Source organism: Prionailurus bengalensis, chromosome C1 (assembly GCF_016509475.1).
Source record: "Prionailurus bengalensis isolate Pbe53 chromosome C1, Fcat_Pben_1.1_paternal_pri, whole genome shotgun sequence".
Classification (NCBI taxonomy): domain Eukaryota; kingdom Metazoa; phylum Chordata; class Mammalia; order Carnivora; family Felidae; genus Prionailurus; species Prionailurus bengalensis.
This window is the reverse complement of record NC_057345.1, coordinates 130,035,348-130,107,436: the sequence shown is the minus strand read 5'-3', so window position 1 is coordinate 130,107,436 and position 72,089 is coordinate 130,035,348. Positions and strand designations below refer to the sequence as shown.

General features: G+C 36.6%; 1 protein-coding gene across 2 annotated transcripts; it reads right to left on the bottom strand.

The window, feature by feature from the left end:
- Positions 1–23,506: 23,506 nt before the first annotated feature.
- On the bottom strand, positions 23,507–69,863 carry HNMT (histamine N-methyltransferase). 2 transcript variants are annotated; one of them, XM_043576619.1, is made up of 7 exons: positions 69,763–69,863; positions 69,431–69,576; positions 56,765–56,817; positions 35,765–35,872; positions 34,598–34,728; positions 32,063–32,156; positions 23,507–24,217 (listed from the first exon to the last, which is right to left on the bottom strand). In XM_043576619.1, the coding sequence occupies exons 2-7, from the start codon at positions 69,565–69,567 to the stop codon at positions 23,862–23,864; spliced, it is 879 nt and encodes a 292-aa protein (XP_043432554.1). In that variant the 5' UTR covers positions 69,568–69,576; positions 69,763–69,863; the 3' UTR covers positions 23,507–23,861. The 2 variants fall into 2 exon arrangements, with proteins under 2 accessions (XP_043432554.1, XP_043432555.1); XM_043576620.1 differs by lacking the exon at positions 69,763–69,863 and having other exon boundaries at positions 69,431–69,716.
- Between the last annotated feature and the right edge of the window lie 2,226 nt (positions 69,864–72,089).

The following is a 72,089-nucleotide window of genomic DNA, read 5'->3' as shown; positions in this document are numbered from 1 at the left end:
CTCATTTCATGTTCCCCTTAGAGACATAGGAGATTGCCTCTGTGGGACCTGAAACAGCCTTAGAACATGGGAGACTCTTCCCTTCTCACTCTTCCTGCGCACTATGCCCCTGCCAGCTCCCCCTATAATAACCCCCCCCACCTCCTTCCAGCCTGTTAAACATAAGCAAGCTTGGCTGTAGTTCGTATCCTGAAGGCCCCCATATGCATCTTCAGATCTTTTGGAGAAATTAACTTCCCCAAATTCTGGTAGCTTGGAATGAGCAAAATCGCATCTTGTGTGGCTGTTCATGGAGCTGGAGGTTCATGGAGCCTCAGATTTGTTTCTCTGCTTTTTCTTTGCTCTACTCTGCAGCACGAAGGGTGGGGAGGCTTTGACGGAGGAAGGTTGACTAATCCCCCATAGGCTAGGTTTTCAACTCCTATTCTGCAGGCACACACTTATGGTTGGGTTTGGACGGGAAGGCACTGATGGAAGACTGGACATTGGTGGGAAGAAGGGAGAAGCTGCCATTTCTCTGCCTGTGGTAGGATTTCCAATATCAGCTGCTTCTCCTCTGTGTCTCCAGCAAATTTTGCAATGACCCATCTTGGCTCCAGCTCACACTGGGTCAACCCCTTCCCAGGGCTCCAGTGACAACACTCTTCTCTTGTCTCTTCAAACTTGGGATTATAGGGGTCTCCTGTTCTTGATCATCTCTGGGTTGCTTCCTCTGTACCAAATAGCTTTATAGCATGTTCCCTGTCCCCTGTATAGCTTTGGAACCAATTCTCTGTGTTTGTTTTACATACTTGGAGTGGTTTCTGCCTTTCTGGTTGGGCCCTGACTGATAAAGGCTGATTTTAGAAAAGGTGGTTGTGGTGAGGTAGAATCAAGCATAAATTCATGAATATGGTATGCAGAACAAAGATTATGCTATGAGGAATGTATATGTTGTGGGAAATGATTCAGATTAAAAATAAGATGTTGCTGGCTTGTAAATGCTATGTTGCAGGAAGAAAGGAGGTTCGTACTCACCAAACTGCCATACAACAAATCACACTCAGACCTTAACCCATCAAAACCACAGCTTTCTTTCATACAAAAATACAGTTCTGGGCTTTTCCTCTGAAAATTCCTTTGTACTCATCAGGGAAGTAATAGACTCCTGCCACTAAGGCAGTGCATAAGCAAACTTCTGATACTCAGGATAGCTGGTGGGGGTGCAAAATTCAAAATACTTACTTGAAAGGATGATAGGGTGACAGTGTTTGTCCAGTAAAGCATTAAGGATAGCTGTTTTGTTCAGTCATTCTATTACTATTAGTGAATGACTACCATGTTCCATGCTATTTTAGGTACTGGGGATAGAGCAGTAAGTGAACAAAAAAAATACTCTGTCTTTATGGAGTGTATAATATAGAGGTGAGGGACAGAGGAGATAGACCATAAACAAAATATATAAGTAATATGTAAAAAATGTAATATATTTTATAGAGTAAAATAATGCAGGGAAATAGATAGTAAGTTTTGGGAGTAGAGGGTTAGAATTTTAAATAGGAAGGTCAAGGAGGGCCTCACATAGAATGTTATTTAAGTAAAGACCTGAGGAGGTAAAAGAAATAGTCATGGATCTTGTGAGTAAAGAGTATATGGGCCGAGAGAGGGAAAGGACTTACAGCATCATATTTGGATGAGGTGGGAGTAATAGGAGAGACTCAAGGAGGAATTCAAGGTTTCTGATCAGAGCCTGTGGAAGGACAGCATTTTTATTAACCGAATGGAGCAAAAATGAGATGGGGGAGGTTGGGTTGAGTTTGGGGAGATTAGGAGCTTAATATTTAGATATATTAAATACGATAAGCCTATTGCACATTAAAGAAGAGATGCCACATAGGCAGTTGCATCTGTAAATCTAGAATTCAGAGAGAAATTTCAGAGTCATCAGCATATCAAGAGTACTTAAATTAAATTTAAGGCCCCAAGGAAATGAGAATAAACATAGATGGGAAAATAAAAGGCTGAAGATCGAGTCCTCATCACTCCAAAATTACGAGGTCAGGGAGATGAGGAGGAGATCAAAAAGAAGTTGTATTAGGGTTCTCCAGAGAAAAACAACCAATAGGATTTATATACAGATACAAGATACATTTAAAGGGATTTATTATAAGGGGCTGGAACCCCCAATTATGGAAGCTAACACCCTGACAGACACTCTTGGAAATGATTTTTTACCATTTATCTGTGCATCTTTCAGCCTGATTAAGTTGGCACTAAAACTAACCATAAGAAGAGACTTAGAAGTAGTGGCAAATGAGGTGCAAGGCAAGTGAAGGATATGTTTGAAGATAGAATGTGCCAAATGCTACTAATGGATAGAATACAGTGAGGACTAGGGACTTACCATTGGATCTAGCCATCTGGAGGTCACTGGTGATGCTGAAAGGAGTAGTATCAGTGGATACAACACAGAGTGGGCTCAAGGGAGAATGAAATGACATGGCAGGGAAGGACAGATTAGAAAATAAGAGGAGAGGTATATAGTAGAAAATACCTGGAGAGTTTCTGTAAAGGGAAAGACAGAAATAAATGGTAGCTAGAGAAGGAAGTAGAGGTAGTTATGAAGAAATTTTTTTAGGTAGGAGAATAAACAGTTAGTTATTGTGTTGACAAGGAAGATGTAGTAGAGAAGAAAAAATCACGGTTCAGGGAAAAAAGGGATAATTGCTGCTATGTAGTCTTTGATCAGACTGGAGGAGTTGGTGCCTAGGGCACAAGTTAGTTAAGAACATGGACAGTGCATCCATAGTACCAGGAGAGAAGGCAGAGTGTATGGGCACAGATGGAGGTAGGTGAGTAGTTGTGGTAGGAGTTTGTGAAGTTCTCTTCTGGTTGCTTTTATTTTCTCAGTCAAGTATGAAGCTGAGGAGTAGGAATCAAATCATCAACTAGGAAAGGAGTCTGGGGGAAGAGGTATTGGAGATTTCAAGTATGAAATAGTCCACTAGAAGAGTAGAAGAGAAATAGATGTGGAAATTCAATTTCCAGTTAGTGTTAAGACCCCACTTGAGATTAGTGGTCATGAATTTAAATTGAGGGCCTTTATCATGGTTTTAAGGTTTTTCTTTTGTCCAGTTCAGTTACACAGTTGCAGGCATAGAGTTGACAGAGTTGGATTTAACTAGGGATGTGTTTTAGCCTATGATGAAGCCAAAGAAGGACACATAAGTCATTAATAAATGCAAAGGAAGGATTACAATTATTGGTTACAGAATTAAGGCTGGATAAGAAGGGGAGTGAATCCAAGATGGGTCAGAAAAAGTAAAATATCATGGATGAATTTTAGGTCCTGACAGGTCTAAAGGGAGGTTAGAGAGAAGATCATGGAAGGGAAAATGGCAGGTGGTGGTCAAAGAGTAGGATGCTGGAAATAGAGAATATGGGAGGGATGTAATTCAGGTAATAACAAAATCTATGGTATAATCACAGAAAGAGAAGATCATAGGAAGCGGGGAGGTCAGGGACTGAGAAGCCAGGATATCAGGATCATATTAGATTAGAAAGACATTGAAATCAGCAAGAAGCAATAGTGGTATAAAAGAAAATGGCAATGAACCAGGATCAAAAATCTTCAAAGTATGAGTTGATAACTATAACGAAGAGGACTGGTATGTAGAAGCACCTGATCATTTGAGATTCAAAACTGAGTGTTTTCATGGAGAAGGAAGGAGCAGTGAAGAGGTAAGAGGACACCTCTCCCTCCTGCAAGCCCAGTGTCTGAGAATACAGAGGGACCAACAGCTATTATTAAAGGGCTATTGGGGAAGTGGCATTCTCAAGAAAGAGTCAGGGACTAGAACATAAGATGTCTTTCATTATATGGGACCAGCAGTTCTATAAGTCATACCCGAAGAGTTTTAGGAACTGGCTACATACAGTTGGAAGATGTGATCAGAAAAGGATTCCATGGTGATAAGTATATGGAGAGTATAGACAATGAAGGATTCTATATGATATTTATAATGATGGAGATTTGGGACTTCTTAACATGGATTTCTTTTGTTGAAACTAGCTTTTTAAAACTATTGACCTATAGTTTTGCTTAATTATGGAAGGACTAATTTCTTCTCATGGGGCAAGGTGCACAGACTTGAATACATATGAACTGGACTGTGTTTAAGAGATAATCTTCCATGTGCTATGATGCACTATACTTGAGATAATGTATGGAAATTGGGTGAAAACCAGAGTTTGGGTCAGGATGGTGAGATAACTACAGATTAAGAAAAAACTGAATGGAAGTGGGAAGGAGTTGTTAGAATGTTAAATCAACCCTGACTTACTATTATGGGATGCTCCTTCCTCTGTCATGCTACAGGCAATGTGTCATGCCCTGCTATTGGTAATATAGATTTCAAGGGTGGGTAGAGGAAGAAAGTGACTGACAGATTTTGAACCTTACATGAATGATTGATACATATCTTGAAATCCACAAAAGTAAATTTTTATTGTACTTTTTCATCAATTGGACTTACTCTTTGTTGCTTTCAACCTCATTCCCACCTAATGGTGGAGAGTATAATCCATTCACTTTTAGGTAAATTCAGATAAATAATGGTTCACTTTGTCCTTTCAAGTAAAAGCTCAAATTCATACTTTTTCTCTACCCATTCTTCTCTCCAGTGTCAACACTGTAAGTCTAGGGTAGAGAGAAATTCATCTTCATTCAGGGGAAGGTCAGTGCTTACATTTAATCTGTAACATGACAGAAGGTGATCAAACATGGTGGCACAGTCTCTGTCAGCAATGCAGTGTGATCACTGACATCTGCTGTGCTCTCACTGGCTTCTAATCCCCTTGCCCAAAGCTGCCCTCTGTGATTACATCTCCTTATCATAAACATGAGATCTGATGAGGACTAGTGGCCATCTTTTGGCTTTTACACACCCATTTGTGTGGTAGTGGGCAGGTGGATAGGGATCTTGAAAATGTTTTTTCATTCCACTCATAGGTCTATGAGAATATACCTTGAGGTGTGGTGACCTTTGTTTTTCTCTTTGCCCTTACAGGCATAGCCATGCTATACTAGAAGTGATAGTTTTACTTTGCAGTAGCTACCTGTGACTGCATAAAGATTTCTCTAAGAGGTTTGCTCTCCCTGGGCTTGACTTAGGACAGAAGACCCAGATGCCCTGTATTTTCATATCTCCAAATTTAAGTGGATTTTTTTTGTGTTACCCCACATATTTGCTATAGAGTTGGACATGTGTGTTTCTTCCCCAGTGCTCAACAATGAGAAGAATTCTCTTTTATGTCTAATATTCCTGTTATTCTAATAATTGTATTTACTATTCTGAATTCAAACCATCTTTAGTTCATGAAGACATGGGAACTCGGTCAGGACAGGGAGAGGAAATCATTACTTACTGAAGTCACAGGCTTTATCCCTGTAGTAAGACACTTGATACTCTTGTACTGTGTGGTTCCCCATGAAGAGAAGCCTTGAGGGCTATCACTGGATAAGATACATAGTAAGTTTTTATGTTCTCCTGGATTATCTATTTTTACTTTAGTGAAAAGCTTGGGTTGATAAGTGAAATAATATGTATAGCAATAGCCAAACTTTTTGGAAGAAAGGTGCTATGGAAATGGAAATAATTGTTTTAAATTTTTGAGACTGAGAAAGAAAGAATGAGCAGATGGCTCGTCATGCTTTCATTGGTTTTCAGGTTGGTTCCAAATGGTAAACTATTGCCTGGGCAAATATTTGGAATCAAAATGACCCTACTCCATTTGTTCAGAATATTTCAGTACTCTGTGTACTATGCAAGTCATGTTCACCATTATAAAAGGACATGAAACTTGCTAGGAAAAAAATTTGTGATTTATTAGAGTACTGGGATGAAGTTTGAAAAGAAAGCAAGTGAAGAACAGATATCCATCACTAAATGGCAAAGATGCTAACAGAGAAAGAAAAGATTCTGAGAACATTGTGGAATTTGAAGTTAAGGTGGTAGAGCTTTTATCTAGGTGTGTGCAAAATGTGCAAACTCTATGTGCTCCATTGTCGTAGAGACCAGGAGTATTTTGAATTATAAGTCAAAGAGAATATTGTGCAGTCTTGATGGAACCAATAATATTTGTAAGTAAATGACATTTTTTAAAACTTTAGTTAAATATGACATGACTGTATTTTGGAATAGCTCTTGAGAATAAAAGTAAAGCTAAATGATATATGACTGAAGAACATCAATCAAATTACTTGGACCAAAAATAAAGAAAGAAAAATATTGAAGCATATTTAATGAGTAATATGAACTAAATTTTAGAGAGTGGGAAGTGGCTCACTCAAAGTTCTAGTTTATTACTTGAGATTAACTCAAAGACAATAGTCGTGTGTCAAGGGTAGAGTGTGGCACAGCCTATACCATCAGACCTGAATCTGATCTCCCATTGTACCACTGCCTAAGTATCAGTTTCTCCTTCTGTAAAATCGAAATATTAAAATATACTTCATAATTTGCAGAACTGAGGTAAAATACATACATCACTTAGCATAGTGTCTGGAACGTAGATTGAGGATTTTGCATCTCGTCCCTCCCAGTAAACTTGCTGTGCAACAGATTGCACTGATATCACATGAACTTTTCAATGTTTCTTTAAAAGATATTTGAGAATAAATTTAATAAGAGAAGCCCGTTTGCTCTGCTTTTTCCCCTCTTAATGACTGAGTAAAACTTAATGCCTAGAGTCCCATGGGAAGAAGGCTAGAAAGACCTAAGTATTAGTTTTTCTTAAATAGAAAGCATATTTATTCCTTCTGGCTATGCTTTTGCTGCTGCCTGTGTCTCTAAGCAATTGATATGTTTTGGCTGTGATTTGTATTTGTCATTATTAGAAGTTGGGCAAGTATAAATTAGTCTACCCCACTGCAAGCCAATGGTCATTCCTGAAATAGGAGTCTGTTATCCCCCTCATGTTGTGATGTATTACAAAAAAGGATATTGCACTGGACAGTGCGGGTGGGGGTGGGGGAGGAGCCTTGAAAGAAAATGGAAAAAAAAAAAAAGGATGGCACTCTTGAAGATCTTGCTCAAATGTGTCCTGTCCAAGAAATCTTTAATCATCTAGTAAGAATTAATTGTTTTATGTTTCATCAAGTGATTTCTACTCTTTGATTTTTTACTTATGTCTTTCTTTATCCTACATTATGTTTATTTTCTTACCAGTCTCTTTTAGCTGTCTGTAACTGCTATGAGAGCTAGTCTGTCTTCTCATTCACCACAACTTTTCCATTGTACCTAGCATCCAGTCCTGTGCACAGGTGTCCGAACAAAGTCAGCCCCTGTCAATGACTCCCTCTCTGCAGTAACTCCAGGCCTTGAGGGCCTTGGGTACTGTGATTATATCCATGGAAATTCTTAATTTGGGAATTGGAAAGATTTTTCAGGTAACTGTAATGATCTAAAACCCCATTTTGAGTCAAGAAAGGTTGTGCAGTCACCCTGTAATGCAGAAAGGCCTTTCTGATCCTGCTGTCTTCCAGCTCCTTGGCTGAGAAATGGCATAGACTCGTAAAGCTTGTTTCCAAGCCAAAGGCACACCCATTTACATAGTTGTGGCTATTTATTTCAATATTACTTTTCCTTCTCCAATGCTCTTCTCCCTTCTCAATGTTTTCTCACTGCTCTATGGAAATTCTTTTATTTATCAAATTACTGATCTGAAGAGGGTAGTAGTGGGGGATATTGCATGAAAGGACCAGTCAATTGACATATATGATTATCCTGAAAACCTGACATTTCAGTTTACTTGTTACCCTCCTGAAAATTAAATAACGTCTTTTTAGGGCACAAAACTGGGACTGCTAAAAACTCTGATTTTAAATATTCATCTGTGTCTGGGCCAGACTTAAACATATTGTTCTTCGTGGGAAATGATTATGTCTTATAGTTCCCTTCAATACTATCGTGCACAAGCCAGCAGATCTCTATTCTTTTTGATTGGAAAATGTAAATCATATTTAAAAATTGTTCCAAAACAGAGTCTTGAGCTGAGTCCTTGGACGCAAAGTTGCAGCTCACTGCAGATTCTGATAGTTGAGTTACAACTCACTGAAAATCAGGGGTTTAAAATGGAAGCACTGACAAGCCTTCAAGCCAGGGCAGCACAAATGGCGCCTTGATAATTTATAGTCTACAGGCAGCTCTTGGGTTTATTATCACAATGACAAATGCACTGTCATTGTTAATAGGATATTTCCCAGCAAGGACTTCTTGTTATGCAAGCCAGGTTCGGTATGTCATGCAGCATGATAGCAATAAAGTCTACAAGAATTTGTAATGAACTTCAATTACTAATAGATTATGGTTAATGGGAAATATGTGCAGTAAAGATATGGGTTTTTATATGCGCCTTCTGGTATTCTACAAGGCAATGATTTATGCTACAATTTATGTTAACATTTTCTGCTATGAAAAGGCCCAATTTGGTAGAAAGCCACTTCATCCATAACAAATATTCAAGATAATTTTGCCACATAATATAAATGAAAGTATAAAATTAGATATTAATCTATTTAATTTTAGCATTTTTATTTTTATTAAAAATGGAGACTATTTTCTCTCCTGAGTAGTACTGTTGGGTAAAAATTCTTGCTATAAAACAAAAATATGAGATATATTGATGTCTTTGAGTTAAATGTTAACATTTTGTATGTTAATTTCTTTGTTTAACTTCCTGCTGTAATGAAGGACCCAGTTAAGATTTGATATGTGCTGGTGTCTTTCTTATGTAAGTATTATTTTAAATTAAGAAAACCCACAAGTATTCATGTTAAGCTAACATGAATTTATAATCCACATCATGATTCCTCTCACTAGGGAGATTGACAGTTGTGATAATAAGTGTGGAACTACATATATAAATGATTTATGTTTGCACGTGTGTGTGGGATAAACACACAGACACATACATATACAGTCTATATACATATAAACCTTGACAGAAACAGACAAAATTGAAAAATGTGAACTACAGTTTAGTCAAGTATAGACCAAAAATAATTCAATAAAATTAAACAATAAAAAATGAAACAATTCACCAAAAGATTTTGAGTTACATGATAATGAGTTTAAAATTACGAATGTAGAGGGGTGCCTAGGTGGCTCAGTCGATTAAGCATCTGACTTCAGCTCAGGTCATGATCTCACAGGTTTGTGGGTTCCAGCCCCACATTGGGCTTTGTGCTGAAAGCTTGGAGCCTGGAGCCTGCTTCAGATTCTGTGTCTCCCTCTCTCTCTCTGCCTCTCCTCCCTCTTGTGCCTTCTGTCTCTTTCTGTCTGTTAACAATAAATAAAAACAAATAGTAGGCATTAAAAATTAAAAAAATAAAATTATGAACATAGAGCAGGCACAGTCTTGGGAACCTACCGAAAACGTTTTACATCTATAAGATGGGCATGTGTGTGTAAAAGCTAAGATGTTTTTAAAAAGATGAATTTCAAAAAGCTTGGTCCTTAAATTCAGAAAACATATTTTTAATGTTCTACCTTTTCTTTTAATCCCTGAAATCATTTTTCCATAGGTCCTCTGTGATATCTTGCAAATGGCAGGTACACATGTAATGAATACATTTGCATTCGCTACTGTCCTTACTTGAATAAAGTTTGAACTGTTTTTTCTCTCTGACCCATGACTGTGCTAAGAATGATGAGTGGCCTTCATGTTCAAGAGTTAAGTTCTTGGCTTCTGGAGAAGAGACCTAGCTTTGCCACTTCTTAGCTTGGACTGTGTGCAAGTCTATCTAAACCTATCAAATACCAGAGTTTTCACCTGAAAAATGAGAATAATTAGTAAAGAATGCCTTTTGATTTTGAAAATTAAATAATGTCAAAAAATTTGCATAGTGTGTGACACATAATGAGTGCATAATTCATTTTAGATATTATTTTATTTGCAGCATTTAGAGAAATAGTGTTCTAGATATGTCAGTGAATGATTTAATATTTCTATAATTATTACTATCATCATTATTATTAATATTCCTTACAAGTTTCCAGATCTTGTAGGTTTTGAGGCTCTAGTAAGCCAGAGAATCACCTGGTTGATTCATAAAATAATAGATTTCTGGTACTCACATGTGGTTCAGATCTAGGATAGGACCAATAAATTTGCATATCCAACAAGCCTCCCAGATGATTCTTCTGCCAACTGAAATTTTAAAAGCAATGCATAGGTATAGTTTACAGATTTTGTTGATGTTCACATCTCTGTAACTTGTTGAAACAGAACTAAAATACCATGATGAATGACTAAATCATCTAGTAGGTGAGATTTGACATTGTGCTGATTAAACATCTAGAATCCAGGTGATCGATAAAATAGGTACACTTCTCACCTTAATTTTTTGGCCTATTTGGGGGAAAATGTTTTTTCCCTAAAAATATACCCTGTGTTGTATTTTTCAATTTTTTTTGTCTTATTTTCTTCTTGGTGTGCTTTACAGATTAGAAAAATGATTCTGAGAAACATGGGAAAGAGTTTGGTTAGATTAACCTATTTGTGGTAGTTAGGGTGTTAACTTACTCCAAATAAGTTAACATTGTACACGAAAGGTCAAATATTGTTCCTATCTCATGTAATAGTGTGAGGATAAACAGTACACCCTGTTATGGTAACTCCATCAAGATTCAGCTCCTTCTACCTGTTGCTCTGAATTCCCTATGGCATTGCTGCTCTTTCTGAACAGTCTAGATAGCTCATTATCATATCCACATTCCAGTCATCCAGAAGGAGGAGAAGCAGAAGAGGAGAACATATGTCTTACTTTGTCAGCATAATCCACAAACTGTTACTTCTTCTCACATCCCATTGGCTAGAATTTAGTCATATGACTATATGTAGCTCACAGGGAGGGTAGGAGACACAGTCTTCATCTGGGGAGCCATGTACCTCATTAAAAATTAGGCATTATGTTACCAGAGAAGAAGGGGAGGACTGCTATTAGGAAATAGTCTCTGCCACATTACCTTACAATTCTCCACTCAGCTGGAGTTACATAGGCCTTATCATTTGCCATTACTAAGTCTCTTTTGTGATGGATACTCAAGAACTGATAACATGTTACACAAGACCAGAATACTAGATCAATTCACTGGGATTGTCCTCCCCTGCCCCAGAGGGCAGGCCACAGTTATATAGGACTTGCCTTGTGAAGGTAATACATTGTAGCATCAAAGTTGGCTAAGTCCAACAAGTGCTGTCTTTATACCAGAGTCCCTTTATATTCACTTTATACCAAGTGAGAACAGTCCACAGGAAATATAGTGAACATTTAGAAGCTAGGAGTTAATTCCTATCATGAAGTTTGGAGGGTTAAGAGAGACAGGAACAGAGAATCCACAAGGATCAACATTAAGAACACCTAGGATGTGGTGGTTAAGAACATGCTCTCTGGGGTTCATCTATGTGGCTTGGAATTCTGGTCCCACCAGCTGTGAGAATGTGGGGGAAGTGATACAAGCAATTTACACCTCAGCTTCCTTTGTGAAATTGTGATAAAAATAGTAACTAACTCATCAAGTTGTTAGAAGGATTAGATTAAATAATGTAACACTGTGTCTAATACATAGTAACCCCTCAATAAATACTAACTATTATTAATATGGAGTCCTTAAAACTCTTTAAGGTCTGCTTTATTTAGCACAAATCCTTTCTGCATGATCAACCCTTTTTCAAGTTGGAAATCTATAAATTAGACCAAAGAAAACACAGGGAAGCAGCTAAGCCTGGGAGCCAATGTTTACTCCACCATTCCTAGGACACACAGATGGGAAACCCATGGGTTGCCAACCTTGCCCAAACAAATCCATCTCCTGAGGTTTCTTCTGAAGCAGAAAGCCCTGGCCAATTTCCTTGTCTCACTTTCTGGGGATTTTTTTTTTATAAAATGAGAAAGAAGTCCAAAATCTTCTCCCAATCAGACCTAGAGAAATATAAAACCTAATAAAAATAATAATAAACAAACCACAAAGACTGCAAAGCACCTCCCATTAAAAGCTATCGTGGAGTAGATTAAGCCTCTTGGACAGCGTGCAGAATGGTAGCAATATCTTGATAAATAAGCCAAGGCTGCAATGTGCTTGTGCTGATAATAAGTAGCATGGAACAACCGTCTCTTCTACAAAACCCTGGGATTTATGTCCAGTCTGCCTGCATTGGAAACTAGAGAATTAACTCATGAAATCCATCTATCAACACTTGTAGAAAGAGGAATCACAGTATAGAAATGAAATTAGCATGAAATTAGTTCGCTGTAGGACATAAATAGAGGTACTGACATTTTCCTGCATCTTCTGTATCAAATATCTTTGGAGAACTCTCCAAGCTTGGACTGTAGTTGATGGCCCCTATGATTTATTTCAACATTTTCTACCCTAGGCAGGTTGTTTGCAAAGTCCTTCAAGTATCATTAAGATGAATCAGAAAACAGATAATTCTTCAAGAGAAGAATATGATCATGGTAAGACACTGCTTATACAGAATATCCACAATGTGTCATTGCAGCCTCCAGAACAACGCATCACTGTATTTATTAATCCATTGCTGTAGAGATTACAGCAATCTGACATGGAGCCCTAATGAATTTTTGGCACATTTGGAAATTGTGACTGTCGTAGCCCACGGAGCCTCTTAAATCAACCCTTACCCCTTTACTGCAGTTGCCTCTTCATGGTGTATATCACATTGAGAAATGGATTACACAACCCGTAGCTTTAACTACCCTGCATTAGTTGATTGTGTACTATGGATGTGTATTGTATGGTGTATGAATCATAAGGGAGCTAGGATATGGGTGACGGATAATTTAAACATGAAATTGGTGATGCCTGGGACCTGGTAGGAATAGAGGTAGAGAAATGAAGGCAAAAATCAAGGCAAATGGTTGGGAGAACCCAGGTGTTTGGGACTTAATTAAAACAAATTTATTAGTGAAGAATAGTGTTTAGAAAGAGTGCTGTTTTGCCATTCAAGGAGGTTATTATTTTTTATACTACCCTCTGAATTTCTGATGCTTCTTCCTTTCTGCAATAAGATCCCCTTCAGTTTTCAGATGGACATTTGGGAGCAGAGGCAATTTAGTTCCATGAAGTCTTACCTTTTATGACAAACTGCATCTAAGATAAAAGAGCATCATTAACTTAATTTGTCCACGTATAGACACATAGTGTGAAGTTAGAAGGTATAGAGTCTAGCTTACCCCCTGCTACAAACTTGCTTTGAGAAGTGGGCTAAATTAACTTATTAGTATCTCAGCCTTCTCATCTTCAAAATGGGATAATATTCACCAATCTTTCCAATGAAGTGAGAATCACATGAGATGTTATATGCTGTTCTGTCTAGGACATCTGGGCAGCAAGAAGCAGACACCCACCAAGATACTATGAGGGAAAGGGTATTTGTTTTCAGGAAAGACATGGACAGGGATTGGAAATGGCAAGGAACATTACTTGAGACAAACAAAGCTCATTTCCTGTTCAAATGCCATGTGATTTTACCTTCCTGGCATCTCTCATTTCCTGTGTGTGCCCCATTCCTGTCTTTCTAACCAACATCCTATGAGGGCCTGTGAGGCCCACATGGCCCACAGTGGCTACTCTGGATTGACTCTGTCTCAAGACCTTTCATCTCAGCTACTACAGAAAGCCACCTACCCTCCTGACAGTCCTTTGAATATGTCAAGCTCATTCCCACATCAGGGCCTTTGTACTCACATGTCCTTCCTGAAATGCTCTTCTTCCAGCTCTTTGTATGGCTGGCCCTTGCACTTCATTTAAACTTCTGTTCAAATCTCACCCCCTTAAGGAGACCTTCCCTGACCACTCCAGCTAATATTGTACTTTCTGGCAGTCTTTTCTCCTTATTGACTTTTATTTTCTTAATAATGCCTATCCCTGTCTGACATGTATCTATTTTTCTGTCAGCAGTCCCACTAGAAATCAAGCTAGTGGCATTGGGCACTTTCTTTTCTTCACTTCAGTACTCCTCTTGCTTAAAACAATGCCTTACACAAAAAATATTGGTTGAATGTATATTTCATGAGTGAGTGACATAATAAATCTCAAATTTATAATTTCAAAAATTTTTAAGAGAAGAATTATTAGAGGATCAATTTCATATTTTTTAAGAGAAACCACTCCAATCAATTTCTGGCCAACTGGTGAGTTGCCTTTTTGTGTCAGCTGTCCACCCATTGGTCTACCCAGAAAGGGTTGAGATGGGACCACTTCAGATGGAAGCACAGGTACTTACACAGGTACAAAGCACAGGTACTTACAGAATCAGACGGGCAGACATCCCAAAGTGGGGCTAGAGTGGTCCAGCCCTGATGGCACTGTAGACTTCATGAAGTACCAGCTCAGCTCTAGTCAAGGTCAAGAATTAGGTTGTCTTCTCTAGGTACTAGCTCTCTAGCCTCAGTCATAATTTTCCTAATTTTTTTATCTTCTGTGCATTTTATATTGAGTTTTTATGAGCAATTAATAATAATCACTGCTAATATTTTTGAAATTACCTGAGTCTGCCACTTTATGAGCATATTTATGTAGCTTAACTCCTGGAATCCTCATGACCATCCTCTGAGGTAGAAACTATGATTATCTTCATTTTGAAGGTGAAAAAGTATGAGAATTGAGAGAAAGTAAGTTACCTGAGATCACTTAGTGACTAACTAACAGAACCGGGATTTACACAGAAGTCTGGTTCTGCCTCTCCATCTATCAAGACTATTTATTTTATGCATTAATTCCCCTGTGGGGCTTAGCAAGAGGTCCTTGTTTTCTTAGAAATAACATTCTGATGGGCTAAACACATGTAAATATGCATGTAAATGACAAAATATTCTGTGTAAGCTATCCTTATTAAGCACTTAAAATACATTAAATATACATTTAAGTCTGTGCAGTTTCACTGACTGAAGATGTAGTATTCCGTGTGACGTTTTTATCTGTTTTTATGGATATACACCAGAAATTATTACTTTTTTTTTTCCCCAGACTGGCAGAATTTTTTTACTAAGAAAGTTGCCAATTTCTATAATAAGCAACTACCAAGGCCCTGTAATACTGTGCCCCACTTAATGTTTTCTCTGGATTTTGGCAATACTCCCTAACAACAAAATAAAAATGTGTCAGAACTAGTTTAAATAAATTAAGGTTTATGCTAAGAGCGACAAACACTTTTAATGGGTTCTTGAGTTATGCTTACAGTAACAATATAAACACATACGTCAAAGAAAAAGAATATAAACACATAGGTACAAGATGGATGCTTGAGAAAGAAAGAACTCACTAAATACCTGTTATTTAGTATCCATATGCATGGCACCATATTAATCACTGGGAAATGTATAACTTTGTAAAAAATAATATTCCTAATTCATGTTGCAGACTTTTTCTGAGCCACAAGAACACACTTGAGAAGTTAATATATGATTGCCCCTAAATCCTTGTAGTATCATGCAGCTTAGGCAGAAGCCAAAAATTTCACCCCTTGTACCTAAATAAATTTGCACCACTATATGGTAGGTAGTAATGAGGATTATTTTTTTAAGGCTCAAATATTTCCATGACACTAATAAATTTAAGCAAGTGAAAATTTATTTATTTATTTATTTATTTATTTATTTATTTATTTATTTATTTATTTTTAGCAAGGCCTGTTTATAGGGGTGAGAGATGAGATGCATTTTAATAAATATCCATCTACAGGAGTGCTATTCTTCTCTGTCTATAAGTAGGATGTTAATTCTATTCTTGTTTTGTTTTGCATGTGTGATTTTCAGAGAAGGCCATAATTTGCTCAGTAGAGTCTTGATTTCTCTTCTTTTGGGGAAATTGTTCAAGGTCGTCATGGCCCATATCCATCAATTATGCCTGCCTCACAGACTTCCTTTGTCAGTAGTACATATCAGTATGATTAATGGTTCAGGGTTCATATGAGAAACCTGATTGGATAACTGTCGTTTCATTTGTTGTCACTGATAATTCAGAAAACATTGATGAAGTTGTCCAAGAAAAAAGGACAGGGCAAGTCAGTTTTACTTATAATGAACAACAAAGGTTGGTCTTTTGTTAGCAAAAAAAGGCTATGCACTTCAGTATATTAGGGAGGGATATTAACTCTTTTAACTGACTATCATGCAGCATTAAGTGGTGGCTCTGTAATATGAAAGAGTGAATACCACACTATGTTGAAGGCTTCATTGCTGGAAGAATGAGGGTAATGAGCCCTTCGGTAAAACCTAACTTTTGTTCTATATCTAATAGACTAGTATTATTCACTTACTTTAAATATATCTTGATTTCTTATAAATTACTGAATTATTTACTTATTTAAAGAGACATGCTTTTTATATAAGAATGATGGATGTTTACCATTAAAGATAAAATTTAAAACATTAAATAACTTTCCAAAAATCCCCTGAAATCTTACTGTCAAAGGATGGCTCTTGGTCTCAGAGGAGATACTAGAGGAATGTAAGAGACTCTAGAGTATTGAAATAGATTCAAGTTTTTCTGGAAATTTAATAAATAATACAAGGTGCATTTTAAGTCGGCAGAGTTTTTTCTTTTTCCCCAAGTAAATGATGCTGCTATAGCTACCTATCTTTTTTAGGGTAAAAAGCTTGTTCTCATTTTCACTCTCATTTTATACTTATGTAAATTCCTTTTTTAAATTAATTTTTTTTATTTAAATTCAAGTTAGTTAACAAACAGTGTAATATTAGTTTCAGGTGTACAATATAGTGATTCAGCAATTCTATACATTACTCAGTGCTCATCATGATAAATATACTCTTAATCCCCTTAACCTATTTCACCCACCCCATCCACCTCCCCTCTGGCAACCATCGGTGTGTTTTCTATAGTTAAGAGTTTATTTCTTGGTTTGTCTCTCTCTTACTTTTTTTTTTCTTTGTTCATTTGTTTTGTTTCTTAAATTCCATATATGAGTGAAATCATATGGTATTTGTCTTTCTCTGACTGACTTATTTTACTTAGCATGATAATCTCTGGATCCATCCATGTTGTTGCAAATGGCAAGATTTCATTATTTTTGATGGCTAATATTCCATTGTGTGTCACACACACACACACACACACACATCACCTCTACTTTACCCATTCATCAATTAATAAAACTTGAGCTACTTCCATATCTTAGCTATTGCAAATAATGCTATAAAAATAGGGGTACATGTATCTCTTTGGATTAGTGTTTTTGTATCTGGGGGTAAATACCCTATAGTGCAATTACTAGATTTCAGGTTAGTTCTATTTTTAAGTTTTGGGGGAACCTCTATACTGTCTTACACAGTAGCTACACTAGTTTGCATCCCCACCAACAGTGCAACCGAGATTCCTTTTTCTCTAAATGTGTGTGTGAAGCGATATCTCATTGTAGTTTTGAGTTGCATTTCCCTGATAATGATTGATGTTGAGCATCTTTTCATGTGTCTGTTAGCCATCTGTAAGTCTTCTTTGGAGAAATATCTGTTCATGTCTTCTGGTGATTTTTTAATTGGATTTTGTTTGTTTTGTTTTTGTTTTCTTGGTGTGGAATTGTATACATTCTTTATATATTTTGGATACTACCCCTTTACCAGATATGTCATTTGCAAATATCTTCTCCCATTCAGTAGGGTATATTTTAGTCTTGTTGGTTGTTTCCAACCAGTTTTGCTGTTCAGAAGCTTTTTATTTTGATGTAATCCCAATAGTTTATTTGTGCTTTTATTTTTCTTGCCTCAGGAGACATATCTTGAAAAATGTTGCTATGGCTGATGTCAGATAAATTACTAACTACCTGTGCTCTCTTTTAGGATTTTTGTGGTTTCAGGTCTCACATTTAGGTCCTTAATCCAGTTTGAGTTTATTTTTATGTATGGTGTAATAAAGTGGTCCAGTTTCATTCTTTTGTATGTTGCTGTCCACATTTCCCAACACCATTTGTTGAAGAGGCTGTCTTTCTTCCATTGCATATTCTTGCCACCTTTGTTGAAGATTAATTGACCATATAATTATGGGTTGATTTCTGGTTTGTCAGTTCTGTACCATTTGTCTATGTGTCTGTTTTTGTGATAGTACTATACTGTTTTGATTACTACAGTTTTGTAATGTAATGTGAAGTCTGGAATTGTGATACTTCTGATTTTTTTTCTTTTTTGAGATTGCTTTGGGTATTTATGGTCCTTTCTAGCTCCATACAATTTTAGAATTGTTTGTTCTAGTTCTTTGAAAAATGCTATTGATATTTGGATAGGGATTGCGTTACATCTGAAGATTTCTTTCAATGGTACAGAGATTTTAACAGTATCTGTTCTTCCAGCTCATGTGCATGGAATGTCTTTCTATTTCTTTGTGTCATCTTTAGTTTCTTTCATCAGTGTTTTATAGTTTTCAGAGTACAGGTCTTTCACATCTTTGGTTAGGTTTATTCCCAAATATTTTATTGTTTTTAGTATGTTTGTAAATGGGATTTTTTTCTTAATTTCTCTTTCTGCTGCTTCATTATTAATGTATAGAAGTGCAACAGATTTCTGTACATTGATTTTGTAACCTGTGAGTTCATTGAATTCATTTATCACTTCTAGTTAATAGTTTTTTTTATTGAGGCTTTATGGTTTTCTATACAAATTATCATGTCATCTGAAAATAGTGAAAGTTCTTCCTTACCAAGTTGAATTCTTTTCTTTTTGTTGTCTGATTGCTGTTGCTAGGACTTCCAGTACTATGTTGAATAAAAATGCTGAGAATGGACGGGCATTCTTGTCTTATTCCTGAACTTAAGGGAAAAGATCTCAGTTTTTCCCCATTGAGCACGATGTTAGCTGTGGGTTTTTCATATATGGCCTTTATTATGTTGAAGTCTGTTCCCTCTAAGCCTACTTTGTTGAGGATTTTTATCATGGATGGATGTTGCAGTTTGTTGATTCTGCATCTATTGAAATGATCATATGGTTTTTATCGTTTCTCTGATTGATGTGTTGTATCACATTGATTGTGTGAGTATTGAACCACGCTTGTATCCTGGGAATAAATCTCACTTGATTGGGTTGAATGTTTTTTTTAATGTATTGTTGGATTCTGTTTGCTAGTATGTTGTTGAGGGTTTTTTCATCTATGTTCATCAGAGATATTGACTTATACTTCTCTTTTTTGTGGTGTCTTTATCTGATTATCAGGGTGATACTGGCTACATAAAATGAATTTCAAAGTTTTCTTTCTTCTATTTTTTGGAATAGCATGAGAACAATTGATATTAATGCATCTTTAAATGTTTGGTAGAATTTGCCTGTGAAGCCATCTGATCTTGGGTGGACTTTTGTTTGTTGGAGTTTTTGATTACTGATTCCATTTAATTGCTGGTAATCTGTCTATTCAAATTTTCTATTTCTTTTTGCCTCAGTTTTGGTAGGTTATATATTTCTAGGAACTCATCCCTTTCTTCTAGGTTGTCCAATCTGTTGGCACATAATTTTTCATAATATTCTCTTACAATTGTTTGTGTTTCTGTGGTATTAGTTGTTACTTCTCCCATTTCATTTGTGATTTTGTTTATTTGGTTCCCCCCCCAACTCTTTTTTTGATGAGTCTGGCCAGAAATTTATCAATTTTTTTGATCTTTTCAAAGATTCAGCTCCTGGCTTCTTTGATCTGTTCTATTAGGGTTTTGTTGTTGTTGTTGGTGGTGGTGGTGGTGGTGGTTTTGTTTTTGTTTCATTTTGTTTTGTTTTAGTTACTATATTCTTTATTTCTGCTGTAATATTTGTTATTCCCTTCCATCTGCTGAGTTTGAGTTTTATATGTTGTTATTTTCCTAGCTCCTTTAGATGTAAGGTTAGGTTTTTTATTTGAGATTTTTCTTGTTTCTTGAGGTGGACCTATATTGCTGTAAACTCCTCTCTTCGATCTGCTTTTGCTGCATCCCAAAGGTTTTGGACTGTTATGTTTTCATTTGCATTTGTTTCCATGAACTTTTTCTTTTTTCAATTTCCTGGTTTACCTATTCATTGTTTAGTAGCACATTATTTAACCTCCATGTATTTGTGGTCTTTCCAGATTTTTTCTTGTGGTCGAATCCCAGTTTCGTGGGGTCATGGTCAGAAAGGTTGCATAGTATGACTTTGATCTTCTTCAATGTGTTGAGGCTTGCTTTATGGCCTACTCATATGGAACATTCTGAATATATCTGTTAAATACATATATTTCACTGTATCATTCAAAGCCACTGTTTCCTTGTTGTTTTTCTGTTTAGATGATTTGTCCATCATTGATTAAGGAGGATTGTTAAAGTGTTGTTAAGGATTGATAAAGTCCTTTTCTATATTTGTATTACTATTAATTGCTTCTTTTATGTTTGTTATTAACTGTTTTATGTATTTGGGTACCTTCATCTTGGGGGCATAAATATTTACAATGGTTATATCTTTTTGTTAGATTGTTCCCTTTAATATTATTATAAAGTGTCCTTCTTTGTCTCTTGTTACAGTCTCTTTTTAAAGTCTATTTTGTCCAATATAAGTATTGCTACCCTGATTTTCTTTTGACATCCATTTGCATGATAAATGTTTCTTCATCCCTCATTTTCAATCCATAGGTGTCTTTAGGTCTGAAATTAGTCTCCTGTAGGCAACATATAAATTGATCTTGTTTTCTTTATCCACTCTTTCACCCTGAATCTTTCGACTGGAGCATTCACTACATTTACATTCAAAATAATTATTTATATATATGCATTTATTGCCAATTTGTTACTTGTTTTGTGTTTGTTTTTGTAGTTTTTTTTTTATCGTCTGATCCTTCTCTTGCTCTCTTTCACAGTTTTCTGGCTTTCTTTAGTGAAACACTTGGATTTCCTTCTCTTTATTCTTTGCATATGTATTAGTGGTTTTTGATTTGTGGTTACCATTAGGTTTTGTACATAACATCTGTATATAGCAGTCTGTATTAAACTTAATACAGTCACTTAAACTTAAACCTATTCTTAATTCCTTTCTCCCTAGTACTTTTGTTATATAGTATCACATTTTGCATCCTTTTATCTTGTGAATCCTTTGACTAGGTTTTACAAATATATTTTTTACTGCTTTGTGTTTCCTACTTTTCATACTCTTATGGTCTTTCCTTTGTACATAGAGTCCCTTTTAACATTTCCTGTAGGGCTGCTTTAGTGGTCATAAAGTATTTTAGTTTTTGTCTGAGAAATTCTTTATTCCTCCTTCTTTTCTGAATGCTAGCCTTGCTCGATAGAATATTCTTGGCTGTAAAATTTTTCCATTCAGCACTTTGCATATATGCCACTCCTTTCTGGCCTACAAAGTTTCTGCTGAAAAATCCACTGATAGCCTTATGTGGTTTCCCTTATAAGTAAATGTCCTCTGTTGCTGCTTTAAAAATATTTTCCTTATTACTTCTTTTTCCCATTTTAATTACTATGTGTCTTTATGTGGACCTCCTTGGATTGATTTTGTTGGAGAATCTCCATATCTCCTGGATCTGGATTTCTATTTCTTCCCCAGATTCAGGAAGTTTTCAGCTATTTGTTCCTCAAATAAATTTTCTGCCTTCTTTTCTGTCTCTTCTTCAAGGATCCCTGTAATGCAAATGTTATTATGCTTGATGGAGTCATTGATTTCTCTAAGTCTAGTCTCATTTTGTATGTTTGTTTTCTTTCATCTGCTCAGCTTGATTCTTTTCCATTACTGTCTTCATTGTCATTAATTTGTTCCTCTGTTTCCTCTAGCCTGATATTTATTTCATCTGGTGTATTTTTAATTTCATTTATTGTGTTCTTCATCTCTGATTAGTTCTTTTTTATCTCTTTGTTAAAGGTCTCACCGATGTCCTTCACTTATAAGGACATGGGATAGTACAGTGACTATCTTTATGATCATTACTTTGACTTCTCTATCAGGCATATTACTTACATCCATTTTGCTTAGGTCTCTTACTGTGGTTTTGTTCTGTTCTTTTCACTTGGGACATGTTCTCTGTCTCTTCAGTTTGTCTCTCTGTCTTTTTCTTTGTGTTGGGAAAGTCAGATACATCTCCTGCTCTTTAAAGTAGTGGGCAGGGCATACACTTTTAATAAGTTGGTGCTGGTCATCTTCCGTAGGGTACGTACAGCAGCTGGCCAGTACAGGACTGGCCAGTGCTGCTCTGCAAAGCGCATGTGGACAAGGTTTGTGCAGAGATGACCCACTGCCAGGAACAAGCCCCCATAAAACATGCAGATTGTGAGACTCGGTGTTAGCAAGGTTTATGCCAGTCTTCTAGGGGAGGGCATGCAGTGCATGCAAGTGACTGGGAAGGGCGGATCTGCTGACATATGGAGAGGTGCTTGGTGTGAGCAAGTTAGGTAAGGAGTGTGAACTCTGCTAGTTTCTGAAGGTGGCCAAGTGTTTATGCTGAGGCATGGGGGAGGAAATAGTGCCTGCCAGCTTCTTTGTTTCTGGAGGAGTTTCCCAGGGAAATCTGTTTCTCTGGGACATGCTCTGTGATCAGTAAATAACTCTCCCTCCCATAGGCCAGGTGCATTTCAAACTGCTGCTTCAATGCTGTATTTCCATGGGCTATTTGTTATGCTATCTTTTTAGGGGTGAGGACTCAGTTTCCTATAGCTCACTGGGCTCTCCCAGAGCAGAGCTTGTTAATTTTTAAAATTCCAGGCTTTAAGTCCTTCTGCTTATAAGCACTCATGAAATTTGGCCCCTCTTACTTTCAAAGCCAAATGTTATGAGGATTCACCTTTCCCATCCAGGTTCCCCAGTGTGACAGTGTATTTCTCACCTTTCTCTGTGTTCCTGATTCCCTCCAAACTTCAGACAGCCAGGGACCTTTGAGCTCTCCACTGCATTCACCCTTCCTACTCTCCTTGATATGGGTTCATCTCTACCTTTAGTTGTGGAGTTTGTTCTACCAGTTTTTGGGTCATTTTCTGGGTTATTTATGCTAATGTGAATGTTACCTGGTTGAATCCATGGGATGACAGGAGCTTAGGGTCCTTCTATTCTGCAATCTTCCCAGCTTCCTACACAAAGATTTATTTTTAGAAAAAAAAGTGAAATTGTAATTTTTTGTAATTAAATATGTTAATATTCCAAAAGCTTGGTTTAAGAAGGCCTTTTAAAACGTGTCAGAAACCCAGAAAATAAGAAAGGAAAAAACTCTGAAAGCTGACTGAATAAAATAGAAAACTTCAGCTTTTCAAAAAACAAAACACTATAAAATCAAAGATAAAAAGGTAAACAATAAAGATAAAAGAGAAAACAAAATGGAAGGAAACAGAACACATGAAAAAGAATTAATTTTGTAATATCCTAAGGTGCTAACTTTTAGTAATCAATAACAACAAGATAGAAACTACTAGAGGAATGTGCACAGACAATTCTTCACAAAAGAGGAAAAATCAATAAACATATACTTTTTCTTATATATCAATAAATATATACTTTCTTAGTATATAAAGAATCCACAGCACATGTTTTATTAAAATTTTGGTAAATTCCAGTACAATCAACAAATAGAAAGAATTTTCTGGTCAATAGGCCAGTGAAACTTAGTTGGCTCATTTTTCCAGCTTATCCTATATTTAGCCTGAATGTGGCCTCTTGACCTGGAGAAGGAATGGGGTAAGACCAACAGTATCATATATGATTCTTCATGGAAATCTGAGAATTTCTTGGAACTCTCTAAGTTTTATATATAAGACAAAATTGCCTATTTATATTAGAAGATGTGTTTGTAATTTTAATATAGAAATAAGTGATCAACATTATTTGAAATACAACTTTTTGAATACAGTTTCATAATTGATATTTATGCTTCAACCACTATGAAACTCAGACTGTTATTAAAAAGAACCTTTCCCTCTTTCTTTATACTGAATTCAGACTCTTGCAGATCTTTCATAATTTCTGCTTTGAGATCAGGTGGTGCTGTTGTATTAAAGTTGCAGGTTTCTGTCAAAAAATCCCAAAGCAGGTCACCATTTTCATTGCCATCAATAAAACAATCAGATATGTCCATGGTGGACAGAAGGTCATAACATTCATACTTAATCCCCAATTTGTCCAGTATCTGAGAGAGGTCAGACGATGTAACATATTGGCAGAGGTCATATTGGGGTAAGCGGGATCGGTACTTTTTCCACAGCTTGTCCCAGCCACTGGTTCCTGTGTGACAGAACAAAGTTCATGCTTTCATTTATTCTTATTTTCATTTACCTACTTTAGCAGGCAGTATAGTAGATGTTTAGAATAAATCAGTCAAATAAAGAAATATTCTTTCCTTTGGGTAGCTTAATTTAAGGAGTACACAGCAGGGAGAAAGAAAGTTAAATACACAAGTAAATAAATCACATATCAGATGCTGATAAGTGCTAATAAAAAACAAATTAGAGCAAGGAATAAGGAAGGTCAAAGAGTTGGATGGATGGCTGTTTTATATAGGTGGTCACAGAAAGTCTCTGTAATAATGTGACATTTGGGCAGAGACATGACAACTAACCATGTATTATTATTTTTTTAAATGTTTATTTTTGAGAGAGAAAGAGACAGAGCATGAGCAAGAAGGGGCAGAGAGAGAGGGAGACACAGAATCAAAGCAGGTTCCAGGCTCTGACCTGTCAGCACAGAGCCTGATGCGGGGCTTGAACTCATGAACTGTGAGATCATGACCTAAGCCAAAGTTGGATGCTTAAACGACTGAGCCACCCAGGCACCCCATGACAACAAACCATGTAGATATCAGAGGGAATAATCTCTCTACTTTAGGTAGAGAGAAGAGCAACTACAAAGGACTTGAGACAGGAGCATGCTTGGCATGTTAAACACTAGTCAGGGAACCAGTGAGATTGGAATTGAGTGAGCAAGGGGGAGAGTAGAAGGAGACAGGTTGGATGAGTGGTCGGGGGAGTAGATAAGGTGCCAAATCATGTGGGCAAGATGTGAAGCCATTGTAGTGCTGTTTGATAGAACTTTCTGTATTGATGAACATGTTCTATATCTGTGTTGTCCAGTATGGTAGCCACCAACCATCTGTGGCTAAGAAGCATTTGAACTGCAGCTAGTGTGATCAAGGAAATGATTTTTAAGTTTTATTGCATTGCAGCTCACTTAAATACCAATTTCAATAGCCAAATGTGGCTTTCATATTGGACAACACATTAGAGTGACTTAACCTGATTTACATTTTATTTTTTTTATTTATTTTTTTTTTTAATTTTTTTTTTTCAACGTTTATTTATTTTTGGGACAGAGAGAGACAGAGCATGAACGGGGGAGGGGCAGAGAGAGGGAGACACGGAATCGGAAACAGGCTCCAGGCTCTGAGCCATCAGCCCAGAGCCTGACGCGGGGCTCGAACTCCCGGACCGCGAGATCGTGACCTGGCTGAAGTCGGACGCTTAACCGACTGTGCCACCCAGGCGCCCCAACCTGATTTACATTTTAATAAGTTCACTTGGTCACACACATGAGAATAGATTATAGGGGGAATATGGGCAGAAACTGGGAGAACAGTAAGGAGGCTATGGCAATAATCTGGGTGACAGATGATAGTAAGTTGGAGGCGATGAGAAGTGGTTCGATTTTTTTTTTATTATTATGCTCCTAGATCCAGTGAGATTTGCCAACAATTTGGATACTGGGTGTGAGTGAAAACAAAGAGTCAGTGATGACCCCAATGATTTTGACCCAAGCACCTGAAAAGAGAGAACTGTCATTGTTGGAAATGGGAAGATTGAAGTAGGAGCAGTCTAAAATGTATCATCAGGGTCTGGTTTTGGAAATGTGAATTTGAGATATCTATTGATATCTCTATTGGATATTCCATTGGTGATTGGAGGAAGGCAGTTGTTTATGTGAGTCTTGCATTCAGAGGAGAGGATCTAAGGTTAATAACTGAAATAGAAAGAAAGAGCACAATAAATACAATCATGATTTTCTCAAAAGGAAGATGAGGTAGCCTCTCATGTCTCCACTTCTAAGATGCTGCCTTGGACTGCGAAAAATGAGGCTGATTCTTAGAAATTTTGTTGCCAGCTTTAGAAGATGTTTTAGCAATGTCTATTATGTTTAATTGAAAACCCAGCCCAGTGTAGAAGCTAAAAGATGCAGCCTCTGAAAGAGAAACACAGGGTGGAATGTACTTTTGACACTTCATGAATAAGATGAGATTCATTATTTAGTCTCTCAGAACCTTAGTTTTTTCATCTGTGAAGTGGGGATAACCATACTTACTTCACATGGAACTACAGTTATTAAATGAGATAATTGAAGTGAATTGCTGCACAACATTAAGCACGTAGCAGATGAGTAATAAGTACTTACAAAATAAATGAATATTATATGGAATTAGTTTGATAATGTATTTTCACTGGTTGTAATCTTGAAAAAAGCAAGCTTGCTCTTTGGAAATTTATACTACTAATAAATTAACACAAATGAGCATCTATTTATGGAGCCTCTAATACATGCATGTAATAATGGGATGTTATATATACAGTTGATACAGTGTATAGTAATTAAGAAGGTCTCTAAAGCCCAACTGCCTAAATATGAAGCCTGGCTCTTCCTCTGAGCAGCTTTATGAAACTTTGCCTCAGTTTTATTATCTGCAAAATAGGGATAATAATAGAATTTATTTATAGAATTGGGGCAAGAATAAGTAAAGATACTGAGAACCATGACAGGCACATAACATAACATAACATAAATAAACATCACTGAAGTGTTAGGAAATTAAGTTGGACCTGGCCAAAGCAATGTAAGGGAAAGCCTATATTTTCTGTGAGCTTCCAGGATTATTAGTGAAGATTTCAAAGGCTTAAGGTATTTTGGTTCCCAAACCTCTTTTGTGGTCTAATGAAATGGTTAACTCTCCAGAAAAGTACACAAACAATATATATGCATATTCTGCATAAAATTATTGGATGCTCAAAGACCCCTGGCCTTCATCAATGGACTAGTCTAAAGTCTCCTAACTGACTTCAACAAAAGAGACTATCCAAGGCAGGAAATGGTAAAATTTAAATAGTCTAGATAGTTGACATTCTACTAATACTTCAGAAGAAGGAGCAATAATTGCAGGGTATTCTCTACAAGGTACAACTGGAATTAAGCAGGAAAAAAAAAGAAACCTCAGTCCAGTGGGGAAAAAATTAGGGTCACAATTATGTATTAAAAATTCTTTCATTCCAAAGAGAGTGATCATCTGCCCAAATAAGAATTTGCCTACCAATAAGACTTCACAAGAAAGTAAATATTTCAGTGGTTGAGGAGAGGCTCTATTATCATTATTTTTTATTTTTAACCTGCCAGAGGAAAAAAAACACAAAACAATCCAAACACTGATTGCAGAAAATTTGCTGGTGTCAGTGTTGTGTGAGTTGGTGCCATTTCTGAGCTGAGCAATTATACAGTTTCTAACTGATGGGTTATCATAATGGCTCTTGGTGGGCACAACATATGGTGTTACTTTTGTCTCCAACATGATATAAATGAGATTCTTTTTTCCCCATTGTATTAAAAATAACATACCATGATTTGCCTCCTTCCTTAGTCAGGTATGGAGAGGGAAGGACAACAAACAAACAAAACCCAAAACTGTCTCCTTCTGGCTAATACTCCTTAACCAGAAAAGTTGTGTTTTAATTAGCAACTCTCTCAACTAATGCCTGGCTACTATATTTGAAGAAAACTGTGCTACTGATATCATTAAAAAATTTTTTTGAACGATTATTTATTCTTGAGAAAGAGAGAGAGAGAGTGTGCATGTGTGAGTGGGGGAGGGGCAGAGCAAGAAAGGGACACAGAATCTGAAGCAGGCTCCAGGCTCTGAGCTGTCAGCACAGAGCCCTATGGGGGCCCCGAACGCAGGAGCCTTTGAGCTGTGAGATCATGACCTGAGCTGAAGTCAGATGCTCAACTGACTGAGCCACCCAAGTGCCCCCGATATCATTTTAGTGTGAGATACTCACTTTAAAAATCCACTTTGTCCTTATTTCTCTTCCTTTTCATACCCAAATCAAATATTTTATCTTTGTATAACCAGGAACTTCTGCTTGTTATAATTAAATGAATATTTATTGAGCTGGGCTACTAAGGAACACAGAGGAAAGCCTCTCTTCCCTCAAGCAACATGTATTCTAACAGGGTGACCAGTAAACTCTGTCATTTAATTATGATATCAATTTCTCTTTCTTTTCCTAATGAGTTTCACTTGCCTACCCTTCATCACTTTTGTCTGCCTGTTTCAGCATACACTGTAGTATGTGTGCGAGTATGTGTGTATGTGTAGCTTTTTTGTTGAGTCTTTTATTCCTGTTTATTAAACATATGTTTAGATCTCCAGAACTTAATATATCCTCTGATTCCATGTCCGTCATGTAGTAGGTTTTAGCTAAAACATACTCTCTTTTGTAGAAAGACATTCAGAACTAGTAGTTTAGAATATTATAAGGCAGCTCTAATAAATTGTTATTAAATAATTTACTCAGGGGGCGCCTGGGTGGCTTAGTCGGTTAAGCGTCCAACTTCAGCTCAGGTCATGATCTCACAGTCTGTGAGTTCGAGCCCCGCATCAGGCTCTGTGCTGACAGCTCAGAGCCTGGAGCCTGCTTCGGATTCTGTGTCTCCCTTTCTCTCTGCCCCTCCCCTGCTCATGCTCTGTCTCTCTCTGTCTCAAAAAATAAAAATAAAAACATTAAAAAAATAATTTATTCAGTTCAATTCAGATATTTATTGAGTGTCTGTCTTCTAGGTGCCAAAGAGACAGAACTCCTGCTCTCAAGGAGCTCTCCTGAAACTCCCCATATGTCTCTGATAACACACTTAGCATACTGCTCCAAGTATTTCCATGTCTCAATTCTCCATTAGTTAGGAGCCATTCAAAGGCAGAAAAAAAGTAATAGTCATCTGCATCCTTCATAGCCTACCAGTGACTGACTGTAAGAACTCAATACAAGCTGCATGAACCAAATCTACACAACAGCTATACTGTGCAGCCAACAAGGATCTGAGAACACAGGCTATGTACTGTTTTGAATATGGCTGAACGCACATAATACCTTGGTACACATGGTGCATATAGCCATCCTAGGTCTCTGTATAATTAAATCTAGAAACTGACACCACATTTCATTATCTTATGATCTAATAAATTGCAAAGGTGGGTGTCTATGGTACTCAGAAAACAGTTATTCAGTCTATTCAGAGAAATACATTGTCAATTTAGTAACAGGTCAGTTGTCTGACTGAAATAGACAGGAAAAAGCCTTAGTTATGTAGCATATTTAAGGCAACCCTTTGGAGCAAGATAATAATCCAGACATACCATTATCTGCCTAGATATTATCTAGATGAGTATTCTTAGAAATTTAATTTAGTGACTAGTTCCAGGCTTGTCTGAATCTGTCTATAATGAGCAATCAATTTTCTGCATTGAAGTGTAGCTATGGATGTACTATGGGCAGCTATAGTACTGCCCTGAAACAAAGATAATACGCAAACAGGCTTTTTCACTTCCAGGTAATTATGAAGCAAAGTCTACTTAGAAAGTGACTGCAAGAAGCTAGATAAGAACAGAACTTAATGTGAACCATTTTGATGTGCGTGTGTTCCAAGTTTTAGGGCAATATTCGAATTTAATGAATGTTTTCATGAGGCAAATATGGAGAGTGGGGCTTCAAGAATCATAGTTTGGACTGAGAAGGGCAGTTTAGAGCAATGGTTTTTATACAGGGATGAGGGGGTAAGTTGCTCAGTCACCTCATATGACCCATTGAGCATTCTCAAACCTAGCTGCTAGCCACAAAAAAAGAAAAAAGAAAAAAAAGTGTATGTGATAGAGGTAGGGATCTTTAGAGTCCCTTTAATAGTTGGACATTTGTTATTTGTTACATTCTTATGTTTAGGAACAGTATCTGTGAACAATTTTTTCTTCTTTGGGATACCTGTCTCCCATGCTTGGTACAGTAATGAAGAGTTGTTTACTGCATAAAGTAAAAGGTAGTAAAATACAAACTTAGTAAAATCAAACTACACAGACTGAGTAACTTTTGATTCAAAATACTTTTTTAAGAAAAAGCTCAATGATAGTTGAGTCTTTACTCCCTTTCTTTGATTTTTTCCCCATTAATGTACATACACATAGTACATATGAACCACATATATACATAGATGCAATGTAATGTAGTTATGATTATCCAGAAATAGCCCTGGAATAAACGAAGGCTAACAGACCAAGTTCACACAGCTAGGAAGTGCCTCAGCATTCTTGCTGCATGTGTCGTCATACATTTCACTGTGCCTGTTTTGGTTTGCATATTTCTTGATGCCAACAAGCCATGGATTGTATTAATATATTCATGAGATAGTGAGCAGAATACTGTATTTGTAAGGGCACTTAGTCAATTCTCAGTTGCTTGTAGGCTACCCATGCCACTTTTTAAACCTTAGTCTGTTTTTTTCCTATTGGTAGAAATAGACTCATAGAAAACTGCTTTCTGACGTTAAAATACTTCACTTCTGAAAATATTTAAGAGTAAACAAAATATAAATAAGAGTGGATATGCTATTGATATGAAATATATCCTAAAATCAAACATACATGACTTCTGGATACATTGCTGTTTCTGTCTGTAACACTTTCTCTTCACTATTGACACAGATTATCAAGAATAGACTGCCCTCAGGGCACCTGGGTGGCGCAGTCGGTTAAGCGTCCGACTTCAGCCAGGTCACGATCTCGCGGTTCGTGAGTTCGAGCCCCGCGTCAGGCTCTGGGCTGATGGCTCAGAGCCTGGAGCCTGTTTCCGATTCTGTGTCTCCCTCTCTCTCTGCCCCTCCCCCGTTCATGCTCTGTCTCTCTCTGTCCCAAAAATAAACATTGAAAAAAAAATTAAAAAAAAAAAAAAAAGAATAGACTGCCCTCAATGGTGACAACTAATTTTTACATTTCCTAAATGTACTATAAAGGCTTTATCCAAGTGTCTTAATTTGGAGAGAGGTTAGCAGGAAGCATCCGGTTTACATAAGCCCTTCTAAATGGGAAGATAGAACTCTCCCACATAAATGGGTATTTTTAACCAACCAGAGATAAAAATAGTTTATCAAAATGTTCCTTTGGGGAAGAGATTGTATGGCGGAGCTCTCATTTGCAAAACTGCCACATGAGTTCAAGCCTAGGATTACAAGCAACAGGCAAGCTTGCCATCTTTAAAGTCATTCCTCATATTTAAGAATAGATGAATTTTGTGAGTTATTGTTTTGAGTATGGGGTCTGATATAAGTTTAGGAAGATAAAGACTCTTGTATATGTAGAATCAACCTGACTCCCACTGTGTGCACAATCCACAAAGAATGCTGAATGAAATAAGTGGTGAAATAATGAACTCGACAGTGTCAGTGTTTCATTTATTAACATGTTTGCTTACATTTTCTGTGTGGTACTTATTATATAGTGGGAGCAACATGACATGATCAAATGCCTTCTTTGGAAAATAATAACACAAAATAAGTGAACAATTTTTGGTTATTTGAGAAAATCTATCATGAACAATATTGGCAATAGCTCTAGAAATGCAAAATAATCAAATATGAAAGCATCCCAAATATTTAAGCCTGTATTTATGTATTAATAAACACCATAGAAGGAAAAGAGATATTCAAGAAACAAAAAGGAGGTAAACAGAAATATTTACTATTTTTGGTCTCATTAAAAAAATTCCTATTAGTGCTATTTGCTCCATGTTATATAAAGAATAATTTATATAGAGACAATAAAGACAAATTTTCCCCAAGAGAAAGGTGTAAATAGACATTTAATTCCATTAAACTCCCTATATTGAGAACCATCGTGAAGGACTTTCTGAATACTGTATTAATTGACTATGATCAGAAGCCAAGTCAAGAATTTCATAATAAAGACAAAATATAGCAGCTGCCTTCAAATACATATATCCAAGCACATATGCACTTTTGCTGTTTAAAAATTCAGGATTAATGTAAAAAATTTACCTGACACAAGAATAATGAGAATCTTAGCATTGGTAGCTAAGAGACTATGGAAGAATTTCAGGGTAGCTGGGATATCTTTTACATAATACAGCATCTAGAAATGAAGGAAAAGAGAAATTAGACACTTTTCTATATCAATGTCTTTGTTACTTGGGTTAGATATTCACTAGAAAGTTTGATTTTCAAATTGAGTAGATTTTTACTCAACAAAACACTTTAAATATTAAAGAGGTTATATGGAAAGAGAGAGTAATAATGTGATAAAATATTAGGGAAAAGGGAAAACTATGCTATTTGCTCAATTACAGCCAAGTTGTTTTAAATTTACTCTTTCTGGCTTCAATAACACAGACATTTATAGCTGGAGATACTTAGTCTCCTCTCCACATGGGGGCATTGATTCTATGCATTCTCTCTATTTTGTGAATTATAGTTCTTATGGGAGAAGATAGTGCTGGCACCATAAAAACAGACCCCATTTCATGGAACGTTGCTTTAAAATTAAGCCCTTTGCACTAGCTTCACCATATGCTCACAAATGCTTTTTTAAAATCACAGAAAATATGGCAGGCTCTGATGTTGACAGATTCTCTAGGAAAATGGACTGAATAAAGCATGAGGTTACATGCTTGGTCACAAGGTGCTAGGGGTCAACCCACCACTTTTAAATAACTCTGGAATATATCTGGTGAAGCACAGGGAAAGGCCTTTTTATTCAATACAGGTAGAGCTTGGAATACACTGACGGTGGAAAATTTCCCCCAGAGCTTGCATCCTGGGAATCTACTCCCACAGACACTTACTTCTTATATCTCATCTCCATCTCTCTTGGACAAGAATTCAATATATTATGTATATGCCCATGACAGAATTTACTGCATAAAGCAAATACAACTTAAACTGTGTCCCTCTCACATGAATGAATGAGATAAAATGGACCTGCACATGGCCAATGCTGCTTCGGGGCCATATTTAGTCTCATGTCATTCCATGCTGTTCACAGGGGGAGAGATACCCAGATACATAATCTAATCCATAAGATGCCTAACAGTCTATGATGTGACCTGGCTAAAAAAGAGGAGGTGGCTCATAACAGATTCTTTGAAATTTGATCTAATAGACACTAAGATCTCTGAAGTTAACTGTGAGTATTAAGTTGAAAGAATGTCATGAGAGTGTTAAGACTATAGGGAGCAATGAAGAGACAAAAATATAACCCATAAAATGCAGAGTAGACAGAGAAGAAGATAGAGAAATAGAATAGTATAGTAATGCAGAGCAAGCAGAATTGCTCTAAGAAAGAAGACATGTGCAAATTTTGAGAGAAATGGGAGAATGATCTCTAAAGCTGTAACATTTTATAACAGGTAAAGAACTGAATCCAGAGCACAAGTGGAGAGATTGGCTTTTGATAAAAAGACACTTTTATAATAAGATGAAAGAAAAAGATGGTAGGTACAGGAGCAGCTATGTTTGTAAATTTGGAGGGTAAAAGATGACTTTCCATCTAATGATTTCACTTTTCACTATACAGTATGAAGTAAGGTCATCAGTTAGGAATGAATCATGAGGGAGGGGTTACAGGAAGTGTAAGGAGAGAGAAGGAGGTATGAAATAGATATATGAGGAAATAGGAAAGTAAGTCTGATAGAGAAACATTATATGCTTGCTGGACAATTTACGTGCTCCCTTATAGGTAAAAGATTTTGTCAGCTAGGAGAGCAGAGGTGTAGGACTGCTTGGATATGCCAATGTTAGAGTCATTTCTTCCTTGGGTTTCTTATAAGTTTATTCCCTTGGGATGACTGAATTATGGACTATAGAAAGAAAGAAGTCTCTTGCTGTTAATATTGGTATTTCTAAAGTACACACATTTTCTAATGGTAGTCAGTACCCAAAGATTATACATCCATATGCTATCCAGAAATATCAGTGATTCTCATAATTGTGTCCCCATACCATATAATGAATAGTCATGTCCTTTCCAAGACGTACTCTAGTGTATTTCTAAGAAATACGCTATCAGTGCTGGATTATGGAAATAAATTCCTACTGAATGGCTGACTGTATTAGTAAACTTTATTGACATGACAAATCACCTAACATGCCCCTTCAGTTACATGCACATTAGCCAGGTCACCAACATAAGACAAAAGCAAGAGGATTCAGAAAAACTCTGGGACATCAGAGTCCCATCCAGACCATTAGAACTACTGAAGGACTATGCTAGGATATGTTACACTCTACTGTCCTCAAACCTACCTATGAACTTTCAATCCTACAAAGTTAATTAAACCAACATTGAAAAAAAAACTATAAAGTATTTCAAGTATAAAAAACTAGCTTTTTGAGTGTTAGAGTGAATCTCTTAGTATTATAAACATTTTTATCCTCATTTTGGACAGATAATGTTCACTTGTAAAATCAGAAATCAGATTTTCATTTTTCTTCCTAAAGGTATAATATTAGGCACTCTTCATACATATTTCTGAAAAATCTCCTTTCTGAGAATATACAACAATAAATATTTCTTACCTGAATCATATGAATAAAGTCCCACTTCTGAATTTCTTTTTTCTCTGTGATTCTGTTTTGATATTCAGATGATGTCTCCTTATGCCAAACAAACTTTATGTTCTCAAGGTTTGATGTCTTGGCTACAAGCTCTAAAATACAGGGAAGAGGTGGCACACCACCAATTTTAATTGCAAATGCAGAATCCATTTCCATTTCGAATTTTAATGCAATCAATGTTATATACATAACAGATATAAAGCACATTTTTCTTTTTTATGTAGCTCTGGAAGACCAGAGTTCATACTGATTTTTTTTTCTAGCGTTAAATGAAATTAGAGATGAAAGAAAGAGTCAGTAAGAAATAATGAGAACACTTATCAGACATAGGTTACATTATCTCTGTGTTGATGAGGAATCAACTGGTAAATTTTATCAATGGAAAACAAGTGATATGATTCTGTAACCCAGGAGTCAGCAGACGATGGTCCGTGGACTATATCTGTTCCACCACCTATTTCTAAATGGACTACAAGCTAAAATATATATACTACTGTACTTCCTGACTTTATGCCTATCTTTTATATCTCATGTCGTTACACTTTAAAATGACTGAATAAAATCAAAGGAAGAATAATACTTCATGATATGTGAAAATGATATAAAATTCAAATTTTAATGTTTATAAATAAAGTTTTATTGGAACATATGAACACTCAGTTTATCAGTATCATCTATGGCTGCCTTTGTGCAGAGTTGATTAGTAGAGTTTATTAGTGGTGACAAAGATCATGTGGCCTTCTATGTCTAAGATGTTGACTGTGTGTTTTTTCAGAGAAGTTTGCGACTCCTGTTATAATCCATTAAACACAAGTTCTTTAAGAGCAAGGATTCTGTTTAAATATTAATGAATTAATGACTCTGTCTCTAAGAAAAAACATCAACGATAATAGCTGATAACCAGGGAATAGATGAAAAGTCGGTAAAAAAGGAAGTCTAATTATTCACTGTTCATATTTCTGAGGTGTTAGTCATGTCTGTCAAGAAAAAAAATTAAATATATTCTTTTCCCAGTAAGCTTACAAAGAATATATCACAGCAATTATGTTGTTAATGATTGAGGGACATATTTGGAATGAAAGCCATTTGGGATAGGATTTGACATACAACACCATGGGTTACAGGTACCTTTGTACTTGGCAATTTGCTCACCACTTGGCTCAACAACTTCATTGTTGATATGAATTCCTGGATATTGAGCCTGAACTTTGGAAAGAATTTGAAGATCAATTTCACCTAAAAGACAAGCATATGGAACAAATCATGTAATTCCAGAAAGAAATGCTTAGGAATAATTTGAGGTAGTTTATTGCCTGTCTTACTTGTACTAGGAAAGTTCAGCATAAGTAAAGAACGATGCTCAACTGTGGCCCTGCCACACTGTCTGTGGTGCTAGGTTGTAAGTAGGAATAATAATATGATTTGAGGAGGGCTATGATTGCTATTCATTCCTTCATTCGTATAACCTTTATTTATTATCTAGTACTGCATTATGTTAACTCGAAGCTGCCATTGATTATAGGACTCAATCAACTCTTCTTTTTCTACTAAGTCAGAAAAAAACACTGTCAATTATAATTTTAAGATTCCATCAACTGAAAGATATATCCCAATTTCAAAGATGTTAAAATATGAAAAAAAAAGCACCTTAGAATTGATACACTTGGCTAAGCCAAAACCATATAAAATATGTCAGAAGAGGGGCACCTGGGTGGCTCAGTGTCTGACTCTTGGTTTTAGCTTAGGTATTATCTCATGGTTTATGAGTTTGAGCTCCGCGTCTGGCTCTGTGCTGACACCATAGGGCCTACTTGAGATTCTCTCTCTCCCTCTCTCTACCCCTCGCCCATCTCAAAACAAATAAATAAACTTTAGAGAAGTGTCAGAAGAAAAATATGTTAGGTGCAAAAAAATGATACAGAAATATGCCAGACATCTACCTTCAAATACACCATGGTCTAGTGGAAGACACAGACATGGAAGGAACCCTGTCAAGTTGGGCCATGGTGGCAAGAGGAAAGGAGACAGTGAGGAAGAGGATAGGAGGAGAGGTCAGAGAAATGGAAAGATTTATGGAAGTAGACCACTCCTGAGCTCTGTGTTACAGGCTCGGTGGAAGTTAACTGAGAGACCTCTGGGGAAAGGAAGAATTGCAGGTGGATAGGACAGCAAGTTAGAGATATGAAATCAGGAAACAGAATGGTGTACATGGACTACTGGAAGCTCAGAGTTTTGGAATATTGGACAAGGGAGAGCCTCCAAGCAAAAGGTGATTCTAGTAAGGTAAATAAAGAGGAGGCTATGATAGAATAGATACCTATTCATTAATTCATGCACCAATAATTACTGTTTATTATGTGTCAAGCACTGCACTAGGCTCTAGCAAATGATAGGAAGAGCACAGAGCTATCTGTCTTCATGAAAATTTAGCTTGTAAGTGATTGCATGAGAGAGATAGTGGTGTTTGATGGACTTGAATTCCAAACCTGTCTTCTCTACTTACTAGGTGTATATAACTCACATCAATTTGCTTTACCCTTTCAAGCTGCATTTTCCTCATCAGAAAAATAGCAATGATAATAGTACAGAATTTATTAGTTGTGAGAGTTCAGTGAGGCAATGCATATAAAAACTCAGTGCAAAATAGACACCCAATAAATGTTAGCTGTTCGTTAGTTTTATTGTTATCTTTGAGTGCTATGCCTCTCTTTGAAAATACCTCCTCTGTCCCTATTGCTGATACCTCCAACTTATGTTCTGCATTTGTTCTCTAAGGTTATGATGTTGACCTTTACTAAAGTAGACCTATGTGCTGGCAAGACTAGCATATGAAAATGATGTTAGTCTTTAACATTTTGGCATAAATGACATTAACAGAACCTTTACAAGGTTAGATATAGCAGGCAGCAGCAAAAGCATAAGTTATAAGACTAGGAAGTCTGGAAGAAGGGAAATGAGGAAGATAAATCAAGAACAAAAGATGATAGACCAGGAAAAGAGGATAGTTTAACCGTATCATGAAAGCCCCAAGTACTGGTAGTAGGAGCTGGTGCGGGTTGGGAGGGGAAGGAACGGGAAGGAAGCTGAAATGGAGGATAAAGGAGCCTATATGATAGTTTTCTGGCCTCACCAACATGAAGCCTTTTATACTTTCCTTAATAATTCTTCTAGCTCCCACTTACTGGCCACCTACTATTTGTCAAACACTGTGCTAGGCAATTTACTTGGATCATCTCACTTAATCCTGCACACAATGTCATCACTCCACAATATTATTCCCAACCACATAAGGTGATTTGAGTAATTTGACACACAGGGGATATTAATATGCCTTAAAGTTAAGGCACACTTTTCTGACTCTGAAGTGTTAGTTCTTCTACTTCATACTAAGAAATAGGAGGACACCAAATACTAAAAGGGCTTAAGAAATTTTTTCCCTTCTTTCCAGTAACTATTTTTGAATGATAAAAAATAATAATAACTAGAGCAAAAAGCTGTGGACTAATGAGAAACAGATTCCACCTTGCCCCAAAGAATCAGAGGCCCAAAATTCTATTCTTGCCTCTATCAAACTAGCCATATATTTTAAACAAAAAAATTCTGAGGATTCATCAATTCTGAGGATCCCTTGAAACTCAGAAGGTTGCAGTAATTTCCTCTTGGGCCTTGAGCTGCTTCTCCTAAGATGGACCCAAACATTTTGGATCTGCCCAAGTGTCAGAATGTATCCAGCATATATCCACGGTATATTCCTATATTGTTACTTTCCCAACAGGCAGAATGTTCTACTACAGTCAGAGCCAGCCAGTGTCTCTTTTTAGGGCAGTGATGGAAGAGACAATGCTAGAATTACAACTGAAACATGGAAAGCATGGGTTTACATGACAGCCTCTAGAATGTGAGCCCTTGAACATTTGTGCATTCACTGCTGGATCCCTAGCAGAAATGAATGAACAACAAAAGGAGATAATGAAACTATTACATCAGGAATTAGCACATAAAGTCCATTTCTGACTTCATAAGTTGAGCAACCAGACTTCTCGTTTGCCAGGGACAGTTCCACTTTTTGCTTATTATGCTGGTGTTCCATCTGGTTTTGTTTCTTATTCTAAGATTTTTTTAATTATTATTTTTAAACAAATATTGTTAGAGTTTTATTTTTGTAAATAGTTTTTTAAATAACTATTTTATAGTGATAGTATTCTTAGTATTTCATTGTACTTATAGTATTTTATACATAACTATTTTATAAAGAAGTTTTATAATAAAAATATCAATAAATATTTTTAAAAATTATAATAATTTTAATTCTTTACTCACTACAACTCCCATTAATAAAAGCGTCCTGAGTTTGACAGTAAGTAATACCATCATGCTTATGGTGATATGGGGACACTTACTTTCTGTGCTATGTTTATTATTTATAATGGACTCTTTTTTCTTATTGCAAAAGATAGATAGATAGATAGATAGATAGATAGATAGATGTAGAGATCACCCAAAATATAAAATATTCCTCAATCTCATACCCTACATAGTTTGCTTTCTGGTATCTCTCAGAAATAGGAGACATGCATTTTAAAAAATGATTTATATGAACATCTTCAACAAAAAGCTAGTAACAGATGACCTACAGTATTATGTCCTATAGTCTAGCCTAAACATTTAGCAATTCTTTATGTTTTTAACAAATCACCAGTGCTGTTCACTATGTGTAAATTTTCCTGCCAAATGTTTCTTTCTTTATTTTTTTTTTTTTTTACTCCTATTAGCAATCCTTGTTCAGGCCAAAATTATCTGTCTTGGAATACTGCAAAAAATACCCTAAAAATCCACCCTATCTTTGCTGAACTTTATGTTCCTTCAAAGCCATCACTACAACAATTATCCAAAACTCTATGCTAAGCAAACCCATCATTTCCCTGCTTAAAACCTAAGGACTAATCAACTGGATAAAGTCCAAGCTCCTTAACTGAGCATGGACCACCCTGCCTGATTCCTTATTCTCATCTCTCACAGCTTCATATTTTGAAACTTTTAGCTCTAGGAACTTTGAATTTCTTGCATTTTTACCCTTCTCTCTGCCCTCCATATACACCATGCTCTTCCATGCCTTTAGTCTTTTGCCCATGTTTGCTTCTCTGCCAGGAATCCTCTCCCTTCACTTCCTTATATCATGTAACTCCTATGTGTCTTGCACTCTTCTACACATGACCAATTACCTTGGTGGTCTTTCCCATAGAGTCTGGGATAGCATCAAAATCCTTCAGACAGAAACCACCCATCATTTGACTAGAGTTGCCAACAAAGATAAAACCTCGTGTGCCCTGATATAAATTATTGCTTTACTTCACTTATTTTATTCACTAGCAAAGGCTTGATTCCAATGAGTTTGTTAAAAAGTATCAAGGACTCTAAAATGCTAGATTGAACAACTGAGCAGGTTTGATCATCAATCACTGAAAAGCATGTGAGGGATTATCAGACCCTATAGTATCATTAGCCAGCAGTAAAGAGATTCAAACAAACAAACAAACAAACAAAAGCAAAGAGAGAGAGAGAGAGAGAGAGAGAGAGAGAGAGAGAGAGAGAGAGAAGGAGACCATTTGTTCTTTCATAACTGAGTCCTCCTGAGTAGGAGCTGTAACATTATGAATGTGTTCCAGTATCAGGCATTAAGCACCCTATAAATGCTTTTAGAGAGCACACAAGCCAAACTAATGTGCCAAAAGTAAACTAGAAACGAATCAATCAAATAATTCAGAAATTGTCAGCAAATTCAGGGGTAAACAAAAGAAATGTGGAAGCCAGTAGCCTATTTGTATTGTGCATTGAAAAGCCTCCTGGTGGGGCGCCTGGGTGGCGCAGTCGGTTAAGTGTCCGACTTCAGCCAGGTCAAGATCTCGCGGTCCGGGAGTTTGAGCCCTGCGTCAGGCTCTGGGCTGATGGCTCGGAGCCTGTTTCAGATTCTGTGTCTCCCTCTCTCTCTGCCCCTCCCCCGTTCATGCTCTGTCTCTCTCTGTCCCAAAAATAAATAAACGTTGAAAAAAAAATTAAAAAAAAAAAGCCTCCTGGGAATCTTAACTTCGAGTTCCGAAACACAGCATTTAAGGGGAAGAAGGCATGCATGTCTATCTCAAAGTCAGTTTCCTTTTACATATGATCTCTCATTAGGCATTGCTTGATTATAGTTCTGACAATAGTAGGCTACTTATTTTTTTAATGTTTATTTATTTGAGAGAGAGAGAGAGAGAGAGAGAGAGAGAGAGAGAGAGAGTGCAAGTAGGGGACAGGCAGAGAGAGCAGGGAACAGAGCATCTGAAGTAGGCTCTGCACTGACTTTAGCCTGATGCAGGACTTGAACCCACAAACCGTGAGATCATGACCTGAGCCAAAGTCAGACACTCAACCGACTGAGCTACCTAGGTGCCCCAGTAGACTATTTTTAATATCCTAACCTTTAGATAAATAAATGCCAACAATTGTTTGGGTTAACTAAAGCCTTATTATGTGTTTCCCCTTAAAGTTTTGGAAGAAAATCTGCAGTTTCCTGCGACAAATGGAAAAATTATAATGATTAAACAACTCTATTTCAACATACCATCCTTCTTTGGAGTCTGTGCATGTTATTCTGATGTAACTGATTTTCTCAGTTGGTTAATATGTGAAATTTTAGCAAAATTGGTAAAATCCAAACATGTCAAAATGTTACAGAGTATTTCATTTCAATATACAGTGTTTGGAAACATACACACCAATTTACAATCATTGGTTATTTCAGGGTGATGGAATTATAGGTTATTTTTCATTATTACCCTTTTTACCTTTTATTCTTGTGACTTATTCATTCCAGAATTGGAAGCCTGTATCTCCTACTCACCTTTACCCATTTTGTCCATACCCCCAACCCTCTCCCCTCTGGCAACCACCAATTTGTTCTCTGTATATATGAGTCTGTTTCTACTTCATTTGGTTGTTTGTTTTGTTATTTTTAAAATTTTTTTGCTAATGTTTATTTATTTTTTAGATGGGGGAAAGAGAGAGAGAGAGAGAGAGAGAGAGAGAGAGAGAGAGAGAGAGCAGTAGCGGGGAAGGGGCAGAGAGACAGGGAGACAGAATCCAAAGCAGGCCCCAGGCTCTGAGCTGTCAGCACAGAGTTCAATGCAGGGCTTGAACTCACGAACTGCAAGATCATGACCTGTGCTGAAGTTGGACACTTAACCGACTGAGCCACCCAGGCACCCGATGGTTGTTTTGTTTTTTAGATTTCATTTATAAGTGAAATCATGTAGTATTTGTCTTTTGCTGACTGACTCGCTTCACTTGGCATAATACCCTCTAGGTCTATCCATGTTGTTGCAAAATGGCTAGATTTCATTCTTCTTTATGGCTGAGTAATATGTGTGTGTGTGTGTGTGTGTGCGCCACATCTTCTGTATCCATTCATCAATTGATGGACACTTAGGTTGCTTCCATATCTTGGCTATTGTAAATAATGCTGCAATGAACATAGGGGTGCATATATCTTTCCAAGTTAATGCTTTTGTTTTCTTTGGGTAAATCCTCAGAAGTGGAATTATTGGATTGTATGTATACTTCTATTTTTAATTTTTTGAGGAACTTCCATAATGTTCCCCACAGTGGCTGCACCAATTTGCATTTCCCACCCAGGTGCATTTTCTTCTCCACATCCTTGCCCACAGTTGTTATTTCTTGTCTTTTTTTTTTTTTTAATGTTTATTTATTTTAGAGAGAGAGGCAGACAGAGTGCAAGCAGGGGAGGGACAAAGAGAGAGGGAGACACAGAATCTGAAGCAGGATCCAGGCTCTGAGCTGTCAGCACAGAGCCTGACACAGTACTCAAAACCACGAATTGTGAGACCATGACCTGAGCCAAAGTCAGACCTTAACCGCCTGAGCCACCTCTGGTCTTTTTGATACGCTCTATTCTGACTACTGTGAGGTGATATCTCATTGTGGTCTTGAATTTCATTAACTTGATGATTAGTGATGTTGAATATATTTGCATGTGTTTGTTAGTCATCTATGTGTCTTCTTTGGAGTAATGTCTATTCAGATCCTCTGCTCATTTTTAATTGAATTGTTTGTTTGTTTGTTTGTTTGTTTGTTTTGGTGTTGAGTTGTAAAAGTTCTTTATATATTTTGGATATTAGCCCCTCATCGGATATAGGATTTGGAAATCTCTTCTCCCATTCAGTAGGTTGCCTTTTTGGTTTTTCGTTTCCATCACCATGCAAAAGATTTTGTTTTGGTGTAGTCACAATAGTTTATTTTTACTTTTGTTTCCCTTGCCTGAGGATACAGATCCAGAAAAATATTTCTAAGACCAATGTCAAAGAGATTATTGCCAATGTTTTATTCTATGAGTTTTAGGATTTCAGGTGTCACATTTAGACCTTTAATCCATTTGAGTTTAATTTTATGTAGGTGTAATAAGGGGCTCGTCTTTTGCATGTAGTCCAGGTTTCCCAGCACCATTTACCTAAGACACTCTTTTCCCCATTGTATATTCTTGCCTCCTTTGTTGTCAACTAATTGACCATATAAGTGTAGGTTTATTTCTGGGATCTCTATTCTGTTCTATCGATTTATGTGTCTATTTTGTGGCACTGTGTGCCAGTACTGTACTGTTTTGATCACTACACTTTGTCATATAACTTGAGGTCCAGAGTTGTGATGCCTCCAGCTTTGCTTTTCTTTCTCAAGATTGCTTTGGCTATTTAGGGTCTTTTGTGGCCATCTAAATTTTAGAATTTTTTTTTCTAATTGTTTGAAAAATGCTTTTGGTATTTTGATAGGGATTGCATTAAATGTGTAGATTGCTTTGGGTAGTATAGACATTTTAACAATATTGTTGCCTCCAATCCATCAGCATGGAATGTCTTTCTATTTCTTTGTGTTGTCTTCAATTTCTTTCATCAGCGTTTTATATTTTTTGGAGTAAAGGTTTTTCACCTCTTTGGTTAGGTTTATTCCTAGATATCTTATTTTGGGTGCAATTGTAAGTGGTATTGTTTTCTTAATTTCTCTTTCTGCTGTTTCATTATTAGCATATAGAAATGCAATTTCTGTACATTGATTTTGTATCTATGAATTTACTGAATTCATTTATCAGTTGTAGCTATATTTTTGGTGAAATCTTTAGGGTTTGCTGTACAAAGTATCATGTCATCTGCAAACAGTGAAAGTTTGACTTCTCCCTTATTGATTTGGATGCCTTTAAGGTTTCTTTGTTGTCTGGTGGCTGTGGCTAGGACTTCCAGTACTATGTTGAATAAAAGTGGTGAAAGTGGACATCCTTGTCTTATTCCTGACCTTAGCAGGAAAAGCTCTCAGTTTTTCCCCATTGAGCATGATATTAGCTGTGGGTTTTTCATATATGCCCTTTATTATGTTGAGGTCTGTTCCCTCTAAGCCTACTTTGTTGAGGATTTTTATCACGGATGGATGTTGTAGTTTGCCAAATGCTTTTTCTTCATCTATTGAAATGATCATATGGTTTTTATGGTTTTTATTATTTCTCTTGATTGATGCATCACACTGATTGATTTGTGAATATTGAACCACCCTTGCATCCTGGGAATAAATTTCACTTGATTGTGTTGAATTTTTTTTTTTATTGTATTGTTGGATTCTGTTTGCCAGCATTTTGTTGAGGTTTTTGCATCTATGTTCATCAGTGACATTTGGCCTATAGTTCTCCTTTTTAGTGGTGTCTTTATCTGGTTTTGGTGTCAGGGTAGTGCTTGTCTCATAGAATGAATTAGAAAGTTTTCTTTGCTTTTTTTATTTTTATTGTTTTGGAATAGTTTGAGAAGACTAGGTATTAGCTCTTCTTTAAATGTTTGCTATAATTTGTCTGTGAAGCCATCTGGGCCTGGACTTTTGTTTATTGGTAGTTTTTTTATTACTGATTCAATTTCTTTGCTGGTTATTACAAATTTTCTACTTCTTTTTTGGGGGGGTTTTAGTAGTTTATATGTTTCTAGGAATTTATCCATTTCTTCTAGGTTGTCCATTTTGTTGGCATATAGTTTTTCATAATATTCTTTTCTAATTGTTTGTATTTCTGGGTGTTGGTTGTTATTTCTCTTCTCTTACTTGTGATTTTGTATATATGTGTCATTCTATTTTTTGCTTCCTAAGTCTGGCTAGGGGGTTATCAATTTTATTGAGGTTTTTCAAAGAACCAGCTCCTGGTTTCATTGGTACATTCCGTTGTGGTTTTAGTTTCTATATAATTTATTTCTGCTCTAATCTTTATTATTTCCTTCCTTCTGTTGTTCTTAGGTTTTGTCTGTTGTTCTTTTTCTTGCACCTTTAGGTGTAAGGTTAGGTTATTTATTTGAAATTTTTCTTGCTTCTTGAGGTCAGCTTGTATGGCCATAAACTTCCTTCTTAGAACTGCTTTTGCTGCATCCCAAAGGTTTTGAACTGTTATGTTTTCATTTTCATTTGTTTCCCTGTACATTTTTATTTCTTCTTTTATTTTCTGGTTGATCCATTTATTGTTTGGTAGCATGTTATTTAACCTCCATGTATTTGTGGTCTTTCCAGATTTTTTCTTTCGGTTCACTTCTAGTTTTATAGTGTGTTAATCAGAAAAGATGCAGAATGTGATTTCGATCTTCTTAAATTTTTGAGGCTTGTTTTTTGGCCTTTTATGTGATTTATTCTGGAGAATGTTTCATGTGCCCTTGAAAAGAATGTGTATTCTGCTGTTCTAGGATGGAATGTTCTGAATATCTCTGTTAAATCCATTTGTTCCAGTATGTCATTAAAAGTCATTGTTTCCTTGTCCATTTTCTGTTTAGATGATCTGTGCATTGATGTCAGTGGAGTGTTAAAGTCCCCTACTATTCTTGTATTATTATCAATTAGTCCCTTTATATTTGTTATTAACTGTTATATAAAACAGTTATATATGTGGGTTCTACTATGTTGGGTGCATAAATATTTACAATTTATTATATCTTCTTCTTAGATTTTCCCCTTTATTATTATATAGTGTCCTTCATCTCTTGTTAGAGTCTTTGTTTTAAAGTCTGTTTTGGGGGTGGCTGGGTGGCTCAGTTGGTTAAGCATGTGACTTTGGCTCAGGTCATGATCTTGCAGTTTATGCATTCGAGCCCCATGTCAGGCTCTGTGCTGACAGCTCAGAACCTAGACCCTGCCTCAGATTCTGTGTCTCCCTCTCTCTCTGCCCCTCCCCTACTTGCACTCTGTGTCTCTCTCAAAAATAAATAAACATTTTTAAAAAGGCTGTTTTGTCCAATATAAGTATTGCTACTCTAGCTTTCTTTTGACATCCATGTTTCTCCCTCCCCTCACTTTCAGTCTGCATGTGTCTTTAGGTCTGAAACTAGTTTCTTATAGGCAGCATATCGATGGGTCTTGGAATTTTATACATTTTGTCACCCTAAGTATTTTTCCTGGAGCATTTAGTCCATTTACATTCAAAATAATTACTGATAGATATGTATTGTCATTTTATTATTTGCTTTGTGATTGTTTCTGTGTAGTTTCTCTGAACTTTTGTCTTTCTCCCTTTCATGATTTGATGATTTTCTTTAGTGATATATTTGGATTTCTTTCTCTTTATTTTTTAGATATTTATTAGTGGTTTTTAACATATGGTTACCATTAGGTTTGTGTATAGCCTTTTCTGCATATAGCAGTCTATATTAAGTTGATAACCATTTAAGTTTGAACCCATTCTTTACTTTTCTCCTCCCCATGTTTGAGGTATATGTTGCCATATTTTACATCCTTTCATTTTGTGACTTCATTGACTGACTTTTTATAGAAATATTGATTATTACTGCTTTTGTGTTTCCTAGCTCTATATGGTTACTTTTGGTATCCTCTTTCTATTCAAAGAGTCTTTTTATATTTCTTGCAATGTGGTTTAGTGGTCATGAACTCCTTTAGTTTTTGTTTGTTTGGGAGACTCTTTATCTCTCCTGTATTCAGAATGATAGCCTTGCTGGATAGAGTATTCTTGACTGCAGATTTTTCCCATTCAGCACTGTGAATATATCATGCCACTCCCTTCTGGCTAAGAAACTTTCTGCTGCAAAATCTCCTGCTAGCTTTATAGGTTTTCCCTTGCATGTTATTGTCTTCTTTTGTCTTTCTACTTTTAAAAAACTTTTTCCTTATCACTATATTTTGCCAGTTTAATTACAATATATCTTGGTATTGGATCTGCCTTTCTTGATTTTGATGGGAGTTCTCTGTGCTTTTAGATCTGAATATCCTTCCCCAGGTTACAGAAGTTTTCAGCTATTATATCTTCACATAAATTTTCTGCCCTCTTCTCTCTCTCTTCTTCCTGTGTTATTTTTTGTCAAACAAAACATGCTGATTTTGATTTACAAAGTTAAATGAAAAGTCATTTCTTAAAATCCCCCTCCTTGCAAATCTCTTTCCTTTGTACCACCCTGTCCCTCAAATCAGCCATAAGTATAAAATAACTTCTCATGGTTCCTTTTGGGCTATGTTAAATGCTTTACTTAATTTTACAGTCAAATATCATGATTTCACATGAGCCATATTTTAAATTCATCATGCCTATATTTAGAGGGATATATATTTGAAACCTATGACAGTGGAACTTATAAAAAGCTCAAAAACAAGGAAAGGAGGGAATCTCATCTTCTAGACATCTTTTCTCACCCTAAACTTCCATGATATATTGAGATAGCAGAAGAATGTTGTATTTTTGCTCTAAACCCAAGGTCAGCTGATTAACAATGGAAACAAAATGAAAAGAAAAGTTAGAGGTTATGGACAGACAAAACTGGGCTCAAATTTAGTATTTACCAGAATTACTTTATACAAATTTATTAATATCTCTGCCCTTTAAAGTACATATCTGTAAATTAGGGATAATGTGGTTTATGCTACTGGGTCATTGTAAAGGTTGAAGGCACTATATGGAGGTAATTTACTTCAGTTCATAATTATATAGTAATTATGTTCAATAAATTGAAACTATTATACATTAATTCAACAAATATTTTTGAGCATCTACTAACTGCCAGGTTCTAATCAATGGGTATATAGTAATGAATAATGCAGATGAAAACATTCAACTGTTGTGGATAGTGATAAGCCCCATGGAGAAAACCAAGGCAAATAGGAAGGAGGGGAAGCCATAGTGGGGAGTTTGTGATTTTCAACTGCATGGTCAAGTAGGCTTCATGGAAAAAGTGACACTTAAGAGAAAGTTGAAGGAGGCTGGGAATGAGGGAATGAAGATTTGTCTTCTAAATGGGCAGCCCCATAATAAAATGACAACTTGGAAGAGTGCACATCACATATTCATATTGTCTGCTTTTTTCTTCTATCTTAGCCTACATCAAATGAAACACAAATCCCAGCTTGAGAACCCTGGGTCTTCCCCAAATGAGAAAATCTGCAGATCAAGAAAATGGAGTATTAATAACTGTGGAGATATCTCTTGCCATTTGATTTCCGTCTATTATTGCTTCATTTCTCATATCGAAATACGTGTGAATTCTTTAGATTATCAGTAGGAAAAATTTTATTCTATTATATGTTGCATTAAGATTATTATCTTCCTTTTCTCTCTACCAGAATATCGAGCACAAATAAAATTGTTTGTAGGGAGAAAAATTGCCCAGATAACTCTGTGCTTAGTGATGAAAAATAATTTCAGCTATGGGTTTGCAACCAGAGCAAGAACAATCTGATTTTGAGCAGCAATGGGAAAGATAGAAGATTGTTGACAAGATCACCTCATCTCTCTCCCCTTCTCTCTCAATCTCTCTTTCTCTCTTTCCTGGGTAAGTATTGAGTATTCACCACTGAGACAATTCTGTCAGTATGGAAATATGAGAGTAGAATATTAAAATAGCCATAGGGTCTCAGGAAAGGGATTATAAACATAAATTCTGAGTCAAAAGGGCATTGCCATTGCTTTCATGTGTCTTCTGGCTGTTAGCCCAGGAACAAAACTGCCTGGATGCTTTGCAATTGCAGGAAGCCTAAGAAAAGCCATGCTACCAAAATGTTGCATGAAATACAAACTTAGAGAAAATTTCCCAAAGGGTGTTGAACATTGAAGTGTAGAGATATTTAATAGACAGCTCACATAAAAGACTGAATTTTGCCTTTTAATTTTTAAATTTTAAACATATAGATATTTGACTGCTACTTTAGCACATACATAGAAAGTAGCAAGTTCTATCTATAGAATATTATAATGTTTAAAAGTTATACTGAGTTACCCTTAATGAAGTGCCAACTCTCTCCTACCTTCCTCAAGCCCAAAAACAGGATTTATAAGATGAAAGTACTTGGACTGGCAAAGACAGTCCAAGATAATCAGGTAGATGGTGTGATTTCATTGATATTGGCACGCATGCATGCTTTCTCATTCTTCTTCTCTCAAATAACTTTCATAAGCTCTCATAAAAGCCTGCAACATTAATGATTGTTAGAACACAAATGTTGAGGAAAATTATCAGTGATTTATACCCTTTATGAGTAGAGACTGAGGACCTGCTGTCCTCATGGAATAAAAAGCAAGAAATGATCAGTATTATCAAGAATCTTAAGGAAGATTGGACAGTGGACAGCCACCTTCTTTTTTGTCCATCCTTACCTCATCATCATGGCTAACATGTACTTCGAGTAGGCATGATAGAATCTGTGTACTCTGAAGAAAATCTCTGCTAACCTACAACACAGATGAGATAGTTCTTCAGATATTTATACAGGTATAATGCTATCACCAGTGGGTAAAAAATGGCCAAAGGAAAACTGTCCTGAAAACATATGTGTGGGAGCAGTGCTTTGGACATGAGCCACATAGCTAAAGTTGCTATCAGAAGTCAGTCTACTCTTTACCATCATGTCTCATCAACTATAAGATTATAGTTTTAACTAGGTTTATTTTTTCCTGCACCTAGCTATAAACAACTACTGTAGAAAACTTGAGAAATAGACAAAGGTATAAAATAGAAAATAAAATAAATGTCTCACTACCAGAGAAAACAAAAGTTAACATTTTGGTTTATTTCCTTGTAAGTTCTTCCTTTTTTTTTGTTCACTTTTAAACAAACAATTTTCTTTATTCTACCCAGGTGAGATTATTATGCATATGAGTTATTTTGAATTTCTTATTTGAGGGTTAAACCACTAATATATCAAAAATTTGTTTAAATGAGTAATTATTTGTGGCAGCAACACTATATCCTCTAAAATGGGTATGTGGAATGATTGATTTAATTATTATCTTTGATATTATAATATAAATACAATATAAATTTATATAAATGCATACATTTATTTGTGGAAATATATAAAACATTTATATATGTAAATACATTTTTACATATAGTTACTATATAGTTAGTTTTAAATTTTTCACTATTATGAAGAACCTGAAAATAAACCATGATTTTTGTGAAAAAAATCTTAATTTTTTCAGTTTAATTCCAAGGACCAGAATTAATGGTTAGAATGAGACCCTTTATCTTTGGTGGTATTAAAAATAAAAATACAAAACAAAAAAAACCTTAAGGACAAAGGTGCCAGATGCTGAGAAAGGATGCAGACTGATGACCTGTGGCACATTCTTAGAGGCCCTCTCATTGGATAAGACTAATCTAATTGCTGGAGCACTTGGAGATGGTGGGGGTAAGGGGGCAGGGGTACAGAATGGATGCAGGGATGTCCAGGAGTCCATGAGGAGGGGCTGAAGCAGCAGCTAGGGTGTGTTAGGACAGCAGGGGAGTGGCTATTTATTAAGTATGTCAATATTTTCACCACCAGCATGACCAGGCCTGTGTGTTTTAGATGAACATCAGAGCTCTTCTTGATACATAATGTCACATTTCTTTCAGGAAAATTTCATTTCATTTCATGTTTTTACCTTTTGTACATGAAAGCTTCCATATCCCTATCATCTCATTGGTACTACATATTGGCTCTTTAAATCTTCTCAAACTGTTCTCAGTAAAAAATTTGAACTTTTCTCAAAATAGGTTGCTTATTTTTGTATTAAATATAATTATTAGCTAACTAATCCAACATTTTTTCATCATTTCTATCAGTCTGTTATTGCTAATAGAGACAAAGCTACAGAAGACCCTGTGCATTGACCCCAGTCTCTCTATATTTTTAGGCTTACCATCTATAAAATGAAGATGATAACAGACCCCCTGCACCAGGGTTGCATGAGGGTGTATATTAAATCACAAAGTTTTATTCAATAGTAAATGTCAAGTGGAAGCCTATTCACTAATTAAGAGATTGTCCGAAAGTGTCATAAAAGGACTGGCAAGATACAAATTTTTTCTTCAGGGAAATTACAGATAAGCACATGCTAAGGACTTCCAAGTACATTGTAGATACTCCAAACTGTGAATGAAAACATTCATGTGTTAACAAAAAAGAATGTGGATCTGCCATACTTCTTTTTATCTATTTTACCTGTATCAAGGCATTACTGAATTCTTAATTCTAAGGCTGTCCAACTGTGTTTATTTGCTTTTCTGAGTATACAGTCATTTAATCTGCAAATAATGGTAGTTTTGTCTTCACTCTGCTCATTATCCTGTTTTCCTGTTTCAAGCCTTATTGAATTAGTCAAAACACTCTTGTTTACTCTGGCTTTAATGCCAATGGTTCCAATGTTGTAGCATTAGTTTGCTTCTCTCAAATTGGTAATGTACCTGTTGTTAACAATACTTCTATGTTCACTGAAAGTTTTTTTTTTAATTTTTTTTTAACGTTTTATTTATTTTTGAGACAGAGAGAGACAGAGCATGAACAGGGGAGGGTCAGAGAGAGGGAGACACAGAATCTGAAACAGGCTCCAGGCTCTGAGCTGTCAGCACAGAGCCCGACGCGGGGCTCGAACTCACGGACTGCGAGATCATGACCTGAGCCGAAGTCGGCCGCTTAACTGACTGAGCCAGCCAGGCGCCCCTGAAAGTTTTAAATACAATACAATGGGGTTAATTATCTTGTTTAAATTATATATGGAGAAAAGTTTATTTTTGAATGATATAGTTATGGATGCCTTTAAAAAATGCCTTTATATCTGAGGCCCCAAACTATGATTACACAAAGTAGACAGTCCTAAATTCTCTAGTCAATCAGTAGAGTCTCTATCCTTCTATCGAGTTAACTGTTAGCATGCTGCATATTAGTAAAATAGTACTTACTCATTTCAAGTTATAAGCAATAAGAATACAGATTAAAAATTGTCTAGGTATCTACAAGTCACAGTTAAATTCCACCTCCTTAATATAGCCAAACACAGTGTTAGCCATTCCACTCTGGAGAAATGCCTACCTTTTTTCTAGAAGGTTACTCATGAAACCATAGATTTTCTGGACCAAAAGCACCTTTAATGGCCCCACCATCCAAGAAATCAGTGCTTAAGTCCTTTCCACAGCATGTTTGAAAAGTAACTTTCTGGCCTAGGCTGCTGCCTAGAGTCACAGATAATACCTTATCTCTCAAGATATGTGCTTTCATTTCTGGACAGGTTTGATCATTACTAAATTCTCATATTGAATCAAGAAATCTTTCTCTCTTACAGTCATTGGTTCTTTAGCAGCAAATATTCTGTACTTTGATCAACAGGAAATATATGAAGATGGGAATATGCACATTAAAAAAATTAATCTCTGGGCCAAGAAAAAAAAATCCCTGATTCTCTGCATTTCCCCAGTTATTCCCAATTTGCTAATACAGACTGTTGGCTTACTCTGAATCACCGGAAAACATTAATCTTTGCTTCTTGCCACCTCCTGGCCTCTAACCTGACACACTGGATTGTTTAGTTCCTGCCCTAATTATATTTGTTTCACTTCTATCCAACTAGCTTAAAATATTAAACTTCTGTGTCACCTTAACATGTCACTTATGAACAGAGGCAAAATCAATAATTTGAAAAGATTAAACTTTCAAATAGCTGGTTATTACTAAGTACCTAATATCTCCTTTTTCAAGTCAATAATTAACTTTTATATCTGTTTAATATAATTTGCTGAACTGGACTAAAGTCAAGAGACTTGGATTTTGTTCTGCCTTGGTGCTTCTCAGGTTTCAACATCTTTAAAATTAGATGTTGATGGTCTCCAAACTTTTCTCTTTTTTAACCTCTGTAGGAATGCCAATGTCTGTATGTGGCAGAACAATAAAACTACCTAACTGCTCTCAATATATGTTATCAAAAGTATTATCAAAAAAATGTTATGGGAGCATTCATACTACCTGTATTTCATATGTGAGTTTTACCTTGATTGAAAATTATCTATTAACATATATACTATTATACATGTTATGGCAATTGAGTTAGTACACAAAAGGTTAATAAAAATAGAAGTAGAAAGTTAGGTAAAATTAGATCATTTGAGTTATCATTTTGTCTAATGTTTATAAAACTTTCTGGTGTTTGAACATAGGAACTGAACACAGATTCTCCTTTAAGCAGAGCCCAGGGCAAGGAGAATACATTGCCCATTGCTGCCTTTTGGAACATTTTTCCAGGAATAAATGCATGCACTATAAATAACTAGCATTCTCCTTTACCAAAAAAGAATATGGGTTTCTTTTTCTCCATGTACTATGTAACATAAAGACACAATATTCATTAAAAAACAAATAATAATGAAGCTCCATTGGGTGGTTAATTTCAAGAACTATCAATATTGAGGATGAACCAAAAAGCATATTCTACGAGATTTAGAATACAGTGCAGTTGTTCTCAATATCTAAAAACAACTGCTGAAGTGTACATAGTGTGAGTACTTCAAGACCTTGAATAAAGCAATTCCAGATACCTCGTGTTTCATTAAAGCACAAACTCATGCAATGTACACAACACAACTTTATACTTCCCATTTGGGCTCTGTAAAAGCTACATGGTCTGTATTTCCTTTCATGATGTTTTTCTCCAGATTTTCTCTATTTTTGGGTTCACATACGTATTTCATACATTTTCCTAATATTAAATATATAATCTATGGCTAGCAGTGCGATTTATCAATTGTATTTAATTGATGTGGAAGATTTAAAATGGCATTAAAAAGTTTGCCATGAATTTCCTCTCTTTTGAAGTGCTCAGAGCCCTAATAATTTCTCAGCTTCTGAAATGAATAACCAAACACCTTTTTCAAAAATGTTACATTCTCTTAAACTATGGAATCTCTCTCTACACAATCACCAACCTCTACAGAAGAGAGGCAGAAGACAGAAAGGGTGCATATGTACCCCCTGCTCCTGTTTCTGAAAATAAAGATAGGCTGTCAAAGAACATGAGCCTTAAGTGATATAAAAGCATCAATTTCATTTAGAGAGGTTTTTAGTTTGTTTGCTTTTGATTTGTTTTTCTGTTGTGATGGGAAGAAGTGGTAGCACCATTATGAATGCAGAGGAAATATTTGCACCAAAGATATACAGAAAATGATCTGCAGGTATCTGGACAACCAGGAAGAGAACATTTAAACACTGAAACCAGAGAGGTCCCTAAGCTAAAAACGAAGTAGAACCTTGTAAGATACGTTATGGGAGGGGCCCCTAGGTGGCTTAGTCAGTTAAGCATCTGGCTTCAGCTCAGGCCATGATCTCATGATTCACGAGCTCGAGCCCCACATAGGGCTCTGCACTAACAGTGCTGATACTGTGGAGCCTGCCTGGGATTCTCTCTCTCTCCCTGCCCCTCCCCTACTCTCTCTCTCTCTCTCTTTCTCTCTCAAAATAAATAAACTAAAAAAAAAAAAAAAAGATACATTGTTGAGCACAAGTACTAGATAGGGCCAATGATCTTGTTTGCCATGGATTGGAATTCAGTGACTGACTTGAAAGGATATTGAAGCCACAGGACAATGCAAAACTCTCAGGCATGCTATAGATTGCAGAACATGTGGGGAGACCATTTCTCTAAGGCAAAGACAGAAGGTATCTCATTGTAAAGTGATACATTGTTCTTTTGCACAGTGCTTGCAGTTAGGCAGTGACAGGTTATCAGATGAGCATCTCCCTGTTCTATGTGAGCACTCAAACTAACTTAACCGGGTCTTTTCCCTACAACACACTGCTTCTTTCATGCCAGGAACATGTAGACCTAGGAGTTTTAAATAAATCAATTTTAATTTCATGTAGCTTATTTACTGGAGCAGAGAAAACTAAGTTATCATTAATTTGAATTTCCCTTGGAGTTCTTCTATTTCTGATCAGCTTCTTAGGAAGAATAACCTTAAAAGGCACCCATATTCTATCCAAGGCAGAGCCTGTTACTAATACAGTGTTAGCACTCAGTCAGAAAAACTCCAAGTGTTGCTACCTTTGTTTTGGTAAGTTCTCTATATTAGCTCCTATGTGCACCTTTATGTAAGGAATCACTGTGCGGGCCAAATGTTCCTTTCTCTAGATAGCTTATAAGCATCTGGATAAATTTACATTAGAAATTCAATTAACTTTATATTAAAAGGTCAATTAACTTGGCCATGATAGAGATTGTTTTTAATTACTTTTCCTTGTGGGGCTTCACTTCTTGTCCAAGCACAAGTGACACTATCAAACAATAGTTTCAGTGACTGTTGGATGCCTGAAACTAATATGCAAAACTCACTGGAAAGGACTGTCTTGGTGAAATGAATTCCCTTTTATAATCCTTAGGACTTAGAATATCAGTAGGCAACAAGAGGGTACTTTAGCTTAAACAATCTCTATAATATCATTCATGATAATATCTTTCATTATTTGTCCTTGTTGGTTTTTATTTTCTTGGTGAAAGATGATAATAAAGAAAAATTATTTTAAGAGTTAGCCCTCATTACATTATATCACACACAGTATATTTTATGAAAAAAATGAACAAATGATTACATAAAACTAGTAATTCTATTCCATTAGAGGGCTCCTGGTTATCTTTGTGTAAACATGGGCCACAATTTAACTCATTCATGTGTCACTAGAGTACTTAAGAAACTAAAGAGATTAACACTTGGCACTATATAAAAAGTTGTAGTGTACTGTTGACTTGTTACCAAGAAGTAACTAATACTAAGCCATTGCTCAGTCAAAAGAAAATAAAGAAAGATATAAATATGTGAATAATATATGTAACTCTATTTTATATATTGATATATTAAATCAGATCTCCAGATGACTAGCAAGTTAAAAATAAAACAAATGCTACTCAGGAGTTTGATATGAGGTGAAGTCTGCACGTGAAATGTTTTGTTTTATTTTTGAAGGACCAGCCTGTACCTTACAGGTAGTAACAATGTGCTAACCATGATATAAATGTTATCTATATAATTCTCACTACAACCTTATAAGATATAATTCATTGTTTCCATTTTACTGATGATTATACAGAAGTTATGTATCACCCAAGGGCACAACGTTTCATACCACACCCATATCAATCTGCTTTTCCGGATTTCCCATTTTCTCCTAGGATGAAAGCACAGATCAAAGAGTAGAGAGACCATGAGGTGCTTATAAAAGTGGGTTTGGGAGTGTGCTGAATGTTTGGAGGGCAGTTTTGAAACTGAATCAGAGGAAGGAAATAGTTTTAGCCAGTGCAACTCAGAGTTGGGTCACAACAGTATAAGTTAACTATGTCATTAAACATATTTTCCCCCATAGTGATACTTTCTCAATGAAGGGAGCTGTGCACTGATTTTCATTCCAGTGCATTCTTACCTCCTCCTGGTCCAGTAAGTTTGCAAAGCTGCAAGCAGTCCATGGACCTCACTTAAGTGGCACAAGCTTAAGGAATGTCTAATGAAATTTCCCTTGACTGTGAACAGTTAGATCATTTTGCACAAAAGTTATCCTCAAAGCCATCCTATGTGGTTTTCCACTTATAAAAAAGAATGAAAAAGCCATACCTTATCCATATTCTGGATACTAATGGAGGCTTAAGTCCTAAGTGTTATAAAACGATGGGGGCCTTAATCTTAGTTGAAGTGATCCTGCTCTTACTAGTTTTAATAAGCTAATCTCTTCCAGGAGCAAAGAAAAATAGTTTTCTTAAAGAATGAACAATATGCCATCAAAAAGCATGATGTTTGGGGTGAAATACAAACTTTAAAAATGTGTTATTCATACCTGCACCTCCGCCAATGCTTAGAATCTTAATTTCTGATTTTGTATCTCCAATCCTGAAAAAAAAATTATATAGTTTAAGAAAAAGATTGCCATGTGCCTTGTAAAATCTGATTATCAACTCTAGTGGAAGAGAAAAATTTATAGTGAACAAAAACTAGGCCAACATGAAAGGTCACACTCACGTCAGTGATTACGCTAGTGTCTTTAGAAATCTTTAGAAAATATGTCCCACTCATTAATGATCTTGCTTGGAAGACTTTTAGAAACATTACTATAAACATCTCAGAAATAGGAAACACCATTTGTTTAGAGATTGCTTGGAGAGTAAGAACAGAAAAAGTGGGCCTTTGAGTCTAGTGATCTAATAAGCCATTCGTTATAGATGGGGAAAAGGCTAAGGAGATTCATACTGTATATCTGCCTTCCTTCTTCCTTGCTAACTTCCTTTCAATGAAAAAAATGTTTATTAAACATTTATTATGTGTCTATATTTAGCATTGAGGATATAAAAATGAATAAGACACTACTTTGCTTTAAAGTTGAAATGTGAGATAATAAAGCCCAATATTAAGAGAAGGGAAAGATGGCAGAGTAGGAAGACCCCAAGCTCATCTCCTCCCACAGACACACTGAGGTCACAATGACATATAATACAACTCACCCTGAAAACAACCTGAGAACTAGCAAAACATATTTTCTACAGCTAAAGACATAAAGAAGAAGCCCTTTGGAGAAGGGTAGGAGGGGCAGAGATGTGTTAGGGAACCAACACCCTAGCATGGCAACTACAGGCTGGAAGGACATCAAAGGCATGGAGATCCTTCCTGAGGAGTGAGGAGATCAAGCCCCACCTGAGGCATCCCCTGTCATGGAACCTATACCAAAAAGACAAGCTGTCATAGTATCTTGCTTTGCAAATCAGTAGGACTCAACTCCAGGAGAGCCAGGAGGGCTATAGGAAACTGAGACTCTGCTCTTTTTTTATTTTTTTAATGTTTATTTATTTTGAGAGAGAGAAAGAGAGAGAGAGAGAGAGACAGTGTGAGTGGGGAGGGGCAGAGAGAGAGGGAGACAAAGAATCCAAAGCAGGCGCCAGAATCCGAGCTGTCAGCACAGAGCCTGATGCAGGGCTCAAACTCACAAACTTTGAGATCATGACCTGAGTAAAAGTTGGACGCTTAACCGACTGAACCACCCAGGCTCTCCAAGACTCTGCTCCTAATATCACTCAATCAGAGACCCAGTACAGAGACTGAAATTTGAAAAGTGCCTGAACCATATAGGAAGGAAGTTTCTTGACTAATTTTAGGATTTGTGTTGGAGGAGCAGGGACCTTTAGAAGCTTTCTCCAGGAGTGGAAATGCTGGAAGGCATCATTTTTCTTGCCCTTCTTCAGCCTAGCTTGCTGGATATTGGTAGGGGCCAATGATGACACTCTCCATCTACTGCTTGCACTGCCCGGCATGCCCCACCAGACCTGCCCCATCAGATACCCCTACAAAGTGGCTCATACCCCACCACACCCAGAAGACAACCCCAGCTGATATCAGTTCTCCTCCAAAGTGACTTCTGTGCCAAGGATACTGGGGGCAGCCTCACCTGCCAGTATGACTGCAGTAATTGTGGCTGGGCCTCTCGGCGGGCTGTGTGGGGAGCTCATACCACTGACCAGTGAGCCCACAGAAGCTATAGCTTGGTCTCTCAGCCAGCCAGGCTATGGGCTATTTCCACCCATCAGTGTGCCCATAGTAGTTTCAGCCTAGTCACAACAGGAATACATATGTATCCCACAGAGGGGATACCCCTAGAGTACCCTTAGTGAATGGGGCATTGCACTACTGGCTCCCTCAGGATGCGTTCTACACAAGGCCACTACTTTCAAAACTATGAAATATAGCTGATCTACCTAATGTGTGGAAATAAACACAGAGAATCAGGTAAAATTAGAAGACACAGGAATATGTTCCAAACAAAAGAAGAAGACAAAACATCAGAAAAAGAACTAAACAAACTACCTGATGAAGAAATGTGAGTAATGTTTATAATGATGCTCACTAGATTTGGAAGAAGAGTGGATGAACTCCATGAGAACCTCAGTGAAGAGACAGAAAATGTAAAAAAGAACCAATAAGAGTTTGAAAACACAGTAACTGAAATGAAAAATATACTTGAGGGAATCAACAGCACATTAGAGGATGCAGAAGAACAGATCAATCTGGAAATCAGGATGGTGAAAAGCCCCAATGCTGAACAGCAAAAAGAAAAAATAATTTTTTAAAAAATGAGGATAAGTTAAGGGTCCTCTGTACATCAAGTGTACTAACATTCATATTACAGGAGTGCCAGAAGGAAAAGAAGAGGCAGAAAACTTATTTGAATAAATAATTACTGAAAATTTCCCCAACCTGTGGGAGGAAACAGCTCCAGGAGTCACAGAGAGCCCCAAACAAGATGTAGCAGAGGAGGTCTACCTCAAGATACATAATTATTACAATATAAAAAAATTAAAGATAAGATGAAAATATTAAAAGCAGCAAGAGAAAACAGTTGTGTAAAAGGGAAATCTCATAAGGCTATAAGCTGACTTTTCACCAGAAACTTTCCAGGCCAGAAGGAAAAAACCTACAACCAAGAATAATCTAGCTGCAAGGTTAACATTCAAAATTGAATAAGAGATATAGAATTTCCCAGACAAACCGAAATTAAAGGAGTCTATTACCACTAAACCAGACACACAAGAAATGTTAAAGGGACTTCTTTATAAGGAAAATAAAAAGCCATAACTAGAAGTATGAAAATTATGAAAGGAAAAAAAATCACTGGTAAAAGCAAATAAAGCTAAAATGAAGTATGAAACACAAAAGTAGTGAAATAAATTATATATATATATATAAATTATATCTACAAAAATTAGTTAAGGATTACACAGAATAAAGAGATATACAATATGACATCATATACATAAAATGTGGAGGGGGGTGTAAAAATGTTTTTCTTTTAGAATATGTTTGAACTTAAGCAACCATATACTTAATATGGACTGATATATACATAAGATGTTATATATGAGTCTCATAGTAACCATAAACCAAAAATTTGTAATAAATACACAAAAAATAAAGAAAAAGGAATCCAAGCTTTACACTAAAGAAAGTCATCAAATCACATGGCAATAGAGCAAGAGAAAAAGAACTACAAAAACAATTAACAACTATATATATTTATTCACCCAACATAGAAACACCTAAATATATAAAGCAAATATTATCAGACATAAAGAATTAACAGTGATACAATAATAATAGGGAACTTTACAACACCTTTACATCAATGAATAGATCATCCTGGCAGAAAATTAATCAGCAAACAATGGCTTAGAACGACACATTAGATCAGATGGACTTAACAGATATATATAGAACATTCCACTCTAAAACAGCAGAATACCCTTTTTTTTCAAGTGCACACGGTAGGCCACAAAACTTGTATCAGTACACTTAAGATAACTGAAACCATACCAAACATCTTTTCTTATCATAGCCATATGAAACTAGAAATCAATTACAAGAAAAAAATGGGGAAAAAAAACATGGAGGCTAAGCAGTATGCTACTAAAAAACCCTATGGATCAACTAAGAAATCAAAGAGGAAATAAAAAAAATATCTGGAAACAATAAAAATGGAAACTCGACAGTGCAAAGTGTTTGGGATGCAGCAAATGCAATTCTAAGAAGTTTATAGTGCTACTTGTCTACTTAAGAAACAAGAAAAATCTCAAACAATCTAATCTTACACCTAAAAGAACTTGGAAAAGAATAAACAAAATTCAAAATTAGTAGAAGGAAGGAAATGATAAAGATCAGAGATGAAATAAATAAATTAAATACTTAAAAAGCAATAGGAAAGATCAGTGAAACCAAGAGCTGATTCTTTGAAAAGATAAACAGAATTCATAAAACTTTAGCCAGATTCATTAAGAAAAAAGGAGCGAGGACTCAAATAAAATCAGAAATGAATGAGAAGTTACAACTGACACCATAGAAATACAAAAGATTATAAGAGACTACTATGAAAAATTATATACCAACAAATCATACACCAAGAAATAGAAGATTCTAAGACTGAATCAGGAAGAAATAGAAAATCTGAACAGGCAGATTACTATCGACAAAACTGAATCAGTAATCAAAAAACTTCCAACAAACAAAAGTCCAGGACCAGAAGGATTCACTGGGGAATTCTGCCAAACATTTAAAGAACTAATACCTATACTTCTCAAATTATTCCAAAAAAGGGAAGAGAAAGGAATGCTTCCAAATTCATGCTACGGAACCAGCATTACCCTAATACCAAAATAAAAATCAGACAAAGACACTACAAAAACAAAAGAAGACAAAACAAAATGGCCAAGATCCAAAATAGATTCATAAATTCTCAGCAAAATATTAACAAACTGAATTCAACAATACATTAAAAGGATCATTCACCACAATCAAGTAGGATTTATTCTGGGATATGAGGATGATTCAATATCTGCTAATCAATCAACATGATATACCACATTAACCAAATGAAGGATAAAAATCATATTATCATCTCATTAGATGCAAAAAAAAGACATTTGACAAAATTAAACATTTATTCATGATAAAAATTTTCAACAAAGTGGGCTTAAAGGGAACATACCATAACATGATAAAGGCCAAATAGGAAAAACCCACAGTTAACATCATACTCTCATGAAAAGCTGAAAGCTTCCCCTCTAATGTCGGCAATAAGACAAAGATTTCCACTCTTAAAACTGTTATTCAACACAATACTGAAGTCCTAGGCACAGCAAACAGACAAGAAAAACAAATAAAGGCATTTAAGTTGGTAAGGAAAAAGTTAAACTGCCACTATTTACAGAGGACATGACACTATATATAGAAAACCCTAAAGACTCCACTAAAAGACTATTAAAAGTATAAGTTCAGTAAAATTTTAGGATACAAAATTAATTGCAGAAATCTATACCATCTCTGTACACTAACAACAAACTAGCAGAAAGAAAAATCAAGAAAGCAATCCCATTTACAACCACATTAAAAAGAATAAAATACTTGCAGCACTTGGATTAAATCCAATCCATTTGCATTTTAAATGATTAAAAAATCATTTTAATTTTATTTAAATCCAAGATTTCATTTAAATGATTTCAGGAGTAGAATTTAGTGATTCATCACTTATGTATAAAACCCAGGGCTCATCCCAAAAAGTGCCCACCTTAATGTCCATCACCCGTTTAACCCATCCCTCCCTCACACCCCTCCAGCAACCCTCAGTTTGTTCTCTTTATTTAAGAGTCTCTTGTGGTGTGCTTCCCTCTGTTTTTATCTTATATTTCCTTCCCTTCCCATATGTTCATCTCTTTTGTTTCTTAAATTCTGCATATGAGTAAGAAAATTTAAAAAATTCTGCATATGAGTGAAATCATATGATATTTATCTTCCTTTGGCTTATTTTGCTTCGCATAATACACTCTAGTTCCATCCATGTTGTTACAAATGGCAAGATTTCATTCTTTTATATTGCTAATATTCCATTGTATATATATATATACACCACATCTTCTTTATCCATTTGTTGGTCGATGGACATCTGGGCTCTTTCCATAATTTGGCTATTATTAATAGTGCTTCTATAAACATTGGGGTGCATGTGCCCCTTTGAAGCAGCACACCTGCACCCTTTGGATAAATAGTAGTGCAATTGCTGGGTCATAGGGTAGTTCCTCTTTGGAGGAACCTCCATACTGTTTTCCAGAGTGGCTGCACCAATCTGCATTCCCACCAGCACTGCAAAAGTGTTCTCCTTTCTCTGAATCTTTGCCAACATCTGTTGTTTCCTGAGTTGTTAATTTTAGCCATTCTGATAGGTGTGAGGTGGCATTTGTGGTTTTGATTTGTATTTCCCTGCTGATGAGTGATGTTGAGCATCTTTTCATGTGTCAGCCATCTGGATGTCTTCTTTCAAAAAGTATCTGTTCCTGTCTTTTGCCCATTTCTTCACTAGATGATTTGTTTTTTGGGGGTTGATTTTGATAAATTCTTTATAGATTTTCTGATACTAACCCTTTACCCAACATGTCATTTGCAAATACCTTCTCCCATTCAGTTAGTTGCTTTTTAGTTTTGTTGATTGTTTCCTTTGCTGTGCAGAAGCTTTTTTATCTTGATGAGATCTTAATAGTTCATTTTTGCTTTTGTTTCCCTTCCCTCTGCAGACAGGTATACTCAGAAGTTGCTGTGGCCGAGGTCAAAGAGATTGTTGCTTGTTTTCTCCTCTAGGATTTTGATGGTTTCCTGTCTTACATTTAGGTCTTTCAACCATTTTGAGTTTATTTTTGTGTATAGTGTAAGGAAGTACCCTGGTTCATTCTGCATGTCGCTGTCCAGTTTTCCTAACACCACTTGCTGAAGAGACTGTCTTTTTCCCATTGGATACTCTCCTGCTTTGTCAAAGATTAGTTTTCCATGCTTTTGTGAGTCCATTTCTGGGTTTTCTGTTCTGTTCCATTGACCTATGTATCTGTTTTTGTGCCAGTACCATACTGTCTTCATGATTACAGCTTTGTAATACAGCTTGAAGCCTGGAATTCTGATGCCTCCAGCTTTCTTTTTCTTTTTTTAACACTACTTTGTCTATTTGGGGTCTTTTCTGGTTCCATACAAATTTTAAAATTGTTTGTTTTAGCTCTGTGAAGAATGCTGGTATTATTTTGATAGGGATCGCATTGGATATGTAGATTGCTTTGGGCAGTGTCAACATTTTAAAAATGTGTGTTCTTCAAATCCATGAGCATGGATTGTTTTTCCATTTCTTTGTGTCTTCTATAATTTCTTTCATAAGCTTTCTGTAGTTTTTAACGTATAGATCTTTTACCTCTTTGCTTAAGTTTATTCCTAGGTTTTTTGTGGTATTTGGTGCAATTGTAAATTACATTGATTCCTTCATTTCTCTTTCTCTTGCTTCATTATTGGTGTATAGAAATGCCCACAGATTTCAGTACGTTGATTTTATATCCTGTGACTTGGATTCATTTATCAGTTCTAGAAGTTTTTTGGTGGAGTCTTTTGGGTTTTCCATGTAGAGTATAATATCGTCTACAAAGAGTGAAAATTTAACTTCTTCCTTGCTGATTTGAATGCCTTTTATTTCTTTTTGTTGTCTGATTGCTGAGGCTAGGACTTGCATCACTATATGGAACAACAATTGTGAGAATGGACATCCCTGTTGTGTTCCTGACCTTAGGGGGAAAGCTCTCAGTTTTTCCCCATTGAGGATAATATTAGCTGTGGGTCTTGTATATGGCCTTTATTATCATGAGGTGTTTCTTTCCCTACTTTCTTGAGTCCAGGGCTGAGTGGCTTTCCAGGAGAATTCTACCAAACATTTAAAGAAGAGTTAACACCTATTCTTTTGAAACTGTTCCAAAAAATTGAAATGGAAGGAAAATTTCCAAACTCATTCTATGAGGCCAGCATTACCTTGATTCCAAAACCAAACAAAGACCCCACTAAAAAGGAGAACTACACACCAATTTCCGTGGTGAACATGGACGCAAAAAATTCTCAACGAGCTACTAGCAAACTGAATCCAACAATACATTAAAAGAATTATTCACCACAATCGAGTGGGATTTATTCCTGGGCTATAGGGCTGGTTCAATATCCACAAATAAATCAACGTGATACATCACATTAATAAAAGAAAGGATAAAAACCATATGATCCTCTCAATAGATGCAGAAAAAGCCTTTGACAAAATACAGCACCCTTTCTTGATAAAAACCCTCAAGAATGTTTTTAATAAATATTTATCTACAGACATTTGGATATGCAAGATTTAAGCTAAGTGGGAGAGAGATCAGGGTTGATGATGTATTCTGGAGAATTAGCATCATAAAGCTAATGGTCAAAACTAGGAGACTAGATTTTATCACCCAAGCATATTACAAAGAATTAGATGATCAGTGGGATGATATGCAATGTCAACTTTTAAAAGTCACTGCATTATGGGGAACCCACAAAGGGGACAAAGAGGAAAACAATAAAGCTCATAGAGGATAGAATTAGAGAAACTCTAGAAAGCCATAGGTAGTGTCAACAGTAGCCGAGTGTACTACCAAAAAATAAAGGAGGAATCATCTCCAATGAATTTGGCAATATGAATATCTTTGATAATAGTTTTAAAAGAAGGTTGAGGGCACAAGACTGATGGCAGTGAGATTAAAAGCAAACTAAATAAAGAGGAAGAAGCTAGAGACTGTTGACATAGGACGAAAGAGTAAGAATGGGAAAAGGAAGCAGGAACTGAAAGAGTAGTGCTTGTTTCTTTGCACATTAGATTTTTTTTCCCCCTGAAGTGAAAGAGCCTACACAGAGTAGTATGACAAAAACAGAGATTGAAGCAAGGTTTTTAAGAAAACTGGAAAGGATAGAGTCAAGAGCACATATGAATGAGTTGCCTTTCTTAGTTCTAATTATCTTCCCATTCATAATCATAGTCCTGATACACCCATCTCTATCTATGCTCTTGGTTAATTCTTAAAACTGCTTTATATTGTAGATAGCACAGGGAAGCTATGAAGCAGAGTACCAAGGTCAAAATCCCAGCTTACTGATATGTTACCTTGAGCAAATTGTCTAATTTCTCTGCATCTTTATTACCTATGAAATAGGATAATAATACCATCTACTATGTAGGACTGTAATAATAGTAGCTGGCTTAAGGAGGAGTTGTATTATATTATTTAATTCATGTAAATCTCTTAGAAATATGTCTGTACATGACAAGCACTCAATACATATTAGCAATTATTATTATTCCAGGCACAGCTGGGTGATTTCACTCTGAAACTTCACAACTCTTCTATGAGTTAGACACTATTATTATCCCATTTCATATATTGTAATGATTAATAATTATTGAAAACTTACCACTTACTACTTACTATTTGACTTTAGAGTCAAGGCTCTAAATGCATTACATATAGCAACAACAAAAAACTTTATTATTTACAGCTATACTGGAATTCTCCCCACCCCATGCTTCACCTACAGATAGGGGATTGTTTCCAATCCAAAAGAAATCAAGAAAAGAATGGCATGAGATCTAGAATTAGGGAATCCAATATTGCAGAGAAGGGAAGAGAATATCTAGAAGGTGAAATAAATTATCTTAATAATTGTATAGCAGACGGAGAGCAAATCACCACAGACTGAAAAAATGAACAGAGCTCCAGAATAGACGTTCCCATGAGGAAAAGTTAACAGATGTCTTGATCTGCTGGACTGTATTGAGAGGATTAATACTTCTGCTTGGGGTATAAGTAGTGATAGTGATGTGGAGAACGAAAGAAAAAAATTAAATTTCCTTACAACTCACAGCCCATTGACATGTCCTTGAGACAGAGTGACCTTCCTCAAGGAGCTTAGCTACCTCGATGTTAATATTTTGCTAAGGGCAAAAGGCAGCGTTGGCTTAACATTAGCCTGAACTTCAGGATTCTAGAAGTCTCCTTTAATATATAAAAATTCCTTTGGAATCTTCCTTTCTCTCTACTCTCCCCAGATATATGTTAGCAATCATCCTCCAAGCAGATGGTCCTTTGATATACATCTGAAGGGTCTCTTGACTAAGGTTTAACTAAATAGTAGTAAATGACCTTTTCCTAACAAAAGCTAGTTCCTCAAGGTCCTGGAAACATTGCTTCCAAATTTTTAGACGCTTAATGCTATCTCTAACCCCTTTCCAATTCAAAAGTATATAATCAGCCACTCCTCATAACCCCTGTACAGCTCTTTCTGCCCTTGGGTCCTGTCCCTGTGCTTTAATAAAACCACCTTCTTTGGGGCACCTGAGTGGTTCTGTCGGTTAAGTGTCTGACTCTTGATTTTGGCTCAGGTCATGATCTCATGGTTTGTGAGATCAAGCCCTGTGTAGGACTTTGCACTGACAGCATGGAACCTGCTCTGGAGTCTCTCTCGCCTCTCTCTGCCCCTTCCCACCCCTCTTTCTCTCTCTCAAAATAAGTAAATATGAAAAATTAAATAACTAAAAATTTAAAAAACACCTTTTGCACCAAAGACGTCTCAAGAATTCTTTCTTATCTGTTCCTTCCCAAACCCCAACATTTTCACATCAGTAGATATATGGAAAACTAAGAAAAGAAACTAAAATAAAAACAATAGTTATCTCTAGGAAAAACAAAAAAATACCTGAAAGGAAATGTGATTGTAGTATAACTCATCATTCAATTATGAATAATATGTACATAGGCAAAATGATATAAACAGTCAAATTATTTAACCAAAAATTTTGACATAAATACACTGACATGAGGGGTGCCTGGGTGGCTCAGTCAGTTGAGCAACCGACTTCGGCTCAGGTCATGATCTCACGGTCTGAGTTCGAGCCCTGCGTCAGGCTCTGTGCTAACAGCTCAGAGACTGGAGCCTGCTTCGGATTCTGTGTCTCCCTCTCTCTCTGTCCCTCCCCCACTCATGCTCTGTCTCTCTCTGTCTCAGAAATAAATAAACATTAAAATTTTTTTTTAATTAAAAAAATAAATATACTGACATGATAGGGGAGGAAATGTGCGTATTTAGCTATTTTAATGCAGTAAAATTAAAAAAGACAAGAATAACATGTTATTTAGAATTAGGAAAGAAAATTTCATAAGAAACAACTGAAATATTTCAAAGTGTTGAAGGTGGTTGCTTCTGGAGAGTGGGAGTCAGATAGGAGTGAGTAGGGCTAGGAATTTTTACCTCTGCAATATTTTCAGTATTTTTTACCACTGCAATGCAAATTTAATTATGCCTTTGAAAGTTCTACAGTCTTTCAGAAATTCTATATTCAAGATTTCCAACTAGATTGTATACCCTGTGAAGATAGGGGTCATCATTCATTATGTTATAACCATTCATGGTACCTATTCAAGCCACTGATGACCGAACAAAACCAAGGATCTGGATAAACTACAGACATGAACACAGACCTTTAGTACTACAAAAGAATTTGGAAATTAAGTCATTACCTTTAATTTTATAAATGAGCAAAAAGACCCAAAAAAGTGAATTATTAGTTCCTAGAGAAGAAGTTATCTGTACTGTATGCTTTGATTTTGGCATCATTATCTATTACTTATTAATTAGTAATAAATTATATAATACTCTATTAAAAAAAACATTTAAAAACTGAACCATGGGGCACCTGGGTGACTCAGTAGGTTAAGAGTCTGACTCTTGGTTTCGGCTCAGGTCATGATCTCACAGTTTGTGAGTTTGAGCCAGGTGTTGGGCTCTGCAGTGACAGTGCAAAGCCTGCATGGGGTTCTCTCCCTCACTCTCTGCCCTTCCCCTGCTTACTTGAGCATGCACTCTCTCCCTCTCTCAAAATAAATAAATAAACGTAAAAAAAAAAGTAAAAACTGAACCACAAAAAAACAGAAAGGGAGGGCCGCCTGGGTGACTCAGTGGGCTAAGCATCCTATTTCAGCTTAGGTCATGATCTTGAGGTTCATGAGTTTGAGCCCCATGACTGTCTGTGCTGACAGCTTGGAGCTTGGACACTGCTTCAGATTCTGTGTTCCCTTCTCTCTCTGCCCCTCCCCCACTCACACTCTGTCAGGCTGTCTCTCTCTCTTAAAAATAAATAAACATTAAAAAAAATTTTAACAGTAAAAAGAAAAATAGGGGAATGGAATCCCCTACACATCCAGCAATGCCTGCTGTGATCAGGCAAAGGTACTGTCCTGGTGAAAGAATGTCAGGCCTACAATAGAGAAATCCAGCAAAAGATAAAATATCAGTTTCTGTTGCTGTTGTAAATTGGATCCACAGTCAGTCATTTCTTCCCAGTTTTCTATCATTATTTCCTGAAGCAGAGTAAGTTACAGCAATCCACCTCCAGATAGGTGATTTGATTATCTTTAGCATGTGGAATCTTTTACTCTCGTAATGCTTATCAGCTCTGGCACAAATTGAACACATTAATCACCAAAAAAAGAAGTCTGCAAGAAGGATAGGAGCTAGTGAGTTCCACTGATAATGGAAAAATGCTTTTTTTTTAAGAACCACATTGCTAATATTAAGTTGAAAGGAAAAGACAATTTTTTTTGGAGTGATAACTATAATAATGAGTACAGAAGTGAATTTAAATGGACATTAGGAGAACTGAGAAGCACTTACTCAATCCTCAGGGGCAAACAGGAGTTGGTAATTATTTATATTTGATTCTAATGAAAAGAATACTAGACTCTCCGTTTGGGATTTTTTTTGAGACACGTAAAATCTGGAGGAGGGCTGAAAAATCTGAGCTCAAAGATCTGTATCTTTTCCCAAATGAACATATGGATGTGTGCCTTCAAATGGTTAACGCTTATCTCGGCGCGGCTGGAAACACTGCACAAATCAGAGCCTGTGAACGTTGAAAGCGAGCGTCTAACTAAAGCGCCGCAGGAGAAGGGGCGCCAGGGGGGCGAGGAGCGCCAGGCGGCAGCTGCTATCAGTAGCTCCTTCTTATCCCCTCGCCCAGCCTGCAGGGCTGGGCTCGACCCATCTATCACCGCATAGAAAGAGCCCGAGGCTTGGCTCTGACAAAAACATCCTTTTTTGTTACCTTGCTATTATGCCTGGCAGCTTCTGGTCCATGAATTCCTGCATGCACTGGTGTTCCGTGGAACTGCTGAGAAACCTCCGGAAAGATTCAACGTATCTGCTGTGGTCAGAAAACAGGCTCCTCATGGAAGATGCCATGTTTGGTTTCTGATGGAAGGCAGAGAAGGAGGGGAAGCTTTAACTTCCCCTCCTCTTCCCAGTTCCTTTTCTCTCTACTCACCCCCACCAATTCCTATCCCCACTTCTGGAACCACTCCCCCCCCACCCATGCCAGAAAAGCCTGCTTTGAGGTTTAACATGCAACGAAGGCTGGTGTGCAAATCACATTCTTACGTCAGTTATTTGTGCAGGACTTTGAGCTGATACTTTAACCCCTGCAGTGTTCCTTTATAAGAAACGGAGGTGGTAAAGCAAAGCAATAAATCCATTGTTATAACTTGTTTTTAAACGTCTGAAGTTCAGAAAGTCATAAAAACTGATCCCATTCTAATCACTTCCTGTTTTGTCAGCCTTTGCCAGGAGTGAATTCCAAGTGGGACAGTGGCTGCTTTAAGGGCCAAAGGGGACAAACACAGGGTAAACAGCCAGTTACAAGGCTACAAACCACTTTCAGAAATATACCCCTGCTGAAATCTTTGACAGAAGATGGATGTCCGCCTCCATGCTTTCTACAGGAGAATTTCTTGCCTTCACCCTTCTCAGAACATGAACTTTTTACACTCCTCCACTGCGTTTCTTCAAATGCTGGTTTGTTGTGATTCAGGAAGTCTCCTTAGCAGAAACCATCCTGGAGGGACCTGGAAACTATTAATTGGAAGGTGTGAGAAGCCTGCTGGAGTATGGGCAAGAATCAGGGGAATGAGAGTAGTCTTAGGGCACAAAATGCAGGAGAAGGGGTAAAAGCCAAGTCCTTAAAAATCATTCCTTAAATTCTTCTGAACATGAGATTTTATACTTAGGGTTGGATGAACCTCTGGCAGCCTAGTGGTGTCACCTATCAGAGACCCACAGTGTTAGAGTGTTCATGTGCCAGAGCTTTTACTTGGGAAGTGGTGTTGAAGAAGACCACTCTTTCTCCAGCACAGGATGTTAAAAATAGTATGCAACTCATGGAAGAGTTGTAAGAATTAATGAGTGAATTCATATGCCTCTCTTAGAAATGTATCTGCCTAAGCCATTCCTCTGCTCTGATTCAGCTCCAAAACTGCCCTTCAAGCATTCAACAAACCCTTTATATTAAGCACTCATGGTCCCACTACTCTTAGAACTGTGTGCTTTTATCCTAGGAGAAAATGGGAAACCCAGAAAAGCAGATTCATGTGGGTGTAGTGTGTAACTATGTGTCCTTGGCTGAAAGACAAGTTTCTGTTTGCTCATCAGTAAACTGGGAACAATGAATTAAAATCTGATAGGGTTTTAGTGAGAATTATGTGGATAACAAGTACCTTATGCTTAGCACATTGTTACTGCTCCCATAAAATGCAAGCTGGTCCCTTCTGGATGAGAAACAAAACAAACAAACAAACAAAAACACTGAAATTGAGTTTCATGTCATTTTCACATGTCATGAAATATTACTCTTCTTTGGATTTTTTCCAGTCATGGAAAGATGTAAGTTATTCTTAGCTCATGGGCTGCACAAAAACAAGTTGCCGGGCTGGATTTGACCACCAGGTGCTAGCTTAGCTCCTAGGGCTACACACATACAAATATACGCTACTCAACTGCCATGTCTATCCAACCAGCCCTGTCTTCCTCAAACTGACTCTCACAAGCTTCTGGTTCTTCATTACCACCTCTGCTCTTTTCTTTTTTTTAAAAAATTTTTTTTTTCAACATTTATTCACCTTTGGGACAGAGAGAGACAGAGCATGAATGGGGGAGGGGCAGAGAGAGAGGGAGACACAGAATCAGAAACAGGCTCCAGGCTCTGAGCCATCAGCCCAGAGCCTGACGCGGGGCTCGAACTCACGGGCCGCGAGATCGTGACCTGGCTGAAGTCGGAGGCTTAACCGACTGCGCCACCCAGGCGCCCCTGCTCTTTTCTTAAGCACTCAATCCAAATCATTCATTTACATATTCATCTACTAAACAAATATTTAGTAAGGGTGTATTCAGCTGTGAAGAAATGTCATTGACCTTAACTTCAAAAGTGCCTACTAAAACCTGCTTTTAATTAAAACTCATTCTTCACCTGAGACCATCACCTGCGTCCCTTGTCAAATTTTCTCCAACAGTCAGCCCTTCATTTATGTTTCATTAAGGATTTCCTCCCTGTTCTCAGGGCCTCTGTCCTACTTGAGATTCTGGTTGCTGTTGTTGTTGACCTACTCTGCTATTTTCTTCCTGGCGGTCGTGCCTTAGGCGACACACAGATCCTTGCCAATTTTATTGCCACTGCCAAATTCAGTTTTGTAAAGCACAGTAATGATAAAGTCACTCCTCTCCCTGCAAAATGTGTACTGTGTCTCCACCATACCCCAAGTTAAGTCCAAGACTCACTCTTTGCCCACCACCCTCTCCCCCTGCCCCAAATCATCCAGACTTCTGTTTCATTTTCCTTTGGACTTGCCAGTGTGTCCTTTCCAACTGTGCTGCTTCTCTGGATGTATCCCTGTGCTTTCCTTCCTACCCCTCTCCACATAACGGCCCCTCCTTCA

Excerpts from the sequence above, each read along its gene's own strand:
- HNMT (XM_043576619.1), bottom strand. The coding sequence starts at position 69,567 with ATGGCATCTTCCATGAGGAGCCTGTTTTCTGACCACAGCAGATACGTT. Across the intron at positions 32,157-34,597 it reads ACTTTATTCATATGATTCAG|ATGCTGTATTATGTAAAAGA; the intron begins GTAAGAAATATT and ends CTTCATTTCTAG. Across the intron at positions 24,218-32,062 it reads TCTCATTATTCTTGTGTCAG|GAACCAGTGGCTGGGACAAG; the intron begins GTAAATTTTTTA and ends TCTGTCACACAG.